The sequence below is a fragment of the Protopterus annectens genome, chromosome 8.part0, assembly GCF_019279795.1.
Source record: "Protopterus annectens isolate FY-2018-M chromosome 8.part0, PAN1.0, whole genome shotgun sequence".
Classification (NCBI taxonomy): Eukaryota; Metazoa; Chordata; order Ceratodontiformes; family Protopteridae; genus Protopterus; species Protopterus annectens.
This window is the reverse complement of record NC_056741.1, coordinates 1,700,099,954-1,700,172,042: the sequence shown is the minus strand read 5'-3', so window position 1 is coordinate 1,700,172,042 and position 72,089 is coordinate 1,700,099,954.

Genomic DNA, 72,089 nt, shown 5'->3' with positions numbered 1-72,089 from the left:
TGGTGACTGCCCATGGGTGGGGATCTCAGTTCCACTGTTGCCATCTGTGGGCTCATGGGCTTGCGATTTCCAAACATCCTTCCCCGTCAATGGTGTTCACCCACCACGTGTCATATTCCACCCTGTATGCATCTTATTTGTCTTATCTGTTTACCTCCCCAACCTACCTCCCCAAATATACCTACTTCCCCTACCCCACATTCCACTCTCACCTGAAAAAAAAAAGGGCAATCTGCTCCCAAAAAAAATTATGCCCCATACATAGCTGCCCATTTTGCACACATGTCCTCTGGACACATAAACTGATATTTAATTGGCAGTACAACATACTTTGTTGTCCTCACCCCTCTCTCAGGGGTGGAAGGTTTCATATTTCCCTCCATATTTATTGCATATGCACAGCTGTTGCTGTTAAAGAAATGGACAGATATGGACCTTCCCTACACCTGTCCTGCACACCCCCAGCTGTTTTCCCTACTGTCTTTCCCTCTTTGTGCCTCTTTTTCACCACTTTCCTATCTCCCCATTTTCTTTTCTTTCAAAGAAATTAGCACGGGGGTTAGCGGGAGTAAGCACTATTAAGCAGTAGTTAGCAGGTGTGCGCTTAGCTAAGCATCACTAAGCATCGCGCAAACCCACTTACAACTGCTTAAAAGTGCCTTAGTCACTCTGTATGTCAGGGCCCTTGTTCTGCTCAGCAGCAAAATAAAACACCTCTGTCAGTCTCGACCCCCGGAACTTGGACACACTAGACTGCATGAAGTACCACTAAGCCACGGTAGACATACAACAAGTTGGTGCTGAAATAAATATATCATGGATCAGAATGAGTGAATGTAAAGGAAAAATAGGAATGCCATAACACAACATGTTCTGTGGAACTTTAACAGCAGTTGTTGTGGAATGGCATTACATGACTGTGATAAGAGAATCAGCCATTCTAGCAGGAAATAACGTTACAGAAGCACTTTATAACCCACACATAGTATCATAGCAGGACAAACAGTGGCATATCTGATTAGGGCAGAGGACATACATCCCAACTGTGACTACTTTTCAGGGATGTCCCTGATTTTGAAACATATGTTAGCTGTGTCCCTCTGAATCCCTCTGAAAAGTACTGATGTTAGGCAGAATGGTGGGGTATTACACTTAATGAATAATGACAATAATAAGAGTTAGACACCGCTTGTACTTCAGAAAAGGTGTGGTAATCCATATGCACTGGTTCTCTTGAAGTCTCCACTTACTGTCGCTATCATTTTGAAGGTGTACCTCACTTTTACCTACCTTTCCCTGACTCTGTTCAAATATGTACCTGAGTGTTTCAGAGGCCTGACAGAGGCAGAAACACACAGGGATATCAGCTTTTCTGCTGTTACACACTGTGCAAATAGCTTTGGAAGGAGTTCCACAAGCATACCCTTATGTAGGAGTACAACACTGAAATACCAAAGGATGTAGCCATGTACTGGTAGCAAGTGACTGTAACAATGCCATTGTACCAGTGCTGAAAAGACCTGTGTGTTGCACAGACAAAGAATAACAGGCTAACATTTGGCTACCATCTGGATAGGTCCACAGTTGGGAGCTATGCAGACAGACTACTTGCCTTGATAAACTAACAGGTACACAGCAACCCTTTAAGTCCAGCAAGATAACATTCACACAATAATACATAATGCTCTCTGTACGTCTGCATCCCTACCCAAATTTACAATATACCTGTGTGTTCAGGGTCTAGCAAAGATGTAGGTAGGCATACTCAGTACTGGAATTGCCCAGTTTTCATGAGCAGCCTGTGCTAATGCCATCACTAAAAAAGCACAAACTGTTCAGAAGTGAGTACATTCATTTTCACAGTATAGCAGTTCACAAACAGTTTATGTGCCAAAAGAATACTTCTCAATAACTATTTTTGTAGGGCAGTTAATTGTATAAGTAGAAAAGAAACTACATATTCCCATGTATCTTGTGTTAGCATTTGCAGGGGTGAGAACAATTCTACACTGACAAGTGTGTACTGGAAGTGGCAACATTCAGGTCTGAGTATAAGATTTAAATCACTGGCTACACCCCTAGCTTCAGATATAAGAACTATACTAACCATCTGACTAAAACAACGGTGTCCACAGAAAACAAGTATGAGCCCCACTTTGGAAAGCTGAAAGGGCTACGCCTACCTGACTTAGCAATTTATAGCATTGGGTTGCTATGACAGTGAGTACTGCAATTACCACACAGCAGGCTGCATGCAATTACCAAATGGTGGCCACCAATTGGTGCAGAGGCCATCACATGCACATGTGCAGAAACCTATAAAAGCAGGCTGTACTTGCTGCCCACACACACAATCACTCCATTGCAGACACTGAGAGAGAGAGAGACAGAGAGAGAGAGACAGAGAGAGAGAGACATTAACAGCAAAAGCAAACAACAAAAAAAAGGAACACAGAAATTAATAATACCAACATATACAAAGGAAAGGTATGTAACAGATATGTATTTACTGGCATGTAGTAGATGTTTTTGAAGAGTACTCTGCATACTTTGAAACATCCATATGTGGCAGCAGTACATATCTATGCACAGATGTCCAGCATAACTACTGCCATGGACAAATCAGTGTGTAGCTGTGTGCAGGGGGACATAACTGTGACATATGTAGCTCAGCATTAAATGTCAAACATCTGATCCATGTTATCTGTTTCTGTACAGTATTGTGGACAATGGCTGTTTGGGGGAGTAGTGCAAACAGCTATATAAACATGGATGTGACAGAGTAACACATGTATGATAGTCATATTAACATGTAGCTTAGCATTGGCAACTGCTGTACCAGGCTAGTATGCTAATCTAGATTTTGTAGCTATGTACACACCCTCTAATATTACTGTGTGCTCACATGTGACACCTGTTCATGTTGCAGCAAGGCCCAACAGGTCATCCGTGAGGTCCAGGGACTTACAACAGTGTGGACCTTGTGTGTGTATGGCACACACATACGGAGAGATATATATGGGTCAGATATATTAACATCTGTACATGTGCATAGAGCAAGGGACATACTGCAACTGTATGTGAAGGGTGGACATATATATGTTGGTGAAGGTTGTTATGTGCATATTTGTATGGAGGTTGTAGTGTGTGGCAAACAAAACAGCATACAGTGCTGGTATATGACATGCAGTGGTTAAACACCATGGATGTGATTTGTTAAGTTTGCAATGCTGCAGCCAGTGAGGCCTGCTAAAGCTACATGGGCTGAGAACACCTTCAATGTATTTCTCACAAGGCTGTGCGATATCATTACATTACTGTATACCTCACATCCTTTGTATAATTGATATTCCCACCATGAAAGGTGGACTGTATATGTGCCTATATGTATATGTATATGTACACCAATGGATGTGTATATGTATGTATATATATATATATATATATATATATATATATATATATATATATATACAGAGAGAGAGAGAGAGACAGAGTCATATATAGTGAGACAGATGCCTGGTGTCAAAGCCATGGCCTCAGGCTCAATGCCGAAAATTGCATTGTCATCCCTTTTGGTAAAAACTCAGTACCCATGAACTACCACATAGGTGGTAGTCTACTTAACACCAAAAGTGTGATAAGAGACCTTGGGACACAGGTGGACAGTAGTCTCTCCTTTGATGATCACAGTGCCACACTAGTCAAGAAACCCTTCTATGTGGCACACCTCATCACAAAAAGCTTCTCATCCAGGGAAAAAGAGGTCATTGTTCCCCTCTACTCATCACTCATAAGACCCATTATAGAGTACAATGCCCCTTTTGATATGTACCTCAGAAGACATCTCCAACAACTGGAAAGGCCACAGACATACCTCACAAAGAGGATTACCGGCCTCAAACAGATGCCCTATGCAGACCGTCTCACAAAATGCCAGCTTTACTCTGTTGCATATCACCTACCCAGAGGTGATCTCTGCCTAACATACAAAGCTATGTCAAACCCAGAGCTGTTGGACATGTTCCACATAAAGAAATCCCAATCCCTCCGAGCTACACACTCTAGGGACCTAAACCTTGTCACTACAATAAACAGAACATGCCGGAGGGATAGATTCCTATCTCAGAGACTTCCCATACTCTGGAACAAACTACCTATCTATAGCAAACAAAGCTCTTCAGTAACACTCTTTATGAATAATCCTGATGATTGGATGAGAGATAGGTAATTCACCCCGGGGATCACCTCTGTGGCTCTGCTTGACAGGGGCACATGAAATTAATTTCCTAGGGTGGCAAAGGCCAGGGTACCATTTGGCTAGGCTTATATAGGCCCTCAGGCCAATAGCCTAGTACCTACCTATGAACCTATACACACCCACATGTACTTGTTACAATACATGCTATGTGAGGTTGACTGAGTGTGATGGTCAATGTGTTGGTGAATTTGTCAATGTTGTGTATATGTGGGATAGCCTAGTGGGAAACTGTTTCTGACATGGTATTTTGTGTCCTAGCTTTGATCCCAGCAAAAGATGAGTATGCTATTGCTAGACAGAAAAAGCAGTATGGCATACGGTCTGATGTAGTCCCTTGGTATTGACTGGGGTGTGTCATTGGTGGCTAAAGCACTACAAGTATGCCTATTGATTGGTACTGCTGGTGAATCCAACTCCTGTATGAACAGTAGCAGGGATGTCGGGAGGCATACGCACTGTACTGATTTCAGTACAAGTTTTTTAGAAGAGGGGGTAGCTTTTTTGAAAAAAAAAAAAATGTACGTACATATTTCTTCCTTTTTAAAGGGTGTTGTGGCTCCTTTAAGGAGGATACCAGCCAGTCGGAAGTGAGCTCACGTCATGTCCGAATGGCTGCGAGTGGGAAATGTGCAGTAGTGAGCGAGCGAGTGGAAGAAGACAATCACAAATGGATTATCGCTGCGAGCGGGAAATGTAGTTGGAAGGCAATCACGAACAAATTATCAGGTAAGAGTGTGTGGGAAATGTAGTTGGAAGGCAATCACGAACAGATTAGTGTGTGTGGGAAATGAAGTTGGAAGGCAATCACAAACAGTGTGTGTGTGTGTTTGTAAAATGTAGTTGGGCAATCACAAACAGTGTGTGTGAAATGTAGTTCGGCAATCACAAACAGTGTCTGTGAAATGTAGTTGGGCAATCACAAACAGTGTCTGTGAAATGTAGTTGGGCAATCACAAACAGGGTGTGTGAAATGTAGTTGGAAGGCAATCACAAACATTGTGAAATGTAGTTGGAAGGCAATCACAAACAGTGTGTGTGTGTTTGTAAAATGTAGTTGGGCAATCACAAACAGTGTGTGTGAAATGTAGTTCGGCAATCACAAACAGTGTCTGTGAAATGTAGTTGGGCAATCACAAACAGTGTCTGTGAAATGTAGTTGGGCAATCACAAACAGGGTGTGTGAAATGTAGTTGGAAGGCAATCACAAACAGTGTGAAATGTAGTTGGAAGGCAGTCACGAACAGATTAGTGTGTGTGGGAAATGTAGTTGGAAGGCAATCACAAACAGTGTGTGTGTGTGCGCGCGCACGTGTGTGTGTGTGTGTGTGTGTGTGTGTGTGTGTGTGTGTGTGTGTGTGTGTGTGTGTGTGTGTGTGTGAAATGTAGTTGGGCAATCACAAACAGTGTGTGTGAAATGTAGTTGGGCAATGACAAAGAGTGTGTGTGAAATGTAGTTGGAAGGCAATCACAAACAGTGTGTGTGAAATGTAGTTGGACAATCACAAACAGTGTGTTGGAAGGCAATCACAAACAGTGTGTTGGAAGGCAATCACAAACTGGGTGTGTGTGTGTTGGAAGGCAATCACAAACCCTGTGTGTGTGTGTTGGAAGGCAATCACAAACCCTGTGTGTGTGTGTTGGAAGGCAATCACAAACACTGTGTGTGTGTGTTGGAAGGCAATCACAAACTCTGTGTGTGTGTGTGTTGGAAGGCAATCACAAACTCTGTGTGTGTGTGTGTGTGTGTGTGTGTGTGTGTGTGTGTGTGTGTGTGTGTGTGTGTGTGTGTTGGAAGGCAATCACAAACTGCGTGTGTGTGTGCTGGAAGGCAATCACAAACTCTGTGTGTGTGTGTGTGTGTGTGTGTGTGTGTGTGTGTGTGTGTGTGTGTGTGTGTGTGTGTGTGTGTGTGTGTTGGAAGGCAATCACAAACTGTGTGTGTGTGTGTGTGTGTGTGTGTGTGTGTGTGTGTGTGTGTGTGTGTGTGTATGCCCCCACATAATACACCTGCTGGCTATAGGTGTTTAGGCTCAAACCCTGTACCTTTGCTTCAGGGTAAGAAGAGCCTAAAGTCCCTAACCACCACCATTTCTGAACTTTGTTCAGATTTGCTTTTCTAACGGTTGTGAGCTATGGTGAGAAGTGAGAACTGAGAACTGAAGTTGTATTTCCCCCATTATTGTTTTTGTTGTTTGTCCAGGTTTTTTGTGCTAAGGTGTGAAGTGAGAACTGAATTTGTATTCCCTCATTATTGGCTTTGTTTGTCCAGGTTTTTTGTGCTAAGAGGTTGAGAGCTATCTAAATGATAGCCATTAAGTTTGTCTTCCTACTTTTCAAAGTGCTGATTTAGCATAATGGTATGTTGCACTGACTGTAGTGCGTATGGTTCTGGGTTCAAGACATGCATGGTGATAACATAGCATTTTATTCTAGCAACTTTCCAAAATTATACAAGCAATGTTTAAAATGTGTCCCTGGTTTTTGGGCTTATGTCTCCCCCACAATAAATGTTGGCTTTTTCCAGATTTCTTGTGCTGCAAAGTTCAGAGATACAGCTGAGTGTCGACATTTTACAATTAACTTTTTAAAGTGCTCACTGCATACAATACCTTAGCGTATTCAATTCAATGACTAGGTTTCAGTCCATTTTATATTCCCCCTTTAATAAATTATGTACCCACATCCCCTAAAAAAATTAGCATTCTATACAATAAATGAAATCTCAAGTAATCAACACATTTAAACCCAAGAAGTGAATGCAAAAAATTGAAGCAGTGGATGCAGAAAATAAAAAAATATATCTATATCTAAAATATCAAATATTCTTTAAATTCATGTAGTTTGAACACTTCATGTGAATATTTAAAGTTTACATTTAATACATTTAATATAAACCAGAGATCCATATCATATTTAGATACACTTATAAGTGTGGAAGATGGAAAATTTAAGTCCAGAATTTATAGAAAGAAAATGTTTAGTAACTCCTACCTAGAATTCTCAAGTTGTCACCCTAACAGTCAAAAACATAGCATTATAAAAGGGCAGTTTATAAGGGCTGCTAGAATGACCTCTGAATATTCTGATTTGATTAAAGAATTGGAAATGATAGGCAATATGTTTAAAGACAGGGGGTACCCCCCCATATATGATTAAGGACATAAACGAATATGTGATAAAAGAATGGGGGGTAAAATATAAACCTATTTTAGATACTGATACGATTAAAATGCTGGGTGACATTTCAAATAAGGAGTGTATGGATACTAAAAACTATTTGAGGGCATGCATATTGGAACATGCACCCCATGTACAAGATATAAAGAGAATTATAGAAAATAATTGGAATATGTTGAAAAGTGATAATATTGTTTACAAATTGGTAGGAAAAAAACCTTTATTTGCCTCTAAGAATGGTAAACATTTAAAATGGGAATTACAAAGGAAAATAAAGGAAAAGGGAAATGCACGTAACAGGAAAGGTACCACTAAGTGTGGTGTATGTAATCAGTGCAATTTTATAATTAAGGTACCATCTTTAACACTGGGGAATATTAACAGGACAGAAGTATTTTTTCAGATAGGTAATTGTAAGACATTTCATATAGTATATTTGGCCAAATGCATGAAATGCCCTTGTTTTTACGTGGGCAAGACTGATAGATGTCTCAGAAATAGAATATATGACCATTGTTATTGTATGAGAAAAAATATGTTAAAAATGCTTTATCGAGGCACATAGAAGCTAGCAGTGGTTGTGACACTTTTAACTTTGGTATTTTAGAAAGTATTCAACCCAACATTAGAGGGGGGAATATAAAAAAGAAACTGGGTGATAGAGAAACTAGATGGCAGATTAGATTAAATGCGTCTGTACACCAAGGAATTAATGATAGTATTTCTATCAAACCCATTTTAGAAAATTATAGTTAATGAGTATTTTAGATATAGATATATTTTTTTATTTTCTGCATCCACTGCTTCAATTTTTTGCATTCACTTCTTGGGTTTAAATGTGTTGATTACTTGAGATTTCATTTATTGTATAAAATGCTCATTTTTTTAGAGGATGTGGGTACATAATTTATTAAAGGGGGAATATAAAATGGGCTGAAACCTAGTAACTGAATTGAATATGCCAAGGTATTGCATGTACTGAGCACTTTAAAAAGTTAATTGATATACTACTAATGAATAGTAGTTCCTGATTGGCTTATGAATATTTGAAATGTTTTTAAAATGCTGTTTGGAACATAATTAACTGTTCTGATGAAATCTATGAAGGAGTAGATGAAAGCGCTTAACTTTTATGTTGGAAACTGATTATGTCTACGTTTTATTTTTTCTAATAAATGGACTATCGTTTGCTATTGGTGCCGGTGCATATTTCCATGCTATAGCAGTGAACAGATTTTATTTTTGTGTTCTTTTACTGGTTGGCTGTTCCTGGTGTAAATTTATTCTATCAACTGTCTTAAGTTTATACAAGATCAATTTTTAGTACTGTTTGCATGTTCCCCCAATATATTTGGCCTTGTCCATATTTCCTGCATTAAGAGGTTGAGAGGTATGTGCAAATAAATCATTTTATAGAATTAGGAATATCCAAACCTCTCAACTGTCCCCAATTTTGGCTGAAAATGTTGCTCTCCCCCTAATAATCTCTCCGCAAAATAGCAATTTTGGAAGAAAACATGGAGGGTTTACTTTTATAAATAACTGTAATGATCAGAGTTATACATTACTTTTATTTCAGAAATGCATGTAGATTCTCTAATTTTGTCAGCTGCTCAAGTTAACTGTGCTCATATTAAAATGGTGTCCCTTCTTTGACAGGTTCCCAGCTGTATTGTCTGGCAATTTTATATTTTTGCATCACATTTTTGGTCCGTTTTTCATAAAATTGCGGTTTTCTGGCAAATTAGTGTCAAATTGTTAAAGACTGAAGTTAGAAAATAATGGCAGACATTTGAGTTTCAGATTTCATACCTTTCAGAAAATTTGTACTAATGCAAGACCTACTACTATTCTATTATCTTTCTAAGTTTATAAGAGCAATATTTAAAAAAAATGTCCTTATTTTTGGGCCTTTGCCTCAGTTTTATTTATGAGTTTGTTGCTGTAAGAGGTTGAGAGGTATTTGTGTGTGTGTGTGTGTGTGTGTGTGTGTGTGTGTGAGGTAGGTAGGTAGTATACCTCTCAACTGTCCAAATTTTGCAGACTGTCCAGATTTTTGCCCCATATTTTTTGTCTGTTCCTCATAAATTTTGTGATTTTCTAGAAAATCATTGAAGGCTGAAGTTGCTAAATAATGACAGACATTTGAGTTTCAGACTTCATGTCCTTTAGAAAAATTCATACTAGCACAAATCCTGTTATTCTAGCAACTTTCTCATACTAGCACAAATCCTGTTATTCTAGCAACTTTCTAAATTCACGAGAGCATTATTTGATATCTATCCCTGTTTATTTTAGGCTTTTTCCATATTTCTTGCACTAAGAGGTAGGTAGGGGTGTGTGTGTGTGAATGAACCACCCTAGTTAGGGGTAGCAGGTGGTTATTAATTTACTCAAGCTCAAAACCTGTATCTTAGTTACCGAAAACAAAAGCATGAATCCTCTACCCCAACTACTATGCTGCATTTTTCAAAGAACTGACTTTCAGGTTAATTTTCAATTCAAGGAATCGAGTTTGAGTGAATTTATATTATATTACTGAAGAGGCATTACAGTGAATGCCTCTTCATCGACACTAAAAAAGCAAACCATGAATTACGAGAATGGTCGTAGCTTGGCTGGGGAGGGGGGTAGCAGTTTGAGAGCTGTGAGTACAAATTTGAAAATCCTAGCTACACCCCTGAAAAGTAGTACTACCTGAAGCTGAAGGCCTAAACAGCACAGTATGGAGTATGTCCACATTGCTTGGAACCACTGTTTTGTGTGTTCCCTGTAGTCCCCACAGATTACATACCTCAGGCTTAAGGTTTTGTAAGTACTGACACACAGTACTGTATGGTACACATGTAAAGCTCATCTGAGTTGCCATACCTTTGTGTCTTGTAAGTATGTCTGATGTGTGTGTGTGGGTATGCCTGTAACATGCCCTCATATGTGTGTTACAGGATATAAGTGCGTATCTAGCAACATGTATAGTCTAGTACAGCAGTATGCCACCCATATTCACAAATGTACACATATATTAGACAGGGGTTTGCCATCTACAAGTAGTGTGGTATAATGGTAATACTGTAACTGGACTATACAATCATTGCGATGGAGGACATATTACGTTATGCATTAGCTTGATCTATACCTTCTGTGGCTAGGTGGTGCATTGTGTCGCATACTGTGTGCCATGTACTGTTGTGTAGTCTTACATAGTGATTTCACTTTGTTGCTGTGCAGAACATGGTGTAATATACAGAGTGTGCCAGGCACTGTCAGGCAGTTGGGGGTTGAGTACTGATATGTGGTATTGAAAGTGTGTATCCTCTGACAGCTAATAGGTTGCTATATCTGGCAGTTCAGTGATATCTGTACTGTATAATGTTAAGTGTGCCATATGACTTGCTCAGACATATTGTTTCATTGTCGTCTAGGGATCATGGCCCACTGTCACAACCTGAGCTATAGTAGTGCTGAGGACGACATCATTACAAGCAGTCTGATCCAGCACTACAGAGTGCTATTCTCAAGAACCAGCCAGGACCAGCATGAGCGGACTGCACTGTGGCAAGATGTTGTCCATAGGGTAAATGACATAGACATGCATAACCGGACATATGAGCAGGTATGCCATCACTACAGTGATTTACTTAGACATGTCCGGCAGCGTGCGTCTGATGTCCGTAGACAACAGCTTGCTACAGGTGGTGGGGTTACCATCCATCCCCCCTCACCAGAGTGGAGGAGCTGCTCCTGAGCCTGGTGGCTCCTGGCCAACACCAACAGCAGCAGACATGTATCATCATGGAGGTTGGAGCACCCAGCAAGTTCACATGGAGTATGCAGGTAACATGGCATATCTGTAGACTACTGTTACCTCTATTGGTAGATCATACATATGTGAGATGTGTACTGTGTAGTTAGAAGATGTGGAGCCTGGTGTTGTGCAATACTGATCATTTGGAACATAATCTGTAGGCCTGTAAATGTAAACAGTTGTACTACTGTAAGATTGTAAACCCACAGTAGCAATGGCACAGTTGTTGCCACTGACAAACTGTCTCATATCCTTGTAGGTCCCTCTGGTGTGACAGCAAGACAGCAGACCCATGCTGGTAAGTGTGTTCTACATTTATTGTTGCAAATAAAATGTGCACGTCATAGGTAAGGTGTAGGCCATGTACACATGTAACACACCTACGCATAATGCATGCTGTGCATGTTTGCTGTGAGACTATGCACATCTCAGTAATGTGATTAGCTGCCTCAAACACATGCAATACACAGAGCATCCCAAACAAATGTGGCTACACTGTAGTGGCCATTGGATAGGCAGATTCGATACACATGCACACAACATACACAACTATGTCATACACAGAACATGTTAATATGCTACACATGACATATTCACACACCGTTTGTAAAGTCACACTCCAGTATCCCAAATGTCATCCACACAGCACACATAATATACCTGAGGGGTAGAGGCCTATCATGGGGCAGTGAGACACTCTTCCACACACAACACATTCATGTTTGGCAATGCTCCTTATTGGGCACCTTACAAACCCATGTAACAACTGGCCATGAAATGATGGATGTAGCCATGGTACTGCAGTCCAGGTACAGCATGATAGGTGCTTTTCTGGCACGCATTAGTAGCCTTGAGTGACCACATGATGCTGCATGATGATGGCTTATGGTACTACACCCCATCCAGTTATAGTAACTACAGTACTACACATAGCTTTCATTGCTATACACCTCAATGCTGTGTGTGTGCAAACATATGCACCTATACACAATATGCATAGCAATCACCATTTGCACAAACTGACACATATATGTCTTGTAATGCTATTGAGTGTCTAGGTCACATGACACACATTGGGTATGTGTGATGTTAAATGTTGCAGTTGTGTTGTAGCATGCCATGTCATGGCTGGCACTGGCATGTCCACAATATGTTCTACACTCACCATAACTACTGTACATTGGCTATGTGGACCAATGGTATTCCAGCAGGTATACATGCACCACTGATCCTGTGTGCATACACAGCATGCATGGGCTAAACCTGTGTCCACAATTATCTGCTAAAGACACAGATGCTCTAATCAGAAATGGATATCTATGTGACACATAGATACACATCCAGCCATGGTATGTATACCTGTGAGTGATGGTGCACAGGACAGTAAAGAGCTTTTAATACTTGCACAACAATGTTGTGTCCATGTATACGTTGCGTTCCAGGGTGAGGCCAATCACCGAACAACAACACTCATGCGTCAAAGCCATGTATATTGTTAGTAGCAAGGACTGTCTACATTCGCACTGCATGCTGTTGAGCAACACATGTCCTGCATGCTGACATGTGTGATATGACTGTTTGGCTTGTGATACTGTACCCCACCATCAACTGCTATTGAGTATGTTCTGGATCGCTGGTGGTGGTGGTGTGTGTGTGTGTGTGTGTGTGTGTGTGTGTGTGTGTCTGTCTGCTTTAGTGAGGAGTGTATTTGTGTGCATGTGTGTATGTGTGCATGTGTGCATGTGTGCATGTGTGCATGTGTTCATGTGTGCATGTGTGCATGTGTGCATGTGTTCATGTGTGCATGTGTGCATGTGTTCATGTGTTCATGTGTGCATGTGTTCATGTGTGCATGTGTGCATGTGTTCTGACATCATGTACAGGTCCTAAAGTGTGTTTCCTGTCTTCCTCTCACAGGTGCTGAGGTTGGGCTGGTTCACTGCAGCAGGGAACCTCATGTCACTGACAGAAATAGTGATAATGAGGATAGGTGTGTTGCGGCACAGGCATGTTTGCCAGGGTCTGTTGTTGGGCCACCAATCGATAGTACACAAGTGTCCACCCCATCCATGCACACAGTCATACTGCCAATACATCCATCATCACCAATGCCCTTAGCTGAGGGACAGTGTACAGTCGGCAATGGCAAGGGCAGTGTGGTATTATGGCACATGCATTCGGACACAGTAGCCATAGCCAGATGCCTGGAATGGTACCACATAGGCAGATGTCCATGGGGTTCTCGTCGGAGCACTGCTGGTCATCATGCCCCTGGCAGATGTGCCACAGGTCTTACAACCTCACGCATGTTCCAGGCTGTCATGGAGGCACAAGCACATATGGAATGGTACACCAGACAGGGACTAAGGGCACAGACGGCACATAACACCAATGTAATTGACAGTATCTGTGACCTAGCTGGTGCCATCCGTAATTACACTGAGGTCACTGATAGACATTTGGGTGAGACATTAGATGTCCTCCGCAGTGTCATGTCCATGTGTCAGGACAGCGCGGGACAGTTGAGACATTGATGTGGAAGTATGCCAGCAACATCAGCAGCTGGCAGTCACCATGGACATCCAAGTCACAGCCGCTCCTGTAGTGCCAGTACCAGCCCCAGCAATGTTGGGGGTGGGCTGTTCATAGACCGTCCTAGAAGACCATGTGCACGTGGCTCTGCCCAGTCCCAGCAGGGACCTGGATCCAGTGTACATATATCTACCTCTGAGGATAGTACCCAGTCCGACTTAGTACCTGATACTGTCTGTAGCACCCCTGCCAGGCACAGGTACCATATCCATGGCCAGAGATGGTGATCTGTAAAGCCTGGTAGGTACAGTCTGTGGCTCTCCCACAAATCCCCATATAGGGCAGCCACATGGTGGAACTGTGTGCATGCAGACACACACACACATAAACCAGACACCTAGGGCTAACACATACCCGCACACATTACATCCACATTGGCCCATACCAGTACTCTTGGCCCTCACACACACACACACACACACACACACACACACACACACACACATACATGTCAATTGTATGGCTCAATGTAGGCCTCTGGCAAACCAACAAGACACCCTGTGCATATGATGAAACCTGTGCCACCTCCTGTCATCTGTAACATTGATGCAGGAACAGGCTAACATGGTGCTGATGCACAGGGTGACTTTATAGCAGTATAGCAAAGTTAGCATGTTGTCAGCAGTAAAGTGCAATGATATCCTTGAAGGTGTAGCTGAGCAGGTATGATGCATTAAAGCTATGATTGTCAATGTAGTATTGTTTACATCAGTGTTGATTCCAATAGTGTATTGTCTGCCCATGTGCCACTTGGCTGATGTGTGTAGTATTGGCAGCATGTGAAAGAGAGTGGACAGTATGTGTGGGATGTGTGCAGCACAAATTTGCAGGTGTACATTTGTGAACATGGTGGAGGTGTACTGTCTGCATGTACATGCATAGTGAACACATGGGCAGGGTGACATGCCCTGTATTACACAGTGTTAACACTCCATAGTTTCTATTGGTGGCCAGAATGCATTGTACTATACACATTTTGGAACCTGAGTACACATGTGTGTGTGACATGGTTTGACACTGTGCTGTGGGTGATACTGTTACTATCTGTCATTGGTTTGCATTCTGGTAGTATACATAACCTCAACAGCCTGACCATAAACAATCGTTAGATGATGTCTTAACAACTGACACACAGATGTAGGACACACAGTAACATTTGGATCCTTCAGGTACTATACTATGCCAGTAACCAGTGGTATTCACCTGCACCCATTCCTGGGACCACTCCTGTTTGGCATATAGCTCTCTTAGGTACAAGCAAACACAGTAGGGATATGTCCGTCCACATCTGAAAATGCATACTGTGGGCTATAATGCATTCTAGAGATGACACACACATCCTCCACAAGGGTATCATACAGACAGATACCTGTTGTCAAACCCATGCTGTAAAGTTATAAGCCAACTAAAGCACAGTCATCCACTTTTACAAAACATAGTATCCTCACAGTACCACATAGGTAGTAGCCCCCAACATGTTGAACAGGTACCGATGGGTGCATACAGCCAAGCGTTACATCATATCTCCTTTGGTAATCACATTTCCAAAGGTATTTTGAAATCCCTCGGTGGATCACATAAGCAATAAGGGGTCTGCATGCATATCCACAAAGGTTATTGTACACCTATAATGAATAGCCATCATTGACAGACTTTGCTGTGTTTGAACAGGTCTGAAATATACCTCAGGCATAAACCCTCACTCACACTGTTCAATAGAAACCGTAATGAGTGTGTGTGACACGGATGACCTAGGCCAGGGATCACTGCAGTGGCTGGGCTTGTCACAAACATACAGATGTGACCGAAGGTCTGGAAAGTGGCAGCACACTCTGGCAAAGATAACAGATGTGTTCATGGAGAAAGCAGAGTTCCCACCTATGAAATAATTGAGGTCACATGTATGTATATGTATTTGCCACACAGCTACCTGACATGTGCAATGCACATACTGTTGTCATAGTGATATGTCCTACAGTAGTAAAAGCAAAACCCACAACACATTAACAGTGTCACACACACACACACACACACACACACACACACACACCAAGTGCAGGATTCAAACCCCTATCTCACTACTTTATGATACTAGAGCCCTACACATTAACACAACATGCTATACACATTACTGGGAGTGATCTTTTCCACAGATATATTTGTAGGATGGTGACATCATCAGACTTGACAAAGATGAGTATACCACTTTTAAGGTGTTTCAGTAGTCTTCAAAAATGTTGCTCCTCTCCAAGTAGACAAACACATTCTCATACAGTTGGCAAGTGCAGGATTCAACCCCCTATCTAACTACTTTATGACATTAGAAGAGTATGCATTAACATGACACGCTATACACATACTTGGAGCTCTGTTTTCCACAGGTATATTTGTAGGATGGTGACATCATCAGACTTGACAAAGATGAGTATACCACTTTTAAGGTGTTTCAGTAGTCTTCAAAAAGATTGCTCCTCTCCAAGGAGACACACACCCACATTCTCATTCAGTTGGCAAGTGCAGGATTCAAACTACTTTATGATACTAGAGGAGTATGCATTAACACGACATGCTAGATACATTACTGGAAGCTCTTTGTTCCACAGGTATATTTGTAGGATGGTGACATCATCAGACTTGACAAAGACAAGTATACCACTTTTAAGATGTTTTAGTAGTCTCCAAAAAGGTTGCTCCTCTCCCATCTACAAACTCTCATACAGTTGTCGAGTGCAGGATTCAAACCCCTATCTCATTACTTTATGATACTAAAGAAGTACGCATTAACACAACATGCTATATACATTACTAGGAGTTTTCTTTTCCACAGGTATAATTGTAGGATGGTGACATCATCAGACTTGACGAAGATAAGTATACCACTTTTAACATGTATTAGTAGTCTCCAAAAAGGTTGCTCTTTTCCAAGGAGATACACACACACACACACACACACACACTCTCATACAGTTGCCAAATGCAGGATTCAAACCCCTACCTAACTACTTTATGATACTAAAAGAGTACACATTAACACAACATACTATACACATTATTGGGAGCTCTGTTTTCCACAGGTATATTTGTAGGATGGTGACATCATCAGACTAGACAAAGTGGGTTACATTAGGTGACATTAGGTGGGCTACATAGAAGGAATTTCTAAACACTTTGGCAATGTGTTCATCAAAGGAGAGTTTACTATCTACCTGGGTCCCCAGGGCCATAATTACATTCTCCGTACATACTGGATTACCACCCTATGTGGTAATTTGTGTGCACTTTGTTTTATCTAAAGGGGATGACTATGCATTCTTTGGCATTCTGCTTCAAGGCATTGTTTTGACACCAGGAATCTGTCTCTGTAAGACCCTTCTGGAGGATATCTGCATCAGTCGTAGAGTCGATTATGGACCACAGTTAGCAGTTATCTGCAAACTTCTTCAGCCATACTCCTCCCGTGCTTGTTTGTACTTCTGAGCAGTATCTAATAAACAGGTGGGGTCCCAGGACCAAGAACTGTGGGATGCCATTTGTGACTGGTTTAGAGTCGGACATGGCACCCACAACTCTGAACATGTGTGTTTGATCTGTGAGCCAGTTGGCCACCCATCCTGTGACATAGCTGTTAATGTTCAAGCTGGTAAGCTTGTCCATGATGCCAGAGTGGGGAATGGTGTTGAAAAACCTTAGTGAGGTCCAGGTGGGCTGTGTGGACTACTTTCACCTCCATCTATGTTCTTGATAAATGTTTCAAAGAAGTCAACTAGGTTTAGGAGGCAGGATCTGCCTTTAACAAAACCAAGTTGGGTACAGGCCAGTGTCTGGAGGTTCCAAATATCTCTGTTTATGGGTTCCATGATAATTTGCTCCATAGCTTTGCAGACCAGGCTGAGTAGGCCTATAGGGCAATAGTTTCCAGGTTCTGTTGTGGCACCCCCTTTGTGGAGCTGGATGACTGTTGCTGTATGCCATTCTTTGGGTACATAGCCTGTGGTTAGGTTGAGTCTGGACAGTGAATGTAGGTGAGGGTGTAGTTCCTTTTGGGGCTGGTGTAAGACGCAGCCTGGGACACCATCCAGTCCCATTGATGCTGTGCTCTTAGCTTTGGAGATGGCTGTTTTTACCTGCATGTCCATGAAGTCTGGGGCTCTGTATTCTTCTGGGATGGACACTGGCTCTTTTGGGGGTGATGGGGGGGGGGGTTTGCACTGAACTTGTCCGCCAGGATGTGGGCAATGTCATTTGGTTCAGTGTATTTTTTGCCATTTAGCAGTAGCTGACAGCATATTTGAGAGTTGCCACCTAAATGTTTGGTATAGCTAATGAAGGCTTTGTGGTTGTTATTCTTACATTCCTTTGCAATTTGTCTTTAGAAACAGGCCTTAGATTATTTTATGAGCAATCATTGTTTCTTCCTAATAATGATCAGTGATGTCTTTCCTTTTGTGAAGTTTGCTCTATCATGTGTTCATTTCCTCCTTCTGTTGTCTAGCTTATTTATGGGCAACGACCGCCAGATTGGTTTGTTATTTTTGTTGGAGTGCGTCTTGGTTTTATTTGGGATGTCTCGATCCATGCATCCCTGTAGATGCTCATAGAATGCACTTGTAAATGATTTGGCAGATTGTATAGCATTATCCTATAGCAAGTGGGCTTTGGAACTTTCCACTTTGGTCTTGAGAAGTGTGCAATTTGCTTTTGAAAATGTCTTCACAGTGGTTTCCTTGACTGGGGGGGGGAAGCAGATGTGGATGTCTAGTGTGATTACTTTATGATCTGATATTACCAGCAAGGGGTTTATCTCTGTTGTGGAACACTGGTACCCCATGTTGGTGATGATCAGGTCCAGTATGTTGTCACCTGTAGTGAGCATGGTGACCAGCTGTTCCAGGGCATTTGAGTTTCTAAACTCTAGAAAACATTGGGCAAAGGATGTTGTACACAAGTAATTCTCCCACTCAATGTTTGGGTAGTTGTAATCTCCTCATATAATGGTGTTTGGTAGGACCTTTATATTTTCCACTGTTCTCACGAATACTGAGTGAGGTTTCTGAGACAAGGTAGGTGATCCATAGCAGGCTACAATCTGATAAGCAGCTTTGCCCAATGTTAGTTGCACTTGCATGGTCTCCAAGGCCTCATGCTGTGCCACTAACCTGAAGGTGTGGGTATCCATAAGGTAAATGGATACACCCCTTCCTTTTGTATTTCACTCTGGGTTTTGGCGCTGAAGATCAGAGGGATTGTGAGTGTTTTACGTGGAGCATGTCCAACAGCTCTGTGTTTGACATAGCTTTGTATGTTAGGCAGAGATCACATCTGAGTAGGCAATATGCAAGAGAGTACAGCTGGAGCATTTTGAGATGGTCTGTGTATGGCATGTATTTCAGGCTGTTAATGCTCTTTGTGAGGTATTTCTGCAGGATTTCCAGTTGTTGTAGATGTCTTGTGAGGTACATAGCAAAAGGGGCGTTGTACTCTATTATGGATCTAGTGAGTGATGAGTAGAGGGAAACAATGTCCTCTTCTATTCTGCATGAGACACCTTTTGTGATGAGGTGTGCCACGTAAAAGGATTTCCTGACTACTGCGGGGATGTGATTATCACAGGTGTGTCCACTGTCCACCTGTGACCCAAGGTCTTTTATCACACTTTTAGTGTTAAGCATACTACCACCTATGTTGTAGTTCATGGCTACAGAGTTTTTACCAAAGGGGATGCACTTTTTGGCATTGAGCTTGAGGCCATGGCTTTGACACCAGGCATCTGTCTCAGTGAGGCCCTTTTGTAGGATGTCCACATCTTTAGTATTTACAATTATGACTCCTAGTTTGCAGTCATCTGGAAACTTCATTAGCCACAGACCTTCCATGTTAAAGTTTACTTCAGGGAAGTAGATACCAAACAGGACAGGACCCAGGACTGAACCCTGTGGTACTGCACTCGTCACTGTCTGTGGCTAATGAAGTTTCCAGATGACTGCAAACTAGGAGCCATAAATGTAAATACTAAAGATGTGGACATCCTGGCTTTGGAGAGTGTTTTTTACCTGTGCAGCCATGATGACAGCAACTTTGCCCTTGGCATTCATGCTCTATGAGCCTGACAAGAGTGTTCTGCAAGGCAATGGAGCCAATCATAATGGAACTCAACAATTCAGAGATTGGGAACCTTCACACAGTTGTGCACACCCAGTTTGGCTTTGTCAAATGCAGAACACGCCTCCTGAACTGGGATGATTTATTTGACAGTTACCCAGGCTACAGATGATTGAAATGAGATCAACACAGCCTACCTATACCTTGCTAAGGCCTTTGACACCATTCCCCAGTCAGGTATCATAGATGAACTCACCAACCTGGCCATGAATCCATACATCACAAGATGGATTGCAAACTGACTCACAGATAGATCCCACACATTACGAGTTGCTGGCTACATGTCAGACTCTACACTGGTAACAACTGGTGTCCCCCAGGGTTCAGTCCTGGGGTCCCTCCTGTTTGGTATAGACTTCTCACATGTACATGCCAACACAGGAGGGTTGTGGTTGACTTTGTTTGCTGGGAACTGTAAAGTGTTTGCCATAATAGATTCCCCGTAAGACAGACATATTCTCCAGAAGGGTCCCTATGAGACAGATGTGTGGTGTCAGAATCATGGCCTCAAGCTCACTGTGGAGGAATGCATAGTGATCCTCTTTGTTGAAAACAAAATACCCACAAACTACCACATAGGTGTCACCCCCTTAAAAATGACAAGGTGATAAGGAATTTGGGGACACAAGTAGATAGTCATCTTTCCTTTGACAACCATGTTGCCAAAGTGATTGGGAGATCCTATGTGGCCCACCTAATCAACAAAGGGTTTGCATCAGTATCCAAAGAGGTAGTGTTGACACTCTACTCTTACGTCATCAGACCCATCATTGAGTACAGTGCACCATTTTGGATGTACTCGACTTAGCATATCCAGCAGCTGTAGAGACCACATAGGTAACTCACCAAGAGGATTACTGGCCTCAAGCAGTTGTGTTATGCAACACAATTGGTAAAACTAAATCTGTTCTTCATTGCGTACCACATACTCAGAGGCACACACTGCCTAACATACAGATCCATGTCCAACACATAACTGTTGAACATGCTCCATCTACAGATAACAACACTGAGTCACCCTACACATTCCAGGGATATGAACCTCATCACAATGATGAATACAGCATGCTGGTGGGATAGACTACCATCCCAGACACTTGTCTTACTGTGGAACAGAGTCCCAACGTACATCAGACAAAACCCCTTGCTGACACTCTTCAATTGGAACCTTGATAAGTGGATGGGAAACAGACAATTCATTTCAGGCATCACATCAGCAGCCACACTAGAAAGGGGCTTAGGGTACTGACTATTAGAACTAGGCCTTGGGAGACTACCCAATGGTGTGGTGAAAGCTGCACAACTTGCGTAGGCTGATATATGCCTTCGTGGAGATAGTCTATGAACCTATGTGACAGGTACATGTCTACAGATAGTAGATGTGTACTTCACTGTACAATCATGTTGTACAGCAGACACATGGACCACATACACTGTAATGCTCACAGACACTGGTGGCTGTTATGTACAGTGGGAGAGATGTGCACCTCATGTCTTTCATGCCATTGGGATGTGTGCTGGGTGGGACAGTCCTGGATGGCTCCCTGTCATGGTCACCCTCTTACACACATCTCTGCCCATCCATCTTTGGCTTATTGTACTGTGTTCCCCCTACACACACACACACACACACACACGCACACACACACACACACACATATATATCTATATATATATATATATATATATATATATATATATAGGTACATAGGTAGGTAATAGGCTATCTGCCTGAAGGCATATATTAGTATGGCCAGAGTGTGCAGCTATCACCACCCATGGAGTTAGTTCCCTAGGCCTCTGTGTAGTAGAGCTGATGAAGTGATCCATGGTGTGACAGTTCAGTTTCACATACACTCATCAAGGCTCGTCTGGAAGAGTGTCAGTGAGGGACTCGGCTTAATGTCGGTTGGGAGCCTGTTCCAAAGCAAGTGAAGTCTGTGAGTTAGTAATGTATCCCTCCAACATGTTCTAGTTAATGTTGTGATGATGATATCCCTAGAGCATGTGGTACAGTGAGCTCGGGTTTACTTCAGATAGCGCATGTACATCAGTTCTGCATTGGACATGGACCTGTCTGTTGGGCAGAGATCTCCTGAGTAGACAGTATGCAACAGAGTACAGATTGAGTTAAATTCAGTCTTGTTGCATGGGGCAACTGTTTGAGGCCAGAAAATCCTCTTGTTGAGGTACTTCAGTGGTCTTTCCAGCTGCTGAAGGTGCCTAGTCAGATTCATCGCACCTGTGTTGTGGTACTCTCTGACGGGTCTGATGACTAATGAGTACAGGGAACCTCCTTTGACCTACATGCAAAGACCTTGGCAGTTTGTGGGAACAAATAGCATGATTTTCTAACCACTTTGTGAATGTGTTTCTGGAAGTAGAGATGACTATCTACATGTATCCATAGCTCCCTTATTATCAACTCAATATTTAGGGTGTTGGCACCTATGTGGTATTTGTATGACTGTAGCTCGAGGCCATAATTTTGACACCACATCTGTCTGACTGAGACCCTTTTTAAGGATGTCTCTGTTGTCCCAAACATTGATTATGACAACTTTTTTGCAGTCATCCACAAACTTTGCTAAACATAGCCCTCGTGTGTTTGACTGTATTTCTGAAAAGTATACACCAGACAGGAGGGGTCTCAGGACTGAGCCATGGGGGACAGCAGTTGTTACCAGCTTGAACAGGAGACCACAATTCTTACCTTGTGGGATCTATCTGTGCCCCATTTGGCAATCCATCAGATGACATACATATTTATGCACAGGTTGTTGATTTTGTGGATACGACATGTGTCTGGGATGTTGGAATCGGGCTTTTCAAGGTCTATGTGGGACGTGTGTAGCTCATTTCATTGATGTATGTCCTGGGTGACTGCCTTGAAAACAGTCTAGCAGGTTTGGGAACCATGATCTGCCCCTGACCAAACCAAAATGGGTAGGGTTGGGTGTTTGTAGGCTCCCAATAGCTCTGTTTCTGAGTTCCATCATGACAGACTCCATGGCCTTGCAGATCAGGCTTAATAGACTTCTAAGACAATAGTTCCCATGGTCTGTTGTGCACCAACACTTGTGGAGTGTGCCAAACATTTCTGTAACCCATTCAACAGTTTCATATCCTGTACAGAGGGTGAGTCTCAACAGACTGTTCAGATGCAGGGTCTGTTTGTTTTGGAGTTCACATATGACACAGCTAGGGAAACCATGTCATCCCATAGACGCCGTGTTTTTAGGTTTGCAAAGAGTTGTTTAACCATTGCATATGTGATTTCTGGGTTTTCACAATCTCCAGGTATGATAATGGGCCCTTTTGTCAGTGAGAGGGGGGTAAATAAGTATGAACCTGTCTGACAAGATGTTGGCAATGTCAGTCATTTACAGTTTGCACTGACTCAGAACATATATGAGTTTACATTGATATTTATGACATAGCGAAAAAAGCTTCATGGTTCTCTATGGACTCTTTGACATATAATTTTGCCAGAACATGGATTGGGCAATGTTAGGAGTGCTCATTGTTTATTGATGATACTGATCGGAGATTTATTGATCTTCTTTGAATTTTCACTTTCTTTGAACAACTTTTACTTGTAGTACATAGTTTGATTATGACAGGAGTCCAATATATTATATAGGTCTGTTTTCATATAACTGTGTGCGCAAGGCAGGATTGGTGAATAGTGACATGTTTCTGGGGTACGAACTGCAACTGCAAGATATGTGTGGCCCACTGCTGTACTCAGACATGGCCTACGTGTGTGAGCATGCCCAGTATGACCTTTCAGTATGTTGCTGACTGAAATTTGCTAAATTTGTTTGTGTGTGAGCATGCCCAATATGGACATATATACTATATGTGTGTGAAAAATCAAGTTGGTTTTTAATTTAGGGCTCACCTTTGTGTTCTACATCGACAGGAAGCACACTGTGCCTGCAGGGTTTCCATGAGTCACTTTGCATAGATTTATCAACATTTCTACATACAGGGGGGACAGCTATTATTTGTACATTTCTACCCAGGGGGCACACCTGATTGTTACTGTGGGTGTACATAGGATGAGGGGTTCACCTGACACTTATACACATTTGCTAGACCTGCACTGCTATGTCAGGTACTCCATTTCAGTCTGTACTGTTGCCTATAGTACTGGCTTGAGGCATACTACAGTACTACAGATCTTAGCTTCCAGTTTCACATATATTAGTTTGTGACTTCATAGCCTACCCAACCCACATCACACTGCCTGGCCTGCTGTTATCTGTCTGCTTAGGCCTGGGGGGAAGTTCAGAGGGCATGATACAGCATTTGTTTGTGTTTGCGTTAGTCTACAATTGTCCTTCTGTGTCTGCACCAGTGAAATGCTGTCATGGCTTAGTGGTTCAGTACTGTGACTATAGTACTCAGTATCCTGAGTTCGAGCCCTGTCACTGCTTTTTATTTTCCTGCTGGGCAGACCTGACTGGTTAAGGAACAGTAAAGCAGGTGTGAGCATGTTTACCTGACTTTGCTTGACTTTGCCTGACTTTGCCCAACATTGCCCAACATTGCCCAACATTGCCCAATGTTGCCCGACATTGCGCTAGTTTGCGCGGTGTGCAGCTCCATACAATTGTGCTTAAATATGCTAAATAGTGGTAATATGTGCTTAGCCCTGCTTTATATTGCTTCAAACAGGGCAATTATGCCTCAGGTGGTGCTGCAGGGCTGCCTATGTCGGATGCACATAGTACACTCCCTATACATGTTTGAAAACAGGTAGTGTCAAGTTAGGCATCCCTTTTATTGTATGTGCGAGTCAGAGAGAGGTGTCATTTCCAGGGTTCCTACTGAGACAGTGTATGTGCTATGCGTTGCCTCTTTGCCAAGGCCAAGGCATACCGGCCACGCCTCCTTCTGCCTACTGGGGCAGACTCAGGTTGTTCCTACTCCGAGTCATGCTGTACCTGTGCAGGCCTTGGCAATGGTAGGGGGCTGTGTGGCCCTGCCCCATGCTGTTCCTGCTGCAGCTGTTTTCACAGGATCATATTGTGTAGCATGGCACATACCATGACAATTTGGTTACATGTAGTTGGGGAGTACTGAAAGGCTCCACCAGATGTGTTCAGGCACTGGAACTGTGACTTGATCATCCCAAACACATGCTTGATTATGTTTCTTGTTTGTGCGTGTGCCTCTTTATGGAGTTCTTGTTCGGGTGTGTGTGCATTTCTGATGGGTGTCATCAGCCACGGCTCCAGTGCGTATCCAGAATCCCCCTCTAGGGGGATGCCCCCACTGGCAAATCTCTGGTACAGCTGCGTCAGATGCCAGATGTGGGAATCGTGATAGCTTCCAGGGCAGCCAGCACACACATTCATTATTATGCCCTGGGCATCGCACACAACCTGGCAGTTGATGTAGAGGAAGCCCTTGTGGTTGATGTAGACCCTACCCCACTCACCAGGTGGTGCTTTGATGTGTATGTGCGTGCAGTCTATTTCACCCACTACCTCAGGGTATTCTGCTATTTGGTGGAAAAGACGCATATTGCTGGCCAATGCCTCACAGGAATTGGGGAAATATACATGCTCACCGACATGTGCTGACATAGCATCCAGAAATTGGTGCAGTACCCTGGATGCTGATGCCTGTGAAACCCCCATCATATAACCAGTTGGTCTCGGGAAGGTACCTGTTGCTAGTATTCGTAGGCCAACACATACCTTGGTATCCACTGGGATGGGTTCCCCTCTGTTGGTTCTGTGTGTGAGGCGTGGCCGACACAGCTCAACAATTTGCTGCAGGATGTCTTTGTCCACTCTATAGCGCCCCACTATCACCAGCTCATATAGCCCCTGGTAGGTTACCCTGGGTCTGTGCACTCTTCTCCGTCTCCTCACTGTGGGTTGCTCAGCAGCATTCGCAATATCACCACACTCAACATCTTGCACATGTTGACTTATGATAGCAATAGCAGCCCCTAACATTTTCTCTGACTTAAGCTTTTTAAGTTTTCATTCGTTGTATACTGCAGTGTTGCAGAGTTCTTGAGAAAAAACATGGGGGAATGGTGTTTGCAGAGTTTATAGTGCTGGGCTGGGCTGGGCTAGTCTGCTGCCTGTGTAATTGGCTAATTCTGATATATTTCACCTGGCAGCTCTGCTAGTTCTCCTTGGTTAACTTCCTACTACTTCTTTTCCTTCCTTTTCCATTTCTGTTTCCACAAGAGGCAGGGCCAGGCAAACAAGCGCAAACACGTGCACATGAGCGCACTCGCGCACACACAGGCTTGCACAGGCTTACACGGGCTTAGACGAGTGCACACGCGCACACACAGGCTTACACAGGCTTACAGGCACACACACGTGCGCACATGATGTTAGCACATTTGCAAGAACTTCAGATATATCCACGGCGTACACCTTTGGTTTCTGGGTTTCAGCTAGGACAACTGTAGACACGCCTCTTGCAATCCTGAGCAACTCATGGGAAACACAAGCCACTCTGCTCCAATAAGCTTACAGTCTTTCAGACATACCCCCTCATGATGTCACCTATCTTCTACTCTACTACTCCCCTACTCCTACACTTACACTCTAGGGACATGGCTCACATATCAGGGAAAATTGGGATTCACTGTCCTTATCCTCATTTGCATAGGATTGCCTACTAATGCTTGGTTACATCTCTCAAACTGAGCTTTGCCCCTTACCAACCACTACTCAGTAACCATGTTGTCTTCAGTCTGCCATTCACCTGCATGGCAGAATAATCTTTTTATTAAACATGCCTATTTTGGCTATTTTTTAATTATTTTCTGGTTTTTAAAGCACAGCACATTTGCGCAGCACTGCGCTATGCTTAAACGTTGGTGATCGCGGAAAAAAAAATAAAACTTAATTTTTATTCATTTTCAACCTATAAAAATGCCAATGACCTTATATTTGGCCATTGGCATGCTTCCTCAACTGGATGCATCCTTTATTTGGAGCTGTCATAGCTCCGTTAGGCTATTTGCATAACGGTACTCCGTTACCAATGGAGTACATTTCTGCAAATAACACTACTCTTCCATGGACAGGGTAGTGTTTCCTGGATCGCAAATTTACCTCATTTGCATAGCTTTCATCAGCAAATGAGGTAATTTGCATAACATAACACTGTCCGTGCAAGAGTAGCTTTAGAAGCTCTCATGCACGCCCCTGCCGGCTGTTGCTGGATCGCTCGACAGACATATTGGCTGTCTGCCATCTTACACTACTCTTAGACTCTGTGCAAGCCTTCGTAAATCCAGCCCAAGTACATTTTTTGTCAGGATTTCTTGATGCATTTGATCATTTCAAATCAGTTCTCTTCCTATAAGTACTGACCAGTCTCTGTGGTCAGTATTTGAATATCTGAAGACCAAGACACTGCTTGTCAGAGAGGTAGACATGGTGTCTAACTGTAACAAAACTGGGTCTGGTTAAACAACCATTTCCTCCATTCCATTCAAACATATTTATGTGCCAATTGCTGCCCTACAGGCACTACCATTACAGCACCTCATTGGTCTGATACTATCACTAGTGGCAGAGTAAGGGGGTCATTAAGCTGAAATACTAATAACTAATACACACACATAGAAAAAATCTCACAATAATGCCGATCTGAACAAAAAAGTAAATTGTCAGTATAATATAGCTCAAATTATATTATATAACACAAAATCAAAATGGAGAATCCACATCTTCCATAAGATATACATAAAAAAAACAATAAACATCAGGTACAACAGTTAAAGCTTGTGAACCATAACCATAAGAAATCATATTTATGTCTAACTCAGACTGCCATTTTGTTCAAAAAACCTGTGTTCTAGGGAAAAATTATGTTTTAAATCTAAGTCTCCATAAAACAATTGCATTCACTCAGTTAAGAGTGTAACATCTGATGCTTTACAGGAAGACAGTTATATGCCAGTTTCCAAATCTAACCTTGAACATGACGCAGCTGACCTGTGAACTCCATTCATCTCAAAACATTATCTTGTACTGGCCTAGCCAGTGCAAAGCAATCCGCCTTAAAAACCTTAAAAACACATAGTCTAAAATCAGAAAATAGAGGTGTTTCCTACTCAGAACACTGTCTTCAAACTACATGTTTGAGTCCTTCACCTTCCAAAAGAATGATTTCATTTCAATATACTGAAAACAATTATGCAGCCATTTACACTTTAATTCTAAGGCCCGAAAGAGGCTTATAAAGTATATGACACAGTGCTGTATTTCAAGCATCCTTCCCAGCAAAACATGAAAAAGATGAAAAACAAAGAAATGCAAAATACAAGTTATACCAAATTTAAGCCACCATTACAATATGAGTGGTAAGAAAGACTTTTCTTCATTCCGATATCAAGAGTGATACCAAAATGTATAGAAACTCTTAACTATGCCATAAAGTTAGAGAGGAACAATTAAATACTAAATCCTTTCCTGAACCTTCTAACAATATCTTAAGCATATATGTTTTCTTCCTATAACTTATTTTGCATGAATTGTAGAAATGTACATCCCATACTATTTTATTAAAAATTCTTCAGTCCACCACAGATGCCCTCCAAAAGATAGATCTAAACTCCAAGAGTCTGACCCTGAAAATAAGTGCCGGCAACAACTGCATTCATCTCAATCACCAATATTTCATTTTATTAATAGACAAACCACAGGATCCCAATGTGTATTGCAATGAATCATGACAAGTAATACCTGCCCTATGTCTCTGACACACCAAATGAAGTAATTTGTGTAAGGTAGTATGAGAAGAAAGAGACATGAATGAATGGGGAGCAGCACACACTAGATTACAAAACATCACGCAGGTAAAATTAATTCCATTAATTATACATACTTCTCTGCTTTAAATCAAGTGTCTAACAAATAATTCCTTCTTTGGGCAGTGAGGAAGAAAAGTAGACCATAGTAGCTTGTTTATGTCCTCTTTAGGATGTTACAGTAGCAGCAGAGTTTGATGGTTCACACTGACTGCTGCCATAATACTCTAAACAGTATCACTGCCATATTTTTAACACTGTCAATTTAAGTATAAGTAAAATACATGATGCATAAGGGGCAACACATATGGATAGTGTGTTTCTTAAAAGTGCACTATCCTTTAATAATAATAAAGCAAAAGATCACATAAAATCACATCCCTCTGTCACTCGTAAGTTGTTTAAATCAAGAACTACTGTCAGTCATTAATGTCAGACATTAGAATTTCATACTTCTTATTGTTCAGAAAATACATGCGGATGCAAGATATTTTGTGCTATTAAAATCTTTAAGGAAGTAGAGTAACATTTAAAAATCGCCCCTTATTCTGTGCTCTTATTCCCATCCCCTTTGTTTTTGGCTCTGTTCAGATCAAGAAGTTGAGAGGTAAAGAGTTACTATTGCTATTAAAACACAACACATTTGGATATTGTTGTTAGTTATCTGTAGTTTGTGCTTGTCCTAATATATTACGCTTTACTAATAACAATAAGGAAAAACATTGCTTATAATGCTACCATTTTACTTGTGGAAGCGAAACTAGCATATGTATTCTTGACTGCAACTTATGTACAGTACAATGTTTTCCAATATCTCCCTTCTTAGAACAGCAAAAAATACAGGATGATGCTACTTAACATAAAAGCTGTCACATCACTGGGTAGGAAATACACCAGTATATAATTTCTAAGTGCTTCAAATGAAGTCATGTGCAACAATGGGCAATAATGGACAACACTGAACTGAGTGTAATTTGCATATATGAATACAAATATTTGTTGTGCTCAGCCCAGCGTTGTCAATTATTGCCGTAATTAGAAAAATAATAACCTGAGACTAACATTTCAGGATAGATGTAGATATTGCATCTTAGTGAGAGCTGACTGTTACTTGCCTGACATATTTGAGATACCACCCTGGGTGTTACTGATTCTTGTAAAATAGGAAAGTGTGAAATATTATAGCTGCATTCTCTCTTTGTGAGGGGCAACTCTCCCCCCATCGTCCACAGTTCAGCAGGTGCAGAAGCCCTACTCCCTTTGTGGAATATACATTGCAGCCCACCATAAGTTTTATTCAGGACTTACTTACATTTGTATGTATCTACAGGTGTCTAACTGCACTCCAAGAATGCATTTACCAATATTACTGCATTTTGCATACCTTTCAACCTCTTAGAGCAAAATATCTGGACAAAGCCTAAAATGATGGGGAAACAAATAGGGATAGATTTTAAATATTGGTCTTACAAACTTAGAAAGCTGATAGAATAATAGGTTTTGCATGATCATGAATTTTCTGAAGGGTGTGGAGTCTTAAACTCAAATATTTGTCATTATTTAATGACTTCAATCCTCAGCTATTTGCCAGAAAGGTACAGATTTTAGGAGGGACACACCAAAAATATGAGGCAAAAATCTGTACATTCTGCGAAAATCTGTACGTGGAGAGATATACTAAAATCATCACAGGCATAGCTGTCAGAGAACCAGACACAAATCCAGAAATAATCAAGGACAATCAGGTGCACTTTTAAAATAATAGTACTATTAACAGCGGTACATTTTCTGAAGTTAAATAAATAAGAAATGGTGTATTTGAGATTGTGATTAAAATGTCAAGACAGCAGTGTGCATCTCTAAAGCTACACTTCTGCCATAATGCTTCAACCATTATGCAAAAACATTATTTCAGTCCAGTGTTTTCCATTATTGCCCTGCAATAATTGTCACAGTCACTAAAAGTGTATCTGAGTTAAGTCCCGATTAAACTCGCACATAACTGATATGAAGGAGTGAAAGAGCTTTTAGCGAAAAAGCACTTTTGCTAAAGCGTGTTACAAAAAAAAAATAAAACACTACATTTACATTTTAGCAGGGGGGCTTTGCCCCCCTGCACACACCCCCTACTTTAATATTCTCCCTTCGAGACTGCACCACAGTGGGGAAAAGGGAAATTGCCCTTACCCACACCGTAGTATAGGCATACTTACGTGAAAGTGCTTCTTCGGTGAAAAGCACTTTCGCATAAGTATGCTCGGCTGTATATATATATATATATATATATATATATATATATATATATATATATATATATATATGTATGGGTCTATCGAAAACTCACTTTTTCAAAAATAAACAGTAGACCCACTGTTACGCGAAAGTGCACTTCCATGAACATCTGTTCAACAAACGGATAAAGAACAAAAAAACATTGTTTTTGCAGGGGGGCAAGCTGTGCCCCCACACACCCCCTACTTAAATATACCAACTCCGAGATCACACTACAGTGGGGAAACACACAAATTCCCTTTCTCCACTGTAGTGTGCTTCAGCACCTATGTTCTTTAATGGTTCATTGAACCGAAGTTCGCTAAAGTGCACTTTCGCTTAAGTGCACTTACGCGTAAACGAGAATCCACTGTTCATTTTCGAACAAGTGGTTTTTCGGTCTTTTACAGTAGACCAATATAGACACTAAACTCAAATATTCATTGTTTGATACCGAGAGATGTTCAATGGACCAAAAATACTTAGATGTGAATGGTCAACAGCTATGTCTTAAAGAGCAAACTCCACCACTCCCACCCCACCCCGACCCAAGATGGGACAACACATAAAACTCAGGCAGCATCCATCTTTGCTTCAGCATTTACTCTCACTAAAAATTATCTGGGCCCTAAATTTACAAGTTAACCAATAACAAATAAGACAAAGACATTCAGTATTGCTCCTGGGATTATCAGATTCTTGGTACACATATAAATTCAATACTTGGTACTCCAGGGTCCCCAGAACTGACTAGAGCTGATGTTTCCAGATTTGACTTTTGTAATTTTACCTTGTAATTCTTGGTAACACTTGACTCAAACTCATACTCTGGTTGTGGCAATGAAATTTGGCGCAGTTTGTTTCCAGAATGCTGGGACAATCAAAGTTCTAAATTAGAATTCAGTGGGGCTTCTGCTACACTTAAAGATAAACAATCCATGATTAACATTCTCTGCTTTAAAAGTAACAGAAGCATAACAAAAGGGTTAGAATCAAATCCTGTTTGCATGCTGCCTGCTAACATATAGTCTTAATAAAAATAGAAAAATGAATTTAAATATATGAAAGCATTTGCATTAAAAGGTAATGATTCATCTGAACTGCAATGCACTAGGTTTTTAACAAAGCCATACCAAAATGAAAGTCTCATATTGTAGAGTTGTATTACAGTTGTGCAGTAAAATAGAATGTTTAATACTGTTCAGTTTTTAGAAGTTAATACATACTACATAACAGTTATAGTAATTCTACCAATGCTTCAGGGACTTGAAACCACTGAAGGACTGCCCAAAGCAGCTTTCCTGGGACCTTGTCATATGCCTCCTCTTTGCAGATTCCACTCAGCATAATCTCTGTTTCCCTGTTATTAACATAGTTAAAAATGCCTGGAATATGTATTATTTTCCCTATGCAGACTGGCTAACAGGAATGTTTATATTTCTTTATAAAATGTCATAACTGGCATACTTTAACTTGTGCAGGATTGTCAGCAATACACAGGATACTATTATTCATTTTTGACAGCACCTTTTATCTACACTGTTTTTATAATCTTGTCTAATGACACCCATCCCATATTATATATTATAAAGTCATGTCACATACCCACAACACTGAACTAGTGCAGCATGGAAGCACTACTGCAAAAGTAATCGTCGTCTCTGTGTTTAATACTATCAAATGGCTCAGCAGTTACTGCACCTGTCATTCATAGCAGAGTCTGAGACATCAGGAGGGGTAAGTTCTAGTCTTATATCAAGCACTCTTAATCATGTTCAAATACTGCAGCACAAAGGTGGATGCTGTACCTTCCTTTCAATCATATTTTAAACTGTGTTCGTATCTGCCTGCTTTGCTACGTTTCAAGTATAGGTCTGTGATCCTATGGCATTTATTAGAAGATGCAAAAGTATGCTTCCTAAGTGACTCTGCCAGATTTCTTATGGTCATTAAAACTACCATTAGAGGTATCCCATGATTGGCAGCCTTTAACTCTCCAGCTCCATTGACACAGAGGGATGGAGTCCTAATTATGGTCCAGGTGACTAGAGTTCATGCAACAGCTCAGACACTTGATAGTTCGAATCTGGTGGAAGAGAACAGTGTTGGAGCTCTGTCAGCTCACCTCTTTTTTGAGGGAGGGGTCATACCAATTTAGAATCTCCTGTGGTACTGGAGATCCCAAAGGTGTGCTAGTCTGCCATTTAGCTCCTTCCCCTATGAGGAATGAATGGGCCACAAGGCAAGAGGGAGTGTGATGCCTAACAATATAGGGAAAAACTAACTAAAAAAAGAACAGGGGCAAAAGATTCTTTGAGGTCTGTCTAATCAACAAATATAAATAAATAAATAAATAAATAATCTGTTAGATAATTCGTCTCATCCATAGTCAGTGCTGCTGAGTGATAAAAAGTAGCTACACATGTGGTAAGAAAAATGGATCTGATGAAGCTGGGAAACGCATTTTGTTTCTCATTATTTGGCCACATAATATGGAGTTTGAATATAATGCCTTGTGCAATTCAACAGTTACAAAATATTACAACTACATTACCATTAAACAACCATGTGTGTCTGCATGTGATGGCCATAAATTCAATGGAGTCTACCTAAAACAGCAAGAAAAATAAAATTAATAAATATACTTTGTCTCATTTTGAATATAGTGCTGCTGGGAGGTATAAAAAGTACCTCCAAATGCAGTAATAAAAATGGAAATGCATGTAGATGGGACACTGTCTTTTCTGATAGCTATTAATCATGACAACTAAATGCATTATGTAATGGGAGATGAATATGCTGCGTGTGTGTGTGTGTGTGTGTGTGTGTGTGTGTGTTTGTAAGAGAGAGAGAGAGAGAGAGACAGAGAGAGACAGAGACTCAACTCAGACTGACAGATGTATCATCACAGGAATGATTTTTCTTCTTTTTTCAAGAATAATTTATTTCTTCTTTTGTTTACACTCTGTATTAATATCTATTTATTAGTTGCGGTTGGACAGCCATTTTATACACACAATATGGCATCACAAGATGTGGTTTATTTTCTGATAATATAATGCCCCTGATGGTAAAAGCTTCTGCCTTTTTATGCAGTAGGATGCAATTTTATCTAACAATAAACTACAACCCATCCAGTTTTATTCCTTATTAATATATTTATCTACATAAACTCTTTTCAGGCACTCCCTGCATAAAGTAAGAGCTATGAAATTTAACAAATTTAACAATAACATTCATAGCAAATTTGCATAAAGAATGAAGAACAGCACAGTATAATAATAAAGATCGGTAGTTACATTAACAGTAATAATAATAATAATAATAGGAGGTTTGTGGATGACCTCTGTCTATTTTGGAAAGGCAGTAGACATGAACTAGAGATTTGTTGAGCATCTGAAGAGCAGTAGTGAGTTTTTGAGATTCACTGGTGAATGTTCTGAGACTCACATTCATTTCCTGGATATCTTGATTAGTATTGATGAAAGTGGTTCTTTGCATACAGATAGATATATTAAAGAATGTCATCATCCATCCTATCTACATAGGACTATTATGCATCCAACACATGTTTTTAACAACATTGTCAAGGGCCAAATTATACGCTGTTCGAAGCTAACTGACAGAGATAGTCATCTGCATGAGGAGATTGAACACATTACATCTGATTTTGTTAACAGAGGTTATGAAAGAAGTGAAGTCAATAATATATCTTGTGAAGTACATAACATGAGGAAAACTAGGGCTAGGCTGTATTTTTCCGAGCCCAATACAGCCAGCCATATGGTGAATAGGACAATGACTATGACACCTTTTATTTTCTCCTATACTAGAGATCATTTTATGTCCTGAGGTAGTGGTGCTGTGGTAGCGTTGTCGCCTCACAGCAAGACGTTGTCGTGTTCGATTCTCAGCTAGAGCGTCTTCTGTGTGGAGGCATGTGTGAATGGGCGTGCCTTCGTTGAAGGTTGTGCATCAGGGCTGGTAACTCAGCACGTAAAAATCCACTACCAAACATTAGCAGACCAGAGTTCCGCTGTGGCGACCCCTAACCAGGATAAGCCAAAAAACACAACAACTGGAGATCATGCTATGATCAGGAATATTTTTCCACAAAATTGGTATATACTACGTACAGATGATCAAATAGTTCAAATAGTGGGGGAGAGACCTTATATTTCATTTAAAAATACTAAGAATCTGAAAAGAAGGTTATGTTATCCTAAAAGTAAGACACATGAAATGAGACATGGTATGGGTATGGGGACCACTAAATGTGGAAGTTGCAATTTCTGCACCTTTATACATGAAGGTATAGAGTTTAAGCACCCCAATACTAATAAAGTATATAATTTTGACATCAATGTTGACTGTAATGGTAAAAATCTTATATATTTAGCCCAGTGTATTATCTGTGCTTCATCCGCTGTGGTGGTGCTGCGGTAGCATTGTCGCCTCACAGTAAGACACTGTCCGGTTCGATTCTCAGCTAGAGCGTCTTCTGCATGGAGACATGCGTGAATGGGCGTACCTTTGTTGAAGGTTGTGCATCAGGCCTGGCAACTTGGCACGTAAAAATCAACTACCAATCATTAGCGGACCGGAGTTCCGCTGTGGCGACCCCTAACTGAGAAAAGTCAAAAGACACATTCATTATCTGTGCTTCCTTTTATATAGGGAAGACGAACAGACGCCTTCGTGAATGAATTCGCGACCATATGTATTGTTATAGGCGAGGGCATTATTGAGAATGATGATAGTCATCAGTTCAGATTTCGAGTATTAGAGTTAGTATATGATGATGAGAGGTTGGGAGATGTATCTAATAAAACCGATACAAAGGAACTTACATGGATTGTAAGGCTTAGAGCCCATTTGGGTAAGGGGCTAAATGACCATATAGCTATTACAGCAAAACTGAGAAATAGGAGACTTAGGAAATAATGTTGATTTTATTTGAGTTATTATGTATTTTCATTGTCTTTTAATATTTTTGTAGGTTAATTAGAGGATAATTTATAGTTTTATTTCATATATTTCCATATATTTCTGGGTTATATATTTTTAAGTGTGTAAGTACATTTTTAAATGTGTAAATGTATGATTGGTTAGTCTGAATTTAATTGAGTATAAAAAGAAATTACCTCATTTGATCAGTTAGGTCTGATGAAGCAAATTTATTTGTGAAAGCGCTTACCATTTGTACAATAAACTTGGTGGATTTTAAACAAATTGTGACTCCTGCTCTTCAGCTTGCTTGTTTATTCGTATTTTTACTTGCTCTGGTGACTCTTGTGTTGTTTGTATGTATATATATATAGGTTAGCTGCAGTTTGTTGATTTAAACTAAAATCCATTTTTAGGAAAAATACGTGCACCAAAGCCAAAAACGACAAACCAGAAACAGACAAAGGTTACTGATGGTCAATAAAAGCCAGAGAAGAACTTCTAAAATCCATTTTTGTCTTGCAAACACACTTTGGGCAACTAAACAGATAGTCAGCAGGTTTCCCATGTCATTTTTTGCCATTTTCTTGAAAATTCTTTCCATGGCTTTGCATATGGAACTAGTCAAACTTATTGGCCTGTTGTTACCTGGGTCTACAGATGGCCCACCCTTGTGCAGAGGCATGACAGTCACAGTTTTCCATTCACTTGGCATAAAGCCTGTCTGGAGGCTATAGTTAAAAAGGGATATTGGTCCTGATAGGTTGTGTTTTGTGCTATTAAGGAGATATCTGGGATATTATCAGGGCTCATTAATGTATTGTTTTTGGCTTTGGAGACTGCATTGAGGACCTGTTCCCTAGTAATACTTGGGAAAGTTATGATTGAGGATATTTCCTGATTGGTGTCTTGGGGGTAAAATTACAGTTAACTGTGTTGACCAGTAGATTTGCTATATCTTCTGGTTCAGTATAGGTGATTTCATTTGCAACTAGTTCAGCACATTGTTGTGTAATTGCCTTTGAGGTTGCCAACATAGATGAAGACTGTCTTGTGATTGTCCTTGGCCTGGGAGAGTATTTTTACCTCAAATTTGGCTTTGGTAGACTTGATTAGACCACTGAGTAGCTTGTTTTTACCTTGCTTGGAATTGCACTTCCTAATTCTCCATGATTTCTTACTTTGGATATACAACCTATTGACGCCGGGATTCCACCAATGTAGCTTTTTCTCAGTTTTTCCTGTGCTTATTCCATGTAGGTATAAGTATCTCTATGCAGCCATTTACATGATTGCACAGGGTTTTTGTGAACAACTTCACATAGGTATTGGTGTTCTCAGGAATGGGGGTGAGCTTGAAATGTTGCAGGGTAATACTTAATAGATGGAGGTTTCCCTCAGAATAATTCCTAATAGTTCCAGGGTTAGCAGATGTCTGGATTTTTATTTCAAAGGAGATGGCTTCATGGTCCAAACTGATCAGGGAGAGCATTACACTGGGAGGTGAAATATTCTCCCATGTTTATGAAGATAATATCAGTGATGTTAGACTAGCTGGTTCAGGGTGTTTGCTTATATAGGAATCTGTGGAACTGCTTGTTTGGGGCTATATATAAGTCCCAGCTTATAGTATGGTTGTTAAACTGCCCATGAATATGATGTTGGGTTAAATAGGGAGTGTCTCCAGTATGTTTAAGTATGGGTTATGGCTTTCTTCAATCATGGGGGGGGGGGGGGGGGCCTGAAGGTTGTAGTATATGTTGTCGGGCTTTGCTTATGGTAATTTGGATGTGAAGAAGTTCCTCAAGTGTATTATCCTATGTGACCAGCCTTTAGGTGAGTCTATTATTTTTTTGTAAATTGAGACACCTCCACCTTTTGTCCCTTCCTTTGCAGGTCATATAACAGTGTAACAGTGGGCAAAAAAGGCAAGACACTTCTTACCCCATACTTATTTATCCATTTAGTTAGTTAGTTAGTCAGTCAGTCCGTCAGTCAGTTAGTTAGTTAGTTAGTTTAATTTGTTTACCAGGGTAGAACACTAATCAAACAATGGCCAATGACAGGGTCAGCCCGGATGTTATCTGTTTTCGACATTTGCCAGGGGTCACAGGATACCCGACTATACTTCCTCAACTGTTTGGTGGCTGACAAAGTGGTAATCAATGAAAATGGATGTCTTATATGTATGGGTTCCTGTAATTATGTCAAAGTCTTAATGTTGCACTTTGGAATGTCCACTCTAAAGCATAACAACTGTAAGCTGTGAGCATGTTGTAATTCTGATTATGCAGGACATATACCTAATTTTGGCTTTGTCTGTGTAAGTAAACGTGTGGTTTAGAAGTAGGATTAGGTGTAGCTGTTAAAGTTATGGCTAGATGTAGTTACAGACATTTGTTTTGCTTACTCTTAGACTGAGGGAAAGGGTTAGCTTTAGTGGTATTATTACATTTGGTGGTAGCAGACGTAAGTAAGGCTGGTGCAGAAGGACCTGGGAGAGTGTTGCTGAGGGTCTTCTTGGGTTTGGGATGAAGATGTGTTACAGCTATGTTTTAGTTGTTTATCTGTTTATCTTTCTCAACCAAGGAGGTCCAACTAAGTAGAAAAAATCCTTTTCAGTTGAGGCCCAGGGAGAAAAGTTCCAAGTTACAGAATTATACAAAGATATTAATTACAAACATGTAATTGATATATTCTGATGGAGGTAGTATACAGCAAAAAATAAAAGTTAACAGTATTGAATTTGCAACTTATATATAATATAGTATGATAGTGTTGTCAGACATTTTTATTTCCGATACATTTTATTGGAATAATTGTATTTCACACTAACTGACATTCTGTGAGCACAATATAATTAATATATTAGATACAAAGATGTACAGACTTGGAATATTGAGATCAGGCAGTGTTGAGGGTTGAATGAAGAATATTGAGCAAATGAGTTGACAAATTAAGTTATTTACTTAGTTACAGAGCAGTTGGAAGAAAAAAAGAAAAAAAAATAAAGAAGAAAAGCAAGCCATTGATATTTGGAGCTAGCTATAGGTTGTTTAAAACTATTTGGAGAAAGGTAATATCTTCTGAAGAGAGAGAGGGAGGTTGCATAGGTCTTTAATGAATGCTGACAATATGAGGCAGTCAGTAGAGATTTTGGAGGAATAATTGGGTTAGGGCGACATTAAGAATGATGATATATTAAAATAAGGTTATTGTCACGTGGGGGGGGGGTGGACAAGAGCAAATCCTATTTGCCTGGGGGGGTGTTCCTTCTTGTAGAGATATGATTTGAGTATGAGGCATCTCCTGCTGAATTAATGGATTGGCTTGTGATGAGAAGCTGTATGTCTTGGAGTGAAACATTCTTTCGGGGGAATAGGTAAGAAGAAGGCCCTGTAGGTATTTCTAAATTGTCTGATACTGATTGCTTAACTTATAATATTGTAAAAAAAACTGTCTTTTAAAATGCTTTAAGTTAACACCTGAAGCTTATAGGAAAATGTTTTATGAGCATAGACACAAGGCAGAAGAAAGTGTGTATGAATATATTGCCAAACTAAGCACTTATTTTCACAGATGGATGAGTGGATGCCAGGTCACCACTTTTGAAGGGCTGGCAGACCTTTTGGTGAGGGAACAAGCCCTTAACACTTTGCCTGAGGACATGAGAATCTGGTTAGCTGCTAGACAATGCAATGCTGCAGATGAGTTGGGGAAGAAGGGAGACCTATACCTAGCAAGCAGGGCATCACTGCACAGGAAAAGTGCACCCAGTGCTGCTCATGGGTCTAAGGAAACCCATGGTGGGCAGCCCAGACTGCCCCAACATAGTCTGCCAGTAGCAGGGGAAGCCACTAGTTCAGGTACATGTCTAGGACCAAAAGTTATATGTTTTAAATGCAACCAGTGGGGCCATGTAGCATATAAATGTCCACGAAGGCAAGGTGGAGAACAAAAGGTGGGAGAGTGAGTAAGTGGGAATGACAAAATGCCAGCAATAAGTTGTGTCGAGACAACAAGTGTACCAAACTACCAAAAGAGGTTATATCCTATCTTAGGGGATAGAAAAGAGGCCACTGCTAAGAGAGACACAGTATCTGACCTAACCGTTGTGAAGCCTGCAATGGTCACAGAGGAGCACTACTTGCTTGGGCACTGTACTCCAGTCAGAGCTTTAGGAGGGGACCCCATGCCAAAAACCTTTGGCTAGGATTCATCTTGACTGGGAGGGTGGAAAAGGACACAAGAAAGTAGGTGTGTTTGAGGATATCCCTGCAGATGATCTGATAGGGAATGATTTTGATAATGCATTACCCTGTGTGCATGCAGTAACATGCAGTCAGGCTTGGAGACAAGCATGTGGGTCTGGTTGCCTGGGGCTGGTGATGTGGTTATTTCATGGAGGGAACTACCCTGTAGCAGTGAGACTGAAGATGAGCCACAGCTGTTTGTGGGTACTGATGTTCCCTTGGGCAGAGGTGAGTAGTAGTATCCAGGCTGACAGTGAGGCACCACTGTCAGAGAATCCCAGACTCCCTGTGGAAGGGAAGCTGGGAAGGGTTACTAAGAGAAAGTTGAGACAGGCTCAGCTCTCAGATCCTACATCACAAGGACTGAGGGAGGTGGCTAGTGAGGCACCTGATTCTCAAGGGAAAGGGAAATCTGTCTACTGGGACAAAGGGCTACTGTATAAAGAGTGGACCCCTGAGAGAGGGCTAGAGGGTGAGAGAATACAGCAGTTGGTAGTGCTTAGAGCCTATCATCTGGCACATCTAGCCATAGCCCATGATATTCTCTTTGCAGCTCATATAGGCATAAAACATACAAAGAGATGTATTATGCAGAACTTTTATTGGTGTGGGATTTCTAGAGATGTAACAAGGTATTGCAGGACCTGTGAGCAATGCCAAAAGGTAGGCAAGGCAGGAGACAAGGCAAAAGCTCCTTTGATGCCTTTGCCTGTGATTGAAGAGCCATTTCAGAGGGTAGCTATGGATATTGTGGGGCCTCTGAGTACCCCAAGTTCCACAGGGAAAATGTATGTCCTAGTGGTAGTAGATTATGCTTCCAGATACCCTGAAGCGGTGGCTCTGTCCTCCGTTGAGGCAGAAAAGGTAGCAAATGCTTTGTTAGAGATTTTCAGCAGGGCAGGTTTCCCAAAAGAAATACTGATTGACAGAGGTGCCAGTTTCATGTCAGACTTGCTGGCTTGTCTGTGGAAGCACTGTGGGGTGAAGCACCTAAAGACCACCCCCTACCATCCTCAGACTAATGGTCTTGTTTAGAGGTTAAACGCTACACTCAAGCCAATGCTAATGGCATTTGCAGACCAGTTCAAGAGGGAGTGGGACAAATATTTGGCCCATCTATTGTTTGCTTACAGACGTTCCCCAGGAATCCACTGGTTTTTCACCCTTTGAGTTGTTGTATGGGCATATGGTGAGGGGACCTCTATATTTGATTCGAGATGAGTGGGAGGGTGAGTGCGAATCCCACAAGGAGTCTGTTGTGGCATATGTCCTAAACCTCAGAACAAGGCTCAGGGAACTCAGGGGCTTGGCCCACGAGAACCTGGCAGAAGCCCAACAGCAGAACAATGTCTGGTATGATAGGAATGCTCAAGCTAGAGAGTATGCTGTAGGGTAGCAGGTAATGGTTCTCATTCCTGTCAGACACAACAAGCTGCAGGCAGCTTGGGAGGATCCCTACAAAGTGGTAAGGAAGGTCAGCGATGTTAACTACATGGTAGAACTGCTAGGTAGGAGGCAGGGGCAGAAGTTATAACATGTTAATTTGATGAAACCTTACCATGATAGGAAGGTCCTTGTGCTGAGTATTTGCAGTGGATAGCAGGAGGAGTCTGAGGGGTATCTGTTGACTGATCTCCTCAGTGAGGCACGGACTGACACCTCATTGGAAGGGTTAGCAATATCCCTGCAGTTATCTCCTACCCAGGTTCGAGAAATCTGAGCAGTGCTACAGGAATCTGGTGGCATGTTCACTGGGAAACGAAGGTGCACCTATCTGTTGCAACACCATGTGGATACAGGACCCCTAAGGCCTATTAAGCAGGCCCCTTATTGAGTGCCTGAGAGAGTCAAACAGGCTCTGAGGGAGGAGATAAAGGAAATGTTGGAACTAGGAGTTATTCAGGAGTTTAGCAGTCCCTGGGCCTCCCCAGTGGTGCTGGTACCAAAGAAGGGTGGCAGCACCAGGTTCTGTGTGGACTACAGAAAACTAAATAGTCACACAGAGTCAGATGCATACTCCATGCCTAGGACAGATGAAGCCCTAGAGCAGCTGGGTGGGGCTAAGTATCTTACCACTATTGACCTTACCAAGGGCTACTAGCAGGTTCCTTTGAATCTCAGTGCTAGAGAGAGGTCAGCTTTGTCACTCCTTTTAGTTGTATGAGTTCACGAAGAAGCCTTTGGGATGAAAAATGCCCCAGCAACCTTCCAGAGGCTGGCAGATTGTATCCTAGCAAGAGTAGGAGATTTTGCCCTTGCTTGCCTAGATGATATTGCTGTCTACAGCCATTCCCATTAAGAGCACCTTCAGCATGTCAGGGAGGTGCTGGGCAGACTACAGAGGGCAAGGTTGACCATTAAGTCCAGCAAATGTCAGGTGGGTATGGCAGAGGTCTCCTACCTGGGAGATATAGTGGGGAGTGGTAATATTAGGCCAGAACCTGCCAAAGTGGAAGCCATTCAGGCATGGCCTGCCCCTGTTACCAATACGTTGGTGACGGTATTCTTAGGGACAGCAGGGTAATACAGAAAGTTTGTCCCCAACTATAGTACCATAGCTGCTCCCGTCACAGATCTAACAAGGAAAAACAAGCCAGATAAGGTGGTGTGGACCCGAGCATGTGAGCAGGCATTCCAGAAGCTTAAAGAATCTTTAGTAGGACCCCCCTGTGTCAGCCAGTCCAGATTACAGCAAATAATTTGTTGTGCATGTGGATGCTCCAAACCATGGGGTGGGGGCTGTACTTAGCCAGGTTTCCTCAGAGGGAGAAAAGCACCCAGTGGTATATCTCAGTTGTAGGCTCCAACCCAGGGAGGAATGCTATTCAGCTGTAGAAAAGGAATCCCTAGCCATAATGTGGGCACTGCAGAAACTTCAGCCTTATCTGTATGGAAGGAAATTCACTGTAGTCAGTTACAGACCATAAACCCTTAACATGGCTACATTGAGCCAGCCTGCAAAATGCCAAGTTACTAAGGTGGACCCTAGGGTTGCAAGCATATGATATGACAGTGCAGCACCACAGTGGAGTTAGCAATGCCAACGGAGATGGGCTCTCAAGACAGGGAATGGGGTAAGGTATTCCCAGATAGGCTGAACCCTCTCAAGTAACTTTTCTCAAGGGTTACTTGAAAAACTAGCTTGATTTTTTTAGGGGGGGTGACATAGGAAAATACTGCTAGCCCAGCTATCTGGAATTTTGTAAATAAATGATATGCATTAGAACTGTATGTTACATGTATATTAAACTGCTGATACAAAAGTATGTGTTGAACAGTGTTTGTACAATACTGAGCTTCAAAGATATATCCACAGTGTACCCTGCTTAAACATAGAATATTAACTTGCAAAACTTAAAAAAATAGTTGAGGTTAAATTACTTTATAGCTGGACCATAAACAATAGATGTTATTTCTTGCTTTCAATGCAGAAGCAGACGTACTGTCTAGAGCTAGAAGATTTGTATTGTCTTGAAAGGGAAGTAATTACTAGGTTTAAAATGTAAAAGTGTTTTATTGTTTTATGACTTCCTAGCAGCTGCAAAGATCTGAGAGATATGTATTTGTCACAAGGAGATGTCAAATGCTACAAAAGGGGTTTAGCTTGGGAACTAAAGTCAGGTGACAAAAAGTGATGTCATCCAAGCTAACCCATAAGTTCATAGGTTCATAGGACAATACATGCTATTGGCCCGGAGGCCCTTATAAGCCTAGCCAAGAATTTCACCCATGTTCCCACAAAGTCAGCACCTGTTTTCCCTGTTCAGCAGGGACACAGGTGAGATCCCAGAGGTATATTTTCTGTTTCCCATCCAGTCATCCAGGTTTTTCTTAAAGAAGGTTACTGAGGTACTGCGCTTGACATGGGGAGGAAGTCTATTCCACAGATGGGGGGAGTCACTAGGACACAAATGTATCCCGCCAACAAGTTCTATTAATGTCACAGACCATATTAAGACCTTGCATGCGGGTTGCGTGAGTGGAGTTTGACTTATGGATATGCAGCAACTCCATCAAGGCTGTGTCTGAGACAGCCTTGTATGCCAGACGCAAGTCACCTCTGAGCCGTCTGTATGAAAATGAGTAGAAGGACAGGGCTTTTAGCCTATCTGTATAGGATAGGTGTTTGAGAGCCTAGATTTTCCTGGTCAGGAAATTCTGTGGTCTCTCCAACTGCTGCATGTGCTTAGCAAGGTACATGCTGAAGGGGACATTGTACTCGATAATGGGTCTGATAAGGGAGGAGTACAGGGATGTTATGACCTCCTTGTTCCTAGATGAAATACCCTTACTTATGAGGTGAGCCATGTAGAAAGCCTTCCATACAACGGAGGCAACATGGTGGTCAAAAGTCAGGTTGCTATCAACCTGGGTGTCCAAGTCTCTCACGATTGATTGCTTTCTTAGTACATTGCTATTAATGTGATAATTAGTGGAGGCACCATTTTCCCCAAAGGGGATAATGATGCATTTCTTGGCATTCAGTTTGAGGTCTTGCTTCTGGCACCAGTCAGTCTGATTAAGGCTCTCTTGGAGGATGTTCACATCACTGGGGGAATTTAGTGCCCAGCTTCCAGTCATCTGCAAACCTGGTCAGACCACTGGTTTTGGCTTGCAACTCAGAAAAGTATATCCCAAACAGTAGAAGCCCCAAGACTAATCCTTGGGGTACGCTGCTTGTCACAGGTCTACTATTAGACATGGCTTCCTCTATTTTGACTGAGTGGGTTCTATCAGTGAACCAGTTAGCTACCCATCTGGTAACATATGGGTTGATGTCTAGCTGGGAGTGTTTATCAGCAGTAATATTTGACATTAATTTAAGAACTCTCTAAGAGAGAGACTGAGCCTTTTGTATTTTGCCTTGGACCTAGCAAGAATATCAACTCATCATCACCATCTGTAATTGCCTTGCTGTAAGTAAAATTTAGGGAATAGTATCCCTTTTAGATATAGATAGGAATATTGTCAAGATTAGTTTAGATGTTTTCTGTATTTATTTGAGACTGTCCTGCAATGTTGCTTTAAAATATTTCCTGTGAGTTTGAACTCTGAATTTACTGTGTTGGTTTACTGAGTATTGTCTTATTATTTTATTATTTATTATTAAATATATTTAAACCTATTTTTGTAGCTGATATTTGTGAGACAAATTTAAGCTGTTAGAGTACTTGCATATGTATCTGGTGCCAGTGTACTGGCCACTCCTAAATAGCCTTCCAAGTCTTGGTGAGACTACCATTTGGATTAATAGTAACATTTCACAGTAGGATTGGACACTCTTTGTTAAACACCTTAAAAGTAGCTGTTAAGTAGTGGTTGGTGGCATTGAAAACTACCTTATAGTCTTGGCAGAAAGGGGCATAGCTAGTAAACCTGTACCAGCCTTCCCCAGATGTGTGTGTGCGTTAGTATATAAATCAAACCTCAAAGTGTGTGCGCGTATGTGTGTGTGTGTGTGTGTGTGTGTGTGTGTGTGTGCGTGTGTGTGTGCGTGTGTGTGTGTGTGTGTGTGTGTGTGTGTGTGTGTGTGTGTGTGTGTGTGTGTGTGTGTGTGTGTGTATGTGTGTGTGTGTGCCAGCTACTTGGGCAGGGACATGAAGCTCTGGTTGGACAGAGAGTGTTGAAGGACTTGGCTTGGAACCCTGGCTAAGGACTCATTTCTATAGCTGTGCCAGTGGGGAGTCTTATTGGGGATCTGGAGAAAGAGGGAGAAATCAGCCCCAGACTGACTGTGGTCTCTGTGTGCTCTTAAGGGAAATTGCACTTTACTGTGTGTATACTTATTATCCTTCCAATGTGGGCAAGTGCAGGGGTGTCACATATTAATTGGTAGACAGTGGTGGGATATCCACATCACATATTAATTAGTGGACAGTGGTGGGATATCCACATCACACTTTCTACTGCTCTGCATATCCATTTATCAATCACCCTCTCCAGAACTTTCATGCAATGTAACAGGAGTTTGATACCTCTGTACTGCTCACAGTTGTGAATGTCCCCTTTGTTCTTGTACACTGGCACTAGTATGCTTATTCTCCAGTCTGTTCTTGTACACTGGCACTAGTATGCTTATTCTCCAGTCATCTGGCATATGCCTTTCTCTCCATACTGCTATGAGTACCCTCAGGAGCCGTTTCCTCCCTATCTCACCCAGCATCTTTATCATATCTGCTATGACCTCATCTAAGCCTGCTGCTTTCCGTGACTTCATTTTCCTAAGTACTATTCTTACTTCTTCTAAGGTGGGCTCCTGTTCCTCTTTCATTGTAGGCTGCAACCAGAGCAGTACAACTTCTGAGGGGTTTTCTTCATTTAGAAGCTGCTGGAAGTACTCCTTCCATTTGCCTTTGATGTCCTGTGGTCTGGTGAGCAGTTTGTTGCTGGCATCCTTTATGAAGGGTGTTTGACTATTTTCTTTATCTTCCTGTCCTTGTCTTGCAACCTGATATAGTTTCTTTGTGCCACCTACTGAGTCACTTTCCAGAATATGGTAGTGTGCCTCTGATGCCCTGTTCTTTGTTATTGCAACTGCTTTCTTAGCTTCTTTGTTAGCCAACCAGTATTCCTTCCTAGCCTGGTCAGTCTTTTCTATCTCCCACTATTTCTTGCACTCCTTCTTTCTTTTTATGACTTCCTGGATTTCTACGTTCCACCACCAGCTTTCCTTATGTACCTTATTTCCATACCTGTCTTGGCAACATATCTGTTCTGTAGTTCTCACAATTGCTGTTTTAAGGCACTGCCATTCTTCTTCCACTCAACCTGTTTCCTTCTCCTCCTCTAGGGGTGCTAGACCCCTGAGTAATTCCTTGAACTGTTATACTTTCTCTCCAGTCAACTTCAAGTCTTCAGTCTGGTCTCTATTAACCTTAGAGCCTAGCCTAACCATTGCTTGTTGACGGTGATACATGCTGTGGGCCAACTGTTTCACTGGGATGACTGCAATCACTGATTCTAACCCAGTGCCCTTCCTTACTAGGAGGAAGTCCGCCTGGGTTGTATGTTGGCCACTCTTGGATGTAATCTTGTGACTGTCTCTCTTTCTGAACCATGTGTTGGCTGCTATCAAGCTATTTGCCAGACAGAGATCTAGAATGGCCTTTCCTTCTTTATTCCTGTTGCCCCACTCATGTGGACCCAGGCAGTCCTCATACCCTGTTCTGTCTGTCCCAATATGTGCGTTCAAGTCATCCATTATCAACATCAATTTTTGCTGTATCTAGTAGGTCTTGCAACTGCTGTATAAATGCACTCTTGCCCTCACTATCACAACACTGCTGTGGGGAATAGGCTAAAATTATGAATATTGCCTTATCATTACACTGGAGTCTGATTGTCATAAGTCTGTTACTAATTCTGATATGGGAGAATTGCTTCATCAGACCTGCCTGAAGGTTCCTGGAGCCTGTTAGTGATGAAATAAGCTTGAATGAAAAATGACCAATTGGGTTGTTATCCAGTATGGTGTGAGGGGTTTTAATAACTGAACCTAACTGATCTAAAGGTGCTCATTGTAGTTCCAAGCCATTTCATGCATTGGAGGAGGGTCATTTGTAAAAAAAAAATTCAACTTGTTCAACCTCTGTACTTTTACCCAGAAATTTATCTGGGCTTTGTTAGTTACACCGGCACCCTTCATGGCCAATGACTTGATTTTTTTCTCACTGATGGTGTGCTATCCCCCATAACTTAAAAGCATTAGACCCCACCCTTGCAATTCACACATCCATGTTACTTTTATGGTCAGTTTTCCCATAACATCCAAATTCTGATTATGGCTAAATAGCTAGCAACTTTCCTCATTGAGACATAATGTATACACAGCTTAGCCTTTAACCTAAAATAGACTCACTCCAAACTTTGCATTTGATCACAGAAGTCAAAACTAATTCTTATTCTTTTAATTCATTATTTCGGGCTTTATTACTCACACAGAAAGATGATTTTTTTTAATTAAAAGCTGAACATTTTATTATAAAATCCTAAAAAGTTCAATGACAGAACTGGAAAATTAATTTTACAGCACCAAGTTTTTGGCGCCACTTTATGAATTTGCAAGTAATGTAAATCATAGAACACACCCACCATGACATAGTCACTCATATTAAGCATGTCTTTAAACCAGAAGATAAATAAAAAGAAGTTATGTACTCACCATAACATTTCATCTGTGTTGTCTGTTTTCGGGTTCACTATAGAATCTTGAAATACTGAAATCCCAAATTTTAGTATTTCAAAATTCTATATCCGAAACCTTTAAATACCGAAACCCCACAACCGCGAAATTTAAAATCGCGAACCTACAGTGCAAATATACCACACACATACACATACACACAATCTCCCCCCACAATCAAACAAACAATCCTACACTACAGACAAGCAGTGGAGGCAAGCCCTCCTGTACCACCCATGTGGGGGGCTGCGCCCCCACACCGCCTACTTATATATACTAACTCCGAGATCGTACAATCACACACACAAAGGCAACTCACACGCACACATTTCACAGCCCCTTGCACACACACATCACAGCCAAAACACACACAGTAACACACACTAAAGCCCCTAACAACCACACTCATACTTACTTACCTACACTTACACCTATGCATTCACACACCACAACACCCCCCCACTTATATATACTAACTCCGAGATTGCACAATCACACACACATTTCACATCCCCTTGCACACACACATCATGGCCAAAACACACACTAACATACACAAAAGCTCCTAACCAACACACTCATGTGTACTTATCTACACTTACACCTATGCATTCACACACCGCAACACCAGAAGCTCCAAACTTCGGTATTTTGAATTTCACACTTCTGGTGATTCGGAATTTCAAGGCTTCGATATTATAATTTCGAAATACTGAAAGTCGGAATTTCAGTATTTCGAATTTATAAAGGGAACCCCTATTTTCATTCTTCCTCAACCTGTGGGTTCGGTTCTGATCCACCTGCCAACTCAGCCACTACAGAAGCTCATAAGATCCCAAAAAATTCTCAAGTTTCCCCTTACCCACAATGCACCAGTCCTACTTACCTCAGATCGAGTTTGGAAGCCATATCTAGAACTGTAAATGTATAGCAAAAAGGAGGTAATAATTTAATTATTACCCGTTCTTCCAGAAGTCACTGGCAGGGGGTTGTAGGGAGGGAAGTTGAGGAAGAATGAAAAATGGACAGTACAGATAAAATGTTATGGTGAGTACATAACTTCTTTATCTGATGTTATCAATTTTCATTCTATCCTCAAACTGTGGGACAGAGTCCCCAGCTACTTTATATCCTGGGTGGACTTAAGGAAGGATGTTCCTTAGCACTATTGAGCCAAGTGATGCTCTACCCCTGGAGACCAGATCCAATTTTTAATAAGTAATAAAGGCATGGGGAGTAGCCCAAGTTGCTGCTGCTGTACAGATGGCATCCATGGAAACTCTAGACTGAAATACAGCTAACATTGTTATGGCCCTGGTTGAATGGACTCATAAGGATTTTGATAAGTAAACACCCAATTTGGTATAAATGAATGAAATACAATTTGTGAGACATCCAGCTAAAATTACTTTGGTAACATGCTTCTTTACAAAAACATGAATAGACCAACTCTTCATACCACACGAAAAAGAGGCAAGGAAATCCACCATCAGCTTTCCTAATTATAGTAATTACGTCATTAAATACATTCATTAAATACATTCACCATACACTCAGTTCTCTTGAAAAGCTACAAACACTACGAAAGGAAATATTATTTAACCTATAAACAATACCCCCATTAGCTGCAAAATCATTCACAATAATATTTAAATACAGTTGTAATACCCTTATTATACAAATAAATATATGTGAATGCATAAATAAGAAATATACCTGTACAAAATTATGTGCATCCATTTCAAATATTTCCACATTTAAATACATTCAATATTAATACATCAAAATTTAATACACACTCTAAATATAAATTCTTGACACATTATTGTACATACTTTTAGACTTGATTTTTTAACTTAATTTAATAAACTTTGTTTTATAACCTTTAATAACAATAATTCAAATGTATTACTAAGCTATATTAAATATTAAGATTGTTTTCTAAATTAATTCCTTGGGGATATAATGTATGATTAATAATCATTCGACTTTCCAGTTTGTTCAACTGATGCTTAAAATTACCACCTGAAAAAATAGGGTGTGAAAGAATACTAAAAATAAACTATCTTCCAACCCTTTATGTTTTGACAGGAAGTGCATGGCCACTGGACTTTCAAGTTTTTTCCTTCTCACATCACTGAGATGTTTCATAATATGCACCTTAACCTTCCTCGTGGTTTGACCAATATACCAAAAAGTAGGGTCACAATTGCACCCTATAATATAAATCACACCACAACTATCACAGTTGTAATATTCATTTGCCCTAAAAAGTCTGCCATTAATCTTAGTACCATCTAAGTTTTTAACCCTATGATAAACTGAACATTTACTGCAACCATATGATCCTACTCTCTTCCCCATGGCATAAGAATAGATTTTAAATCTTTTTTGTTTAATAATTCTTTTAAATTACAATATCTGCCATAGGAAAAAGTTATATGTTTTGGAAACAAGCATCCAATGGAAGTATCGTGAATCACTATTTCCCAAGCTTGCCTGACTATGTTCTCCAAAATAGTTTGTCATAGGGTTAAAAACTTAAATTTTTTTTTTTATTTATGCATTCACAGATATTTATTTGTATAATAAGGGTATTACAGCTGTATTTAAATATTGTTGTGAATGATTTTGTAGCTAATGGGGGTATTGTTTATAAGTTAAATAATATTTCCTTTCATAGTATTTGTAGCTTTTCAAGAGAACTGGGTGTATGGTGAATGTATTTAATGATGTAAATAATATAATTAGGAAAGCTTAATTGATTTATTGTTGGTTTAAAAATGGTATATAAAGGGACATATTGAGAAGTTGTAAATGTTCCAGCAAAAGGCGAAAAGCCAAGGTACCAGAGCGGTTGTAATAAAGAACTATATGTCCCGATGGTGGATTTCCTTGCCTCTTTTTCGTGTGGTATAACAGGCTTCTTTAGTCTGGTATATGAGAAGGAGACAAATAACTGGTCTGATTTACTTTGTTAGAGAAGTTGGGGAAGAATACTGGTGGATTAATACATTGGTTGATATTGGTCTCTGAAACCACCTTACGTAGGAAGGAGGGGTTTGTCCTGAGCGAGACTTTATTTTTGTGAAAAAGTAGACTTGACTCTCTGAAATTCTTCTCGCAGAAGTTACTGCCACCAAGAAGATTGTTTTCCAAGTCAGGAATTTAATATCACACTTATTTGCAAGTTCAAAGGTAGATTGAGTAATTGCTTGTCACACCAGATTCAGCCCCCAAGAAGGAATTAGATCCTTGTAAGGAGGCTTTAAAAGAAGATTACCCATCAAAAAAAGCTTTACAAAGCCTGCGAGAAGCAAGTGAAGAAGCTTGAAAGACAATGCGGAAATTGCATATGGCTGTTAATTGTACTCTGATTGTGGAAGCTGTAGCTCCTTCATTGAAAAGCACAGCTAAAAAATGGAGAATGTCATGAATTGGAGTCAAAAAAGGTTCAATGTCATTATGGAGCACCCAATATGTAAATCTCTTCCATTTACTAGAGAAAAGCTCTCACGCAGAAGGCTGATGAGGAGACAGTCATTTGTGTTGGACAGCAGAAAGGAGCATAGGTTGTCTGGCTACTGATGGAATTGGAGAAACCAAGGTTTCAGCCTGAGATTTGGAATGTCCAAATGAACCAAGCCTGTCAAGGTAAGACAGGAGATCTGGCATTGGATCCACAATCCAAGGCTATGGAATTAGGTGAGGCTAAAGGAAGGGGAACCAAATTTGTTGAGGCCAATAAGGATCAATGAAGATAACTGTGCTCTTCAACTGGATTGTATTCTGCAAGAACTTGGGAATTCATGGAATTGGTAAAAAGGCATATAGGAGATGAGGGGGCCATTTGTGAAGAAGAGCATCCCTTGATAACTCCCCCTCTGGGAGGATCAGGGAAAAAAAAGTTGCTGCACTTGTTTAGGGAGAGGCAAACAGATCACAGCATGGCTGATCCCATCTTCAGAATATCCTTTACGATACTTTCAGATTGAGGGACCATTCATGAGGTAACGTATCAACACCAAAAATGAATTCAAGTTCAGATGTAATATAACTGTTTAATAAATAAAATAAAGCAAAACAGCACAAGTACAAAGTACTTGCACAGAAAGCTTCTTCACCAGGCAATAACACATACTAGTGAACTATCCCATGTTATTTATATAAACACAAAAGAAAATTAATCAATAAATTAACTTAATACTTAAAGACTTAAAGAAATATCACATAATACATTTACTTACTTAATACAATTATGTAAAAAGTTTAACTCTGGTTTCAGAAAAATATTTCAAATTCCGCCCAAAAGGAAATGATACCAAAGCCAACGGGAACAGAAGAAGAGCAACAAGTTATAGTGAGAGAAATATCAGCAGGTACTGTTTATCCTGATGTGATTTTTAATATATCTAGTTATCCTCTATCTCAGACAAAAAAGGTGGTTCTCAACACAAGTTTAATGCATGTTCCAGCAACTAGTATGGATATTTCAAGAACATTAGTAGACTTTAAACTTTTTATTCGTAAACTTAATTTGCAAGTGTTTATGCAGCAACAAGGTGTTGATGGTCGAAACAGGTCTGATAAGTACCATAGAAGTAGTACTTTTGTCCCTCTATCCAATCAGACTGTTTTAATGTTTGAAATAATGGTAGAGAATGATATCTATGCTTTTTTCAAAGCTAAACATCAAAAAAGTTTCTATAATCTGCAGAAGGTCGAATATGAAGCTAGCCACTCACTTCATAACAACAAAGACATTGTAATTAAACCTGCAGATAAGGGAGAGGGGATTGCTGTTCTGGATAAGCAACAGTATACTGCCTCTATGCTTAATATGTTAAATAGAACAGATTATGTTTGTATTACTAAGAATGCAGTTTTAATTGTATGTGAGAAAGTTACTGAATGTCTTCATGATAAATTACAGCGTGGACTCATTAGCCAGAAATTCTTTGATTATTTACTAGTAAAACACCTGTAATTCCCATAATTTATGGAATCCCTAAAATACACAAAAGTCTAACAAATCCACCATTACATCCCATTTTATCTGCTTGAGGTTGGGTCATGGAAGCCATCTGTAACTATCTGGAATCTGAACTCAAAGTAGTCCTTAGTACATCTAATACTATAGTAAAATATAGTACTAATTTTTGGAACTCAATGAGTGGACCAAAACTAATTCAGCACTTACTTCTTACTTAGTAACATTAGATGTTGACTCTTTAGTCACATGCATTCCCAACAGCACAGGTATAGCAATGGTTAAGAAATATGTTGTAGAACATTCGGCTCTTAAAGATCTTAAAATATATCTAATATATAGTTTGCTAAATGTAATTTTAGAAAACAATGTGTTTCTGTTTCAAGATAAATATTACAAACAGTTAACAGGGGTTGCTATGGGCACCCCAGTAGCAAATAGCTATGCTAATGTTGTTATGAATAGTTTGGAAATTAAGGCTGTTTTAGCTCTAAGTAGTCACCACCTATCAAAAAATGTTGTCTTTTATAAAAGGTTTGTGGATGACATCTTTCTCTTATGGGAAGGGTCATTAAGTGATTTAAATGACTTTATTAAGTATTTACATACTACTACCACCTTTTTAAAATTTAAAAAGTATGTATATTATAGATGTATAGACTTCCGGGATATTCATCTAAGGAAGAATTTAAAAGGACAACTTGAAACTACACTATACAAGAAGCAGATTAAGAAATGTACATATTTAGCAAGAGATAGTATGCATCCCCCATATATGTTTGACAACATCATGAAAAATCAAATGGCTAGAGTAAATAGGCTGAATACACAAGAAGCTGATTTAGTTCAGCAGTTAAATGAAATGACATCTGATTTTGACCAGAGAGGCTACTGCATGGATAAAGCGCAGGCCTTAAGGGACTATATTTTGAAAAACAGAGATTCCAAGTATCCACCTGTATTTTCTAATAAGATAAAGGGATATAGTAAATGTGAAACAAAAACTATTGGTACCATGAGTAATAATTGTAGATACATTCTGAATTATGATCAGAATATTAAAAACATAAAAGATATAATTAAAAAACACTGATCTCTCTTGTCTTATGTTCCAGAATTATACATTTATAGGTGAAACCCAATATTTAGTTACAGAAGATGTACTACATTAAAAAGCAAACTATGTTACAAAGAGCAACTTAATTATGAGTTTCAACTCACAAATGAAAAGGGTACCCATAAATGTAATCAGTGTGTTTTTTGTAAATTTATTTTTACGGAGACTAGTTTTATAGATCCAGTCAGAAATACTATTTTTAAAGTTCAAGCATATCATAATTGTTGCAGTATTAATTTAATTTATATGGCACCATGCACACAATATGCTTCTTTCTATACAGGAAAAAACAACCAAAGATTTAAGACATGTATAGGTAACCATGTTTCAGAAATGAAAAGGAAGGTTCTTATTAATTCCCCGTACAAACATATTTATAATACAAATGACACACATACTTTTAAATTTTTAATATTAGAGAATATACAAACTTCCCTTAGGGGAGGTGATATAAAAAATATCATTGAAAGAGTTAAACTTTTTACATAATTGTATTAATTAAGTAAATGTATTATGTGACATTTCTTTAAGTCTTTAAGTATTAAAGTAATTGATTAATTTTCATTAAGGTTTTATATAAATAAAATCACTAGTATGTGTTATTGCATGATGAAGCAGCTTTCTGTGAAAGTACTTCATACTTGCACTGTGTTTTACTTTATTTTATTTATTAAACAGTTATATTACATCTGAACTTGAATTCATTCTTGGTGTTGATACATTACCTCATGAATGGTCCCTCAATCTGAAAGTATTTATTTTATTTATTAAACAGCTATATTACATCTGAACTTGAATTAATTCTTGGCATTGATATATTCCATGGTTTGGTGCAGTCTGGTACATTTTGTTACTTGTATCAACTTGCTGGCTTGGTTTTCTGTTTTTGTGCATTCATGAGGTAAAAGTATGCACCTGCTCAATTTGCCTGCTATCACTTTTGACTTCCCCAGAATGTGCGTTCCTATGAGAAAATGGTTGGCTGAGATTGCCAATTGCCACACTCTGAGAGCTTCTCAACACAATGGGTAGGATCTGGTTGTTCCTGGTTTGTTGATGTACCAAACTACTGACATGTTGTATGAATTGTAATTGTCCCTGAGGGGAGAGCATCTTGGAAGGCCTGCAACATTAAAAGCACTGTTCTCATCTCTAGGATGTTGATGTGCAAATTGGCCTGTACTGGGGACCAAGTGCCTTGGACATTTCTCCCCAGATAATGCCCCCTCACCCTATCTAGGAAGCATCCACGGCCACTGTGGCCTTGAGCTGCAGGGGAATGAAAGGATGACCTTGTAGAATTTGATCCAGCTGAATCCACCATATAAGATCTCTTTTGCAGATACTGGTGATTATAATCAGTGTTGACATTGGTTGATAAAAAATGGGCCATAGTATTGCAAGCAGCCATTGTAAAATTCTCATGTGAAATCTGGCCCAGGCAACATGTGTTATCAATGCTGCCATGGACCCCAGTGCCTGAAGAACTAATCTTGCTGGGACTTTGTTGTTGTTGATTATTTTCCTGACTTGAAAATGGATTTTCTCAAGTCTTTGTGGGGGAAGGGAGGCAGTTGTGGTCTTCGTGTTTAAGGAAGCTCAAATGAAGTCCAGTGTTTGTGTTGGTTCCAGATGAGACTTTTTATAATTTATGGTTATGCCCAGAGAAAAGAACGTTTGGAGAATGTTTTCTCCTGCCTCTGGTAGTTGATGTCTGGTCATAGCGGTTATGAACCAGTCATCCAAATATGGAAACACCCAGAATCCTTGCTGTCTCAAGTGAGCGGCTACTACTGCCATGCACTTGGTGAACACCCTGGGGGTTGTGGTGAGGACAATGGGCAGTACTCTGAATTGGTAGTGACTGGTTCCCAGCTGGAAGCATGAGGACCTTCTGGATCATTTGTGCATCTTTGTGCGGTAGTACATATCTTGAAAGTCTATCAAACACATCCAGTTGTCCTGTTCCAAAAAAGGAAGAATGAACTCTACCATGACCATCCAGAATTTGGTTCTCTGAACAGATTTGTTTAATTTGCTAAGATCCAAAATTGGTCTCCAGTCCCATCTTTTTTTGGCACTAAAAAGAACCTTGAGCAAATCCCTGTTTCTTTATGGTCTGGTGGGACCTCCTGGATGACTCTTTTTTTTCTAGCAGCATTTGAATTAGTATTGTTGTTTGTTCCCTTTGACTGGGTGAAACATCTGGATTTTTTTGTAAGTGGAAGGAGGAAGGGAAAAATGTTATAATATAACCTCTGGATATAATCTTTTGCACTCATGTATCCGAAGTTATTTGAAGCCAGGCTCTCTAACGCAGGTACCAGTGACACCTGACTGTCTCTAGATTAGGGCAATCAGGCCTCCTTTCAGGAGCACTGAAAGGGTTTACCAAAGAAGGAATCTCTTTATTCTTGGTTTTGTAGGCCTCCTCTGTCACAAGGGCAGCATCTCCCATTAGAGTTCCCCCTCTCCCCTACGAGAACTACCACCATGTGTGTCCTAAGAAGACCATTGTGATTTCCTGAACCACATTTTTCCATCACTGTGTTGATTCCTCAAAAAATATCTCTGTGGAGTGGAAAAACATATGCCCACAGTAGAAAGGATTTTCCCATCTTTCTCACAACTGGTCAATGTGTCTTTAACTTTAGGGCCAAACAATGACATGCTGTCAAAAGGAGCATTGATGAATGAATATTTAAAGGGCTCTGCAAAATCACACAAGTGAATCCAAGCATGAATGCCTGAACTCGCAGCTCTGGTTGTTCCTTTGGCAACATTCAACATGAGCCTCATGAAAGAATTAGAAATTGAATTTAGGATGTCCAACTGGGAGGTAACCTTCTCCCAAACCTCTTCAGAAATGGCTTCTGAGAGGGTATCTGAAAGTTCTTTAATCAAATCCCTATGAAGTCTGGTGAAGAGTGCCAGGTAGTTCAAGGACCATAATGCAAAGGTCACTGATGCATAAACTCACTTCCCAAATGTATCCATCATCCAAGACTCCTTGTTAGGAGAATGGAAAGAGGAACTTTCCTCTGCTAGATCCTTTTTTTGTGGCTGCCGCCATGACCATGGCAGCCACAGCCAAACCTTTTGTCCAGAATGGCTTATCCTTGGGGGCAGTGAAAATTTTGTCAGGCATCTAGGGGATCAGCTCAATGGAATCAGGGGTCTTCCATGCCTGCAGAGAGATCAACATAATGAGCTCATCAGCAGGCAGAGTGACCCAGGAAGTAGAAGGGCAGGTACCAAAAGCCTGCAGGTACACTGTTTCCTCAGATGAAGGGATAGTGGACTTCCAATCACCTCTCTGCTTAAGGATTTCTAGGATGTCTCCAAATGAGACATCATCAGGAGGTGACCATGGGGATCCTTCACCCTCATCAAAATATGTGTCTTCTGGGTTAGATTCTTCTGAAGAATCCAAGTGCTTCCTCTTGCACTTCTTCTTTCTGGGAACATCCTCAGTGGGGCATTCTGGGAAGGTATCAGAAGAAGTGGGGGCACCCTGCTGGGAAACTTGAGGCTTTGGTACTTGCTGTCCCAGTAGAGGTAAAGGTTGAGGCTCTGAACGAAGGTGCGGCAGAGTTGTCTGCTCCTAGAGGGAAGGAACCATCCTAGTGACTGAAGCAGACATGGCTCTCTCCATAGCCTCAAAAGCAGATCCACCCAGAGAAGGAAAGGATCCCAGATCCAAAAGGGCGGACCTTGGAGCTGTAGCACCTCCCCTCCCTGAAGAGATCCCTCCTGAGGCAAAACCCAGAGCTGAGCTGATCCATGCCAAAGCCCAGAGGTGCAGAGACAGCTCCAAAACACAGGATTTGAATCCAACTCCTCAGAGCGGACAGGACAGATACAGCTCTGAGAGGTCTCTGGTTCTGACTAAACCATACCTCCCAACTGTATTGAATTATTTGGTTTTTACCGAGTTTTGAGGTCCAAATAATGGGGTGCCACAATTCCTGAGTGCCACACCTTCATTCCCGATTTAAAAAAAAAATGATTTTCTTTTCACCCTTTGGAGCTGACGTCTTCACATGCATGATGGTTTCAGCTCACTAAGCTGCTAGCCACAGAAATGTCTGCTTTAGTGCTTTTGAACTGGCTGTGATTGAGACTTTCAACTTACTGAAGGAAACATTTGCTTTTGAACTTTGGACTATCTGTGATTTGGACTAGCTGCTAGCATGGAATGAAGTTTCAACTTACTAGCTGTGAGCGCTTAAGTATTTGGAGTCAGACTGTGTGAGCACCGACATTTTCTTCTTCTGAGGAAGCTTTGGAGCTGAATCTGCTTGGTCGGAAACATTGAAACAACTGCTTTCAGGTATTTTTCTTTGTGAACGTTCAAGCTTTTACTCAGAAAGAAACTGTGGTGTGTGTGTGTGTGTCTGTGTGTATAAATACTCCCAACTCAATACACCTGGTGGCTAGAGGTTCTCAGGCTCAAACCCTGTATCTTGGGTACAGGTAAAAAGAGCCTAAAGTCCCTAGCAACCACCACTTATGAATGTATGCCTCATATTTTGTTCTATTCCTCATTAAATCTGTGGTTTTTAGGATGTTTGTGGCAATGGCAAATCATTGAAGGATTGAATTCACTAAATAATGACAGACATTTGAATTTCAGACTTCATATTCTTCAGAAAATAAATGGTAACACAAAACCTTTTATTCTAGCAATTTTCTAAGTTTATAAGATCAGTATTTGAAATGTATCCCTGTTTTGGAGCTGTATACCCCCATGAATGTCTTTGTCCAGGTTTTTTTGTGCTAAGACATTGGGAGCTATGGTGAGAAGTAAGAACTGAATTCTGTATTCCCCCATTATTGGCTTTGTCCAGGTTTTTTGTGCTAAGAGGTTGAGAGCTATGGTGAGAAGTGAGAACTGAATTCACTAAATGATGGCCATTTAAAATTCAGTCTTCCTGTCTTTCTAGAAACTGTGATTTGACATAATGGTATGTTGCTCTGACTGTAATGCACAGGGTCCTGGGTTTAAGCCTTGGCAGTGAAATGCACGGTGGTAACACATTTTAGTCTAGCAACTATCCAAAATTATACAAGCAATGTTTAAAATGTGTCCCTGTTTTTGGGCCTTTTGTCCCCCCCCAAAAAAAATGAAATTATATATGTATATATATATATATATATATATATATATAGTGTGTGTGTAAGTAGACTTTTATGATGGACATGTTCTGAACCGGGCAATTCTGTTATTATTGGTTCATGCATTTTGTTTCATTGCATACTGGAAAAATGTTCAAACAATACATTTTAAAATGCACTCTAACTTAAGTCTAACAAGTGTGCTGTATTATACAAGGAATATAATTGAACAAAGTAAGGAAGGTGTATCAAAGAACGCATGTATGTTTCTTGTTTTGTGTGCAAGCCAGGGGCCTATGATTTGAAAACAGCCAAAAGGTAAACTTTATCCACCACTGGCCAGTTGCATTTTCTTTGTATGTGGTGTGCGTTTCAATGCTGTTTCAATGAATGTGAGTTTCAAGGGCAGAGAAGTTTTAATGCCAAGTCAAGTTTCATTGTGAGACAGTGTTGCTTTGTTTAGCAGACATCTATTAGTGTTTGTGCATTGTGTTATAAAATTTAAAAATAAAATCAAAATAATCATTGTAGAAGTAAAGCAGTATGCACACATTAGTGTTTATGGTAAATGGGGTGAAATAGCCAGGTAATGGGACATTGGAATAGCTGCAGGGGGACTCTGGTATTTTAGTTGTCTGTTCTTCAGTTTGAGTTTGAAAGTTGGTATCACACAATTCCATTGGAGTGGGTGGGTTACTTAATTAAGTATTCAAATTTTACATTAATCAGCGTACAGATTTGTAACTATTTTTTATGGGCCTTGTCCAGATTTTTTGATGTTTCCAGGTTGAGAGGTACAGACTGAACCAAAGATCTCGGAGGAATTATCGGATCTGGAGGTGAGGATGTCTTTGGATCCAACATAGTTGATACCGGACACCTCAGAACCATGGACTCTGAAGCTTCTGGTGAAATCAGAGGAGGAATTGAAGGAGGGATAGTTGAAGAGTTAAGTCCCTGATCTATCACACCTTGTGGCCAGTGAATTTTTCTTACCAAAATCTCTTCACATCGTTTTCAGTAATACTTCTGTAAAAATGGGTGGAAAAGACAGACTGAGATTTGGGTCTTTCCAAAAAGGGGAGAAGGAAGTCTGTCAGGGAAAGGATCAATTCTAGGTGATTAACAAGCCCAAATCTGAGGTAATTAGGATAGGTACAATATGGGTAAGAGATGAGCTGGAGCGTTTTTTGATTCCCACAATCGACTGTTGTGGCTGAGTCAGTTCCGCGGATCAGAACCAAACCCACAGACTGAGGATAGAATGAACATTGACAACATCAGATTGATGATTTTTACTCAATGCAACCCCAAGCTATGCTTACCTGCCTGAATAACCAACCCTAATAAAGAGATTGGATTCAACAGCAACAAATTTGTGCTTTTATTTTCTAACTTGAACATTTTTTCACCCAGCCATTACAGCCCAATTAAATATTATCATTACAGAAACTTTGGTTGCTGTTTTTTTTTTTTTTTTTGTAATCATTTTTGCTCAGATGTGTTACACAAAGTTTTAATTTGTTATTTTTGACCTGCTAAATATTTAGCAGATATTCCTACCAACCGTGACCACCAATTTGAGGGATAGAGTCTTTATTTTCAACAATTTACAGTTAGGTAAAAATAAAAATAATGACTGCATTAGGGAGGGTGTTTAACATGTCAGCAGAGGGGGCACATTTGATGTCTCCTATCACCCAGCTCATTTATCCTCATTGATATCAGTATTTCCCACATCTATACTCTTAAGCACCTACACATCTTAAAATCACTTATAAGCCTACAGACTCACCACAGTTTATTATTCTACATTTCAACTTTTACTTTCCCATAAATAATCCCTCCCTATTTTTTATCTTAACTACATCCTCATCCTGTATTCTTCAAGCCTCTCTATTTCTTACATTTCAGAAATGTTTCTCCTACAATTCCTCATACTAGTATCTCTCGTTCTACTTTTACACTTAATATCCTACCAACATCCATTACCTTGCAATTCCAATAAAAATCTTGAATTGTGTCTTCCAAGTAAGATACCTATAAACCTTATCTATCTCCTTCACTGGGACAGCACTCATATATGGTACTGTGATCCTCATCTCCCAGTCATGCCCAGTCTATGTCAGTATTCATATATGGTACTGCTATCCTCATTTCCCGTTCACACCATATTAATATTAATATTATTAATATTAATATTAATATTACTATTACTATTACTATTGCTATTAATATTAATATTAATATTAATATTAATATTAATATTAATATTAATAGTAAGTGTTTCCTAAAAGATAAAAGGTCAAAATGATCAAAATGCATATAATTGTTTGTATTAGTATTGGTTTAAGGAAGCTTAAATATATAGTATAGAGTGTAATTATTCCGATGAAGTCCCTTGTGGATGAAAGTGGAGAATAAAAGTTTTGAGATGCAATTTCTTGGAGTTTGTTTCTTCCAGTGTTCCCTGAATAAGTGCCTTTGAGGTGACTCATATATGGTACTGTGATCCTCATCTCCCAATCATACCCTGTCTATATCAGCGCTCATATATGGTACTGTGATCCTTATCTCCCAATCACTCCATATCTATATCAGCACTCATATATGGTACGGTGATCCTCATAGGACCATAGGAGGTTACTAGCTTATTACCCAGAGGTAATTTCAAGCCTAGCTGTTTCATCCCAATGTAATACCATAGATACTCTAGTCAATACCCAGGATTGTATTTAGTAATTATTGCCCAGGTCTAGGAAGGTTGTGGTCGCAATTGCTGGTATGAATTTACAGTGTAAAACACGTTGGATAAAAAACTTTATAAACGCAAAGCTTTCGGGAAGAACCCTTTCTCAATACTGAATACAACCATACAAAAAGCAGATGCTTATATACAAGCCCCAAAACACATGACCGCAGCCAAGATCATGTGACAAAATTTCACATTTAAAATCTTAAGAATTTAAAAACATACAATACATTAATACATAACCTAACATAACAAATAATTCTAGAAAAATACATATGTATAATATGATATACTCATTTAGTTATTTCATATTACGCTGTAATGTAATGAGAATAGGCTTGATACTAACAGTATTATTAATACCTGGAGCATGGTCAGCTCTCAATCGTATAATCCACTGATATTCCTTAGTTTCAAGGTAATTATTAATATCACCGCCCCGCTTCAGAGGTGACACTAAGTCTATCACTCTAAACTTAAAAACATGTGCATCACCATATAGTTGTATATGCTTAAATAAGGCATTATTAGCATACTGTCTTCTTATTTCTGATTTATGCTCAATGATCCTATCCTTGAGCCTACGTGCTGTTTTGCCAACATAAAAAGATTGGCAGACAACACAAGTTGCCATGTATACTACATTAGTAGAATTACAGTTTGCTCTAATATTAAATTTATACATACATTTAGTGTGTGGATGAATATCAGTAACAAAGACGATGGTATCAATTAAATCTGAACAACAAGAACAGTTATGACACTTATAAGTGCCAAAACAAGGAATCGAACATAAGGACTTATCCAAATCAGAGGTAGAAGGACGAAAATCTTTATAACATAATATACTTTTAAGATTTCTCATGTTCCTATAACTAAAAAACGGTCTATTATTTAATATTCTAGAGGCATCAGGAGATGCCATTAATTTTGGATGTAAAAGTTTTCTTAAACAATGGGTTTCTTAACACCACTATTTATAAAAAGCAGACACACATTGGAAGATATATACATGCAAGTAGCATGCACGCTCAACATGTTTTTCGGGGCGTAGTTAAGTCTCAGTTTATTAGAGCCAGTAGGCTCAATACTGATGATGAAATATTAAAATGCAATTATTGGAAATGCATCAAGATTTTGTTGACTGTGGTTATGACAGTATTATGTTAGCAGAACTTAAGGATTTTGTTCTATGTAATAGGTATACTTTGTATTCACCATACTTTAGGAATTTACAAGATATGAGAAGTGAGACTCAAATTGTTGTAGCACAAAATGCTAATGCAAGTAATGTAGTCAGATTTGTTACTACTTTTGCTAATAAGATTGCTTTAGTTAAGTGAGTAATATATAAATATTGGCCTGTTTTAATGGCATCTCCTGATGTCTCTAGAATATTGAATAATAGACCGTTTTTTTAGTTATAGGAACATGAGAAATCTCAAAAGTATATTATGTTATAAAGATTTTCGTCCTTCTACCTCTGATTTGGATAAGTCCTTATGTTCGATTCTTTGTTTTGGCACTTATAAGTGTCATAACTGTTCTTGTTGTTCAGATTTAATTGATACCATCGCCTCTGTTACTTATATTCATCCACACACTAAATGTATGTATAAATTTAATATTAGAGCAAACTGTAATTCTACTAATGTAGTATACATGGCAACTTGTGTTGTCTGCCAATCTTTTTATGTTGGCAAAACAGCACGTAGGCTCAAGGATAGAATCATTGAGCATAAATCAGAAATAAGAAGACAGTATGCTAATAATGCCTTATTTAATCATATACAACTATATGGTGATGCACATGTTTTTAAGTTTAGAGTGATAGACTTAGTGTCACCTCTGAAGCGGGGCGGTGATATTAATAATTACCTTGAAACTAAGGAATATCAGTGGATTATATGATTGAGAGCTGACCATGCTCCAGGTATTAATAATACTGTTAGTATCAAGCCTATTCTCATTAGATTACAGCGTAATATGAAATAACTAAATGAGTATATCATATTATACATATGTATTTTTCTAGAATTATTTGTTATGTTAGGTTATGTATTAATGTATTGTATGTTTTTAAATTCTTAAGATTTTAAATGTGAAATTTTGTCACATGATCTTGGCTGCGGTCATGTGTTTTGGGGCTTGTATATAAGCATCTGCTTTTTTGTATGGTTGTATTCAGTATTGAGAAAGGGTTTTTCCCGAAAGCTTTGCGTTTATAAAGTTTTTTATCCAACGTGTTTTGTGCTTTTTTGGATTATCTTCAGCTACCTACGTTGTTCATGAATTTACAGTGTCCCATCCACTCATCCAGTTTTTTTTTCAACAGTGTCATAGAGGTTCTCTGCTTCACATGAAAGGGCAGTCTATTTCAAAGATGCGGCAGACACTGGGAGACAAGTATGTCCCTCTAGCATGTTCTATTCAGGTCACCAGCCATATTTAGGTCCCTGGAATGGGTAGCTGTACTCCCGGTTTATTTACGGATGTGCATCAAATTCATTAAGTTTGGGTTGGAGTTTGGTCTGTAAGCTATTCATAAGTCTCCCCTAAGAAATCTGTATGATACAGAGTATAGTGGCAGGGACTTTAGTCCATCTGTGTAAGGCAAGTGCTGGAGTCCCTTGATCTTTTTTGCTAGAAACCTCTGAGGTCTCTCCACCTGCTGCAGGTGCTTTGTACGGTACATGCCAAAAGATGTATTATACTCAATTATGAGCCTGATTAATGATGAGTACAGAGGGGTTATAACCTCCTTTGCTGTACAGGCGATGCCTTTGCTAATCAAGTGTGCTACACAAAAGACCATCCTTACTACAGTAGACACATGGTGGTCAAAGTTAAGGTCACAGTCTATTTGTGATCCAAGATTCCTTACCACTTAATAGGTATATTGCTAATTTGATAGTGTGAAGGGACATTGTTTTTACCGAAAGGAGTGATGATGCATTTCTTTGCACTTAGTTTGAAGCCATGTGTAAGACCCTCTTGAAGTATACTGACATCATTTGGTAATTTGATAATTGCACCCAGTTTGCAGTCATCTCATACTTGGTCAGCCACAAACCCTTAGTTTTGGTCTGAATTTCTGAGAAGTATATACTAAGCAATAGGGGGCCCAGCACTGACCCTTGTACCCCGTTCATGACAGGACTGCTGGTTGATGTGGAATCATCCACTTTGATAGTGTGTGACTGGTTTGTGAGCCAGTTGGCAACCCATCTTACAACAAAGAAGTTTGCATTCAGTTTACTAAGTTTATCTGTAATGCCCTGGGTGTGGGATTGCGTCAAAGGCCTTGGCCAAGATGAGGAATGCTGTGTGCACAGATTTGCCCTCATCAATGACCCTGGTCAATTTTTGAAGAAATTCACCAGGTTTAAAAGGCAGGATCTGCCTTTGATGAAGCCAAATTGGGTCAGATCCAGGGTTTGGAGTTCATCTATGTCTTTATTTATGAGGTCTGTGATGATACATTCCATGGCCTAACAGATGAGGCTGGTAAGACTTATGGATCTACAATTTCCCGGGTCTATTGCTAAGCCATCTTTGTGGAGGGGAATAACTATAGCTGTTTTCCATTGCACAGGAACATAGCCTGTGGTTAGTCTGTGATGTGGTTAGGCTGTGACTGAATAGGGTACTTAATGGAGGTACTAGTTCATGTTTTAGTTTGTTTAGAAGACAGCCAGATGCCGTCTGGTCCCATAGAGACTGTGTATTTTGCCTTAGACAAGGCTTTAATGACTTGCTCTTTGGATATGTAGGGTGGGGGAAGTTGTGGGCAAGGTTTGGAGGGATAAGGGAATTAATTTTTTCCCAAAACTGTTCACTAGCAGGTTTGCTATCTCTGTGGGATCAGTGTGTGTGATACCATTAGTCACTAGTTCAACACATGCTTGGGTCTTGCCTTTTAGGCTACATACACAGCTGTAAAATGCCTTATGGTTATCCTTGGCTGTGATTGCTAAGTTTTTCTCAAAGTTACTCTTACAGGCTTTGACATGTATTATTTGCCTGTTGAGGCTAAGGAGGGTGCTTTTCCATTGTTTGGGGCCTCACCTTAATATTCCCAGACAGCAACTTTTTGCATTTGTTGTAAAGTTTGATGGTGCTGGATGTCCACCAGGGCGGCTTATTTTTAATTGGAGCTCTGGCTTTCATTATCTCTGGAACAACCAAGTCTATACACCTTTTTCTATTTTGTATACTGTGATTTGTTTTCTTTACACTGTGTTTTACTTGTATTCTGCTTTTAACTGCATATTAAAACTTGAAAAGAGACCACAGCTGTCTCTTGTGAGTCAGACAGAAATTCTCCCAGCCTCCTAGCCGGTTACTGTTGTGTTCTTAAACACCACTGTCTTTCTAGTTGCTTGCCCCTTATGTTAATTTGAACATATATCTCATTTCCTCTTTGCTTTTACTGGCTGGTGTAAGCACAAAAATTATCATTTTGTGAAATCACTTCCCTTCAACTATTTAAATTTATTTGCCATCCTACTGTATTCCATTGTACCAGAAATACAAAAGTGACAACCCCCTTTCAATCTATCTTTCTGTTTTAAAAATACTGACTCTCCACTAAAACTTAACTTTTTAGACAGGTAAAACTTAAGTTACCTACTTTCACATCTAATGCCTCTAGTGCACACTGCAGTGTTTAGGATAAACCATTTTTTCATCTTACATTTAAGCATATATTGCAAGACCACCAGTTATTTGGAGAGCCCACATTCTGCCTCTCGGTAGTCATCTTTGGATCATTGCTTCTGTTTTCTCCTGTTGAGAGAAGGAGTGTAGTTACATTATTTCCTGGAGACTGCTGATCACCAGAAAGCTTAATAACTGCTTTATAGGTGACAGCTTGGAGTCTGTGCTTATATTCTGATCTTGGTGAGAGTAGGAGCAGACTACATTGATTCCTGACTCTTTCTAGGTGGACAGTGAGTGTATGTGCTTAAAGTACCTGATTGGTCTGGTACTTATTCGAGGCATCTACCAGAAAAAGGCTACAAGCCTGCAGACCCTTGCATCATCTGGGACAAGACTGTGGATCACCAAACAGGCCATGGTCTGCTTCTCTTCTTGGGATTGGTGCTAACATTTTGCTTCTGGTGAGAGAAGAAGCAAAGAGGAGTATTATATCCCAACAGAGTGAAGCTGTGCTGAGACCAGCATTGGTAGTAGCCAGGCAGTAGCCATTCATGCGACTCCCCTCTTTTCATTATTCTTGACAAGCTCATTCTTTGTTTTTCAGTAAGTACTGCTTGATTTCTTTCTAACTTCAGAATATCTGCCTAAATACTTCATCCTTAAATTTCAGGGTCTACGTATTAGTTTCCCCTCAAGTGCTTGGCAGTGCTCTGTACTGACTCAGACACCTTGAGTGGCATTTTTCCTGTAAAAGGACTAAATAAGGAAACAGCTCCAGTACTTAGAAATAATGACCATCCCTCCTGGCATGTCTAAAGGTCAGTTCCAATGCTTTCTCCTATTAACCTGGTGAACTTGGGAATTTTGAGGCAGTATAGCAACTACCTCATGTACACAGACAACCCTGTCCTCTTACCTCCCAACACTCAGACTTTTGAGAGATGCACTTATATATCCAAATTGGAAGCCATGCACTCTCAAGCCAAGACCAGAATAGCTGGTTAAGAGGAGAAGGTTAACACCTGCACCACACCACATACAACACATAGGACTCCAGAACACCCACCCTCACAGATCTCACATAAAAACAAAAATCACACACCCACCTTTGCAGAGGCTCTCAATAGAAATCTACCCAAACAGCAGAAACCTCCAAGGCAAAAATGCACTCGACCACCACAACACAACACAAACCACAAGACACGTAGCTCACCTACACAGTGTGCCCCTCAACATAAGCCCCTAAGGCAAAACATCTTGCCGAATATACTAGTCATGTGTGACTCAATAGTAAGGCACACTGATGTCCCACTCACTAGGATGAATAAGGAGAAGATAAAAGTCAGCTGTGTATCAGGTGCCAGAATCCGACACATAACGCATGCACTCAGGTCACTCCACAACAAGTACAAGTATGACTCTGTCACTGTCCATGTGGGTGCGAATGACCTGAGATGCACCTCCCTGGACTACATGAAAAGAGACATGGAGGAGCTCTTGGATTATGTGGCCCAAGCAGGTATGACCCTAGCCCTGAGCAGCATCCTACCATCAACCAGAATTATACCACAGTACAAGTAGAAAATGATTGACTTCAGCAATTGGCTAAGTTTCTGGTGTCATTCTAAGGGGATCCAGTATCTGCTTGGGATGACGTGATTGACAGAACTGAATGCTTTGCCAGGGATGGCCTGCATCTGTCACCCCTGGGTTTCCAGATACTGGCTTAGGCTCTTGCCACCCCATAATGCCTTTTTAGGCAGTGTTCGAAAGACCAAATTACCACCATAACAGCTATAAATAAATGCATCCCAGGGTCATGCTGTTCAGTGCTAGAAGTCTAAATCTCAAGATGCACTTGCTCGAAGCCCTCCTCAAAATGGAGAACATCGACGTCTGTGCTGTAATGGAGACCTGGGTTAAAGCAGCAAAAAGCACCCCTGTGCTACCAGGCTATAAGTCATTCCACACCTTTCGGCCACAGAACATTGACCAAAGCTCCAAAGGTGGTGGTGTCTCCATATTCAAAAAAGATATGCACACCTCCAGACTAGTAGCCTAGCATAACGCATCTGAGATACTTCAGGTACAACTAACATTGTGTAAGACAGTAATTCAGGTTGTAGCCTGCTGCAGGTCCCCAACCATGTCCCAAGACTCTAACTCCACTTTCCTAAGCACCCTGGAAATTATTAGGATCCAACCCAAAACTCTCATACTAGGTGATGTCATCTATCCCTTCATCAACTGGGAAAACTACTCATGCACCAATACACTGGCCCAATGCTTCCTGAAATTCATCAGTTCCAATGCCCTGGACCAGTTCATTCTTACCTCCACTGGAGGAAGCAACATCCTTGACCTGGTTATTACTAACATTGGCAACCGTTGCTCTACATCAATAGTCAATTCCTCCCTGGTCAGATCCTACTACAAACTAATCACCATGGAAATCCATATCTTACCTACACCCAAGCAAAGGTAACCACCATGAAAACCTTCTCCAAAGCTAACTTTGGGATCCTAAAAACAGAGGTGGCTAACTTCACGGCAACCATGTCAATGGAAAATAGATGCATGACTGTCAAATCATACACCAATGGATTGTACAAACACGTACATAAAGGCATGGAACTAGCCATACCCAGCAGAACCAAGACGGTCTACTCCAAAAAAGGAAGCCAAATCTGGTGATCCCCTGCCATTAATAAACTCTACAACAGAAGGAAGAAACTGTTGCAGAAAAAGGTGAAGTCCCAAGACTGGAAAAACTCCCTTATTAGCCTCAACAAAAATATGAGATCCCTCATCAAAACCTCTAAAGCCAGCTATGAGGGCAGAATTTCAGCAGACACTAAAAGCAATCACAAAGCCTTCTATAGTTATATCAAGAATCTCCACAGCAATACCCAGGTTTGCTCTGAGTTACTGCACAATGGTACCTCCTATACTGAGCCAACAGATATTGCCAACATGCTTGCCAACAGATTCAGTGCCAACTTTACCCCTCTCTTCCCCCAAAGGACCAATCACAATACCGGAGGAATGCCAGGTACCCAGCATTACTGCAGCACAGTTAAAGCTGCATTTTCTAAGGCCAAGAATACAGCTTCCATGGGAACTGACAATATCACTGGATGTGTTCTATATGAACTACAAAGTGAACTGGCACCACATCTGTGTGCCCTGTTCAGTCACAGCCTCACCTCAGGCTTTGTCCCTACTGAATGGCGCACTGCTACAGTCATCTCTCTCCATAAAGGTGGAGTGACTACAGACCCTGGAAATTATTGCCCCATTAAAACCAGGAATCAAATACACCAAGTATAAAACCACTAAAAAGGTGTCCCAATCAAAGCGGAGCCACTGCAAATGCAACGAAAGTTCAGCTCACCAAAAAAATCCAAGGCCCATAAACGTTCCAAAAGACTTTAATGAGAAATACACACAGAATAAAACGTCGACCTAGGTTTCGTCCGTTAAACGAACTTCATCAGAACATATCTCACTACATTCTGAAACTTTAAATACAAGTTCTCAAGGAACTAATTGAGCCTGTTAACCAATGAAATAATATGAAATTTGAACAACAGTAAATTAATGAATTAATAAATTAATCACTACATTCATCAATTAAAAACAAGTGCAAGATGCAAAAGCTTAAGCCCCATACTCTGTATATGTTGTTATATAAAATGAACAACATAAATAACTACTGCTATCTGTATACATTGAAATACATTAGTCCTGAATTGGATTATATGTTATTAATATAAATATAACTAAAATTAACTAAAAATGACTGCTAAAAACAACTACTAAAAACATCAGCCGGTACATATAAGAACATGATCTATATAAAATCATGACCAAATCATGTAATACAAGGTTAAAAATTATATCTTAAATGTATGTTAAATATACATATTGTTATCTCTAATATATCATGTCAACAGGGAACCTAATATAATACAACCTATATATATGCAAATATGTATATATATAAAAATGGTCCACTTATAAATACAAATAAAAATTGTATATATAACACATATATATGTTTAATGTATAAATATTGTGTTAATAAAATGTATAAAAACATACAACTAATTGAATATATGTATATATATAATTAAAAAATGAATGTGTAGATATAAATAATATATATGTATATATGTAAATGTAATTAAAATTAGTATAAAATGATGGATTTGAAAAATATGTATATACAAAGGTAATGTTTAGGCATAAAGATAACTTATATGTATTTTGTGTAATCTGTTGGTGTCAAATATGTTATATTAAATATCAAGAATCAAAGTTGGAACGGGGAACAGTAAAAATCAAAGATTTTAAAATTTTAAAAATTATTAAAAATTATGTGTGATATAATAATGATCCACGAATCCATGGGTACAAACCCACTAGGACCCCTTAATGCTATTCAACCATAGGATTGGCTTTATACTAGTAAATTCATTAAGACCAGGGTGTTGGTTAGCGTTGAGTAATAACTGCAACTTTAATTCTAACACATCTAAGTTGTATTTGGTTACTTTCCCTTGTAAGTCAAACTGTTGATGGACAATCCCAAAAAACTTAAAGGAATGGTTTTGAAATTGATTAATATGTCTAGCAAGGGCGTTGGTTAATTTATTGTTCTTAATACTCAATAAATGTTCTTTAACCCTGTCCCTGAGTTGTCTACTAGTTTTGCCTACATAGAATCCCTCACACTGTTGACACATGGCTATGTAAACAACATTTTTGGTGTAACAGTTGATATATTGTTTGATCCTAATATTGTGTCTATTAATAGTCATAACACTGTCTGTGTTAATCATGTGCTTACAGGTTGAACATCTACCACACTTGTGATTGCCCACCCGTTTGAAAGAATCACTATCGTTGTTACTATTTACACCCTCAAATATGTCCTTAAAAGAAGTATCCTTCCTAAACACATATTTGATGTTCCCTGCAAACATGTCACCCAGAGATTT